General features: G+C 38.6%; 1 protein-coding gene across 2 annotated transcripts; it reads right to left on the reverse strand.

Moving 5' to 3' along the window:
- Positions 1 to 24,312: 24,312 nt before the first annotated feature.
- Positions 24,313 to 47,561, reverse strand: LOC118810952 (rab11 family-interacting protein 2). Of its 2 annotated transcripts, none has more exons than XM_036575117.1 (6): positions 47,344 to 47,561; positions 46,208 to 46,846; positions 37,206 to 37,627; positions 36,312 to 36,663; positions 32,593 to 32,686; positions 24,313 to 27,961 (listed from the first exon to the last, which is right to left on the reverse strand). In XM_036575117.1, the coding sequence occupies exons 2-6, from the start codon at positions 46,558 to 46,560 to the stop codon at positions 27,731 to 27,733; spliced, it is 1,452 nt and encodes a 483-aa protein (XP_036431010.1). In that variant the 5' UTR covers positions 46,561 to 46,846; positions 47,344 to 47,561; the 3' UTR covers positions 24,313 to 27,730. The 2 variants fall into 2 exon arrangements, with proteins under 2 accessions (XP_036431010.1, XP_036431011.1); XM_036575118.1 differs by having other exon boundaries at positions 47,335 to 47,555.
- Positions 47,562 to 72,089: the final 24,528 nt, after the last annotated feature.

The following is a 72,089-nucleotide window of genomic DNA, read 5'->3' on the forward strand; positions in this document are numbered from 1 at the left end:
TGTTTGACTAGCTATTAATGAAGCTGTAGCTAATGAGCTGAAGTGAGGTAACATTAACGTTAATTAAGAAGTCAAACAGAGAATAACGAAATGTGAAAAGAGTAAGTGGTAAAGTTGGTTTCATTTTCACATAAATTATTTCTTTCTTTAATAATTTTAAGAAAGATTGCAAAAATAAAAACATGATAATATAAAAAGGTTAACAGTGTTGGTAACTAAAACAATCATCTCTTCTCTCTTTTTGTGTTAAATTAATAAGTTTAAAACTCTTTAACGCTGAAAGCTATGGGACCGTCAGCAAATTACATCACATTTGGCTACCATTGTCCAAGTCATTGCTACCAAGTCCAAGCATGATGCACCAATATGAATAAACCAGCCTTTTAGCAGAGCACAGATGATGGTCAGTCAGTTTTTTTGAATGGTGTCCATTTACAATTAGTGTTAATGACGGACCTCAAAAGATGATGTCTACCAGATTTTTTTCTTTACAGCACAGATGAGTCACCTGTTATATATAATGTTCCTTCATAAGACAGTGCCTTTATCCTGTTTGCTTTGTGTGTGAAAGTTGATTTTTTACTTGTATGACTTCAAAAAAGACAAGTAATCCAAAAGCAATAGAAAATAATCAGATTGCATTACTTTAATGTAGCCTAGTAATCCTTTGGATTAGGTTACATTTGCATTTTTAATATGTAATCAGTAATTTGTACCAGAATATATTTTAAAGCAACCCTCCAAACCCTGTGGACATTAATACATTTCTTACAACAGAATAAAAGGCTTTGATTAAATATCTGCAACTCATTGATTCCTCAGTAGTTTAGTTTGTGCCGATTCTCCTGCAGAGTTTTACTAAAATCTGATCTACCCGATTCTCTCATTCAGAAGCTCCTGAAGGCTTCAAGTCAATCAAGGGTTACATTAGGAGTTATAAAGAATTAAAATATACTTGCAGCATCAGGGCTTTTCCCAAACACACCAGCAGGCTGTTCTGGGATGGAATGGCTTTCCAGATCAGAAAATAGGTGAAATAGGAGAAAACTGTTTTACACCGTCTCTATAGCTCATGTAGGAAACGAAGTACAAGATATTAATGAATGAATTTATTCGGCCCATTCAGCCATGAGGAAGTCCTATGCTACTAGTCTGCATGGTAGCATGTTCTGCAGCTGCACGCACACTTTATAAGGTGCTGTGAAAAGTTAAGAAAACTCCACATCTGATAATAAGATCTGCCAAAACATTTTTTACAATTTTTTTTTACAAACATTCTATATATTTTGGACAGTATTCTCTGTGTTTACTGTTGGAAAGTTTAGTCAGTGAGCTAATTTTAAAATGTCTAACCTCTTATTCTCCAGGGTATATTTGGTTTTTCCATCTGAATTTACAGGACCAAATCATAAGGCAAATTATTCATTAACTGCATGAAATAAATGTACATTTTTATTTTTATTTATTTATTTTTGTAAAAGCTCCCCTCAGATTAACAGAACATGTGTTTTATGATCACACATGTTGCTATATGCTTATGATTTACTACTGAAAGCCAAAAATCTTGTATTTTGTATAAAAATAATTTTTATAGAGCAGATCACTGAAGAGACGCCATCTGTTTATAGTTTATAGCCCAGATTTGTGGGAAAATGGGTCGACTTTCAGGAAAAAAAAAAATTGTGAGTTGAGCTTCTTTTATTCTAAGGGTTTAAAATTACATCACCCATCTATCTGACTGGAAAGAAGACTGTTACCGCTTTTATATGACACCCACCTTTTGAATGTAGCTTATAAAATATGAAAGTTATGAAGAATATGACGAAATGCGTTTTGGAACCACCGGTGGTCTTAAGAAGTAGAAAAGGCTAAGATAAAGTAGCACTTTAGCTAATGCGACCCAAATAGAAGGTAAAAACAAATAGGACTCATCTATGACTGCAAAACATCTATTATTATTTTTCCATATTTTTGAATAGGAAAATAGGAAACAGGCATTTACAGAAAAATACAAAATCTGACCATTTCCATTAGGGTACATGACTGTAAACCAGTTTAAAACTGTTGAGCAATCTTGTTTACAACAACACTAACACATGTCATGTTGGTTGTAGGCAAACTTTATTGTAAAATAATTTTTAAACTTTAAAAAAATGAATTGTTTTCATGCTGTTGGCCTGTAGAGTAGCCCTGCATTCAGCTCATGATATTAGAGTATTCGTGCTGCACACTGTGCTGTTTAGAGTCAATATACAGCAGGTGGCTCCATTTTGACTCACTTGCTGCAGTCTGACCACACTTGCGTAAGCGTTTGCAGGAACAGGCCAAGTGTTCAGGGCTTCCAGACAGCTCTGTTAAAATGCTGAGGTAGCTGCATTGGCTGCACTCTCAGCCAGGCCTCAGGCTGACGTGTGTTCTGACGGCTGGAGTCCTTTCCCTTGTCTCTGTTCGGAGCTCGTTTAGTCTGGTCTGAGCAGCACCAATGTTTCCTCTGTGAGCACTAACATGAGACGTCCAGCAGGCTGAAAAGCCGAAAGACACTGGCAGAGTAGCACACACTTGCAGACGGCTGCACACAGAGACACTCACACACATGAATACACTCTAGGGTCTGTTTAACTGTTGGCCAGTTCGCTCCTGCGACTCTGCCTTTTGCCAGCTCAGTTTGTATAGCTATCTTTGTAGGATGTTTCCATGTCCTTCTGTACGGCTAAGTCAACGATAAAACAGACTTAATATCTTAAAAACATATGTACTGTTGTTGACTAGGATCATCAAATGATTAACGATTAATAATAAACTGCGATTAATCATGTTCTTATGTGTAGTTAATTGCGATCTTATTTGCTCAAATTTGACCCTGAATAAAGATGTTTCCATTTAAAAAGCAGCTCATTTTGTTAGCTATATGAGTGGACCAAATGAGCTTCATCAGACTGTTTGTATAACTTTCAATAATTCAGTAACAATGGGCGTCATTCTGACATTCACCAATGTTTTCTTATTTGGGATTTGTTCTTAGGTAAGAACAGAATCTACACACACTTAGAACCTTTCTCAAAAACACATTTAAGAGCGAACTTAGGCAGGTATTGGTGAATGAGGCCCATTACTTCCATTACTTTTCATTTGAATGCAGTTTCCAGTTTTCATCACCATTGTCCAGAGAGAGCAACAGTGGCTGCACGTTCCAACCAACGAGCGTATATATCGTACATATCATACAGTCAATGGTTTCAACTCCTCCTGATTGTAGCCTCTTGCTCTCATTCATACAGCTCATGGACTGTTCCTACAGTGGAGGCTCTCGAGGGAAACTGGAGCTCCACCTTGCTGTCGCTTTTGTTAGTTTGCTGCTTGTTGATTTATTTATAGGTCTTGCGTGAGCACTGTCCAGCGTGGGCTGTCGAAGGTGATGAAAATATCACTTTGAAGGCAATTTAAAGGCCGTATTTGAATGAGAGGGCTACAATGCACAAGCAACTGGGCCTTAGCCTGGAACTATTACAAACTGTTTAAAGGGTCCTACTAGGAAAATGCATGAGCAGCGTTTAAAAAATGAACAGTATAAAATGAATGTTGTTAATAATTTACCACATTGGCACATTATTAATGTGTTAACTTTGGCAGCACTATATTTCAGGGTTTTATTTAATTTTATGTCGTTTTTTTCCTTTTTTCTATTTGTATTTTATTCAAATTTTATGGTCTTTCTCTTCTGTATTGTGTTTGTTTTTAATCTCCACTTTGTAAACTTGTTTCGAAAAGGTGCTACAAAAATAACATTAGCATTTGTTTCCTAAGCTTAACCTCAAGAATGAAATGCTAATCTTTGGCCTCTTTTGTCTACTAAAAACTGCAGAAAACAAGCATTTTTTGTATGTTTCGCTCTTTGTGGGGACCAGAAGGGCCAACAATGTCAAAATGTTTGTGTTTTTCATCATTCTGGGGACTGCAATGGACTGGCGACCTGTCCAGGGTGTATCCTGCCTTCCGCCCAATGACAGCTGGGATAGGCTCCAGCACCCCACTGCGACCCAGAAGGATAAGTGGTTTAGATGATGTATGTATGTATCATTCTGGGGACTTCTAGTCCCCACAAAGAGCTAAATACACAGACACGCCAGCACTTCTCAAGCCGTTACTCTTGTCTTCTTTGGCTCCTTCAAGAGGCAGGCTAAGAAAACATACAGCACACTGTGGAGCAAGAGTCAAGAGCTAGTCTCCATATTTATACATCTTAATTAGTAGCAGGGAGAGCAGCAGCGTGCCAGCTATCTAGTGCCTCTGGAGCCGGGCACTGGCACCGGCACCATCGCTTCAGCTCCTGTTAGCCCGCCCCTGCCTAATTACACTCCACTTCTCCCTTTTTCCCAGTAAACACCCCGCTAACAATCAAAACCGGGCGAAAAATGGGGGCCGCAACAATGTAATGCATGCCATTCATTATGCATGGGCATCATCCATAATGCAATACTGATAAACTGCAGTGAAATTACCATGGCATTATCATGACTTAATAAGAGGGATATCAATTACATACAAATAAACTGTGCACCTTTTCACAAGACGATTAATAAGAGCAAAGCAAAGTACGGCTATAGGCCTCAATAATTCATCATTTGCTAGCTGTACAGACCGTACGGCGTTTATGAAAGTGGAAATGCAAAAAAGCCTTAAAAAGAAAATGACCATTTATATTTTTCTTCAGGACTCCATCTGCAAAGAAATACCATTACATGTGTTTGGCACAGCCTAGCTTTCACTTAATATGGTCCTAAATCCATCCACTCCAATTCTTCGCTGGCTGTTCGCTTATCTTTAACAGTGTATAAGCACATAAGGACGATTCAGAGTGTTTAAGTCCCACACTCTCGCTCCGGCTTGGAACAATAGATAGTTCTGTCTGAGAGAGAGAGAGAAAATAGAGAGGGAGAGACAGAAATAGGGGGAAAAAAATGAGAGAAAAAGACATGCTGCAACTTGCCCCACATTTACGGTGGATTATTCATTGGCTTAGAGTGATTATTTGGTTGACATCTCGCAGATCTTTCGTACGGTGAGGCCTGTTAAGGCATGGCGGGAAGCCGCTCAGCCTCCGTGCTTCCCCCGCCCACATGGCTGTGACTTTGGGCCGTGTTTGGATGTAAACACCATTAAATTTGTCGGTTTGTGATAGCGTACGTGTCAGACCCACCGAGAGACAAGATACACTACAGCGGCTCGCTCCTGCACCAAAAAACCAGCCGCGAAAGGATCCTGCTCTGACGCACCGCCATTGCTCAGCGCCCAAATTTACAGCCGGCTAATTCCCGGCAGAGTAATTTGGCTGGTACGAAGGCTTAGCTGTTTTCTGGCAGGGCTTTCGGGCTCATGGGAAGGCAGATGAGTGATTGATTGACATCATTACGCCTTCTTTAGGGGCATATTTTAAGAGGAGGAAGCGCAATGGAGCAAGTTTTTCTTCAGAGCTGGGGATGGATGTGTTGGCCTGAATCAGAGCATCTGGTGCTACAAGAGCGTCTAATCTCAAGATTGTCCACTTTGAGTGGTGAGGTGTTTATTTGGGTGTAAACAATACCCAGTTTGACCTATCGTATTCCTCACTTAAGTGGTGCACAGAATAGTCTTTTAATGAGCACATCTGTCTCAATCTGTGGTCTTTAAAAGATGCACTATGTATAATTTTATTTGTTAAAACCAAACCACGACTGAAACAGTACAGAAATACTACACTGAAAACTGCGTTCTTGCACTGCTGCGAGTCACCCTGTAAAGCCTAAGGCTCGTTTTACATGGTAAAACTTTCATGCACATCATTTCCACGCAACTTGACAGTTACATGAAGATTTAAAATCAAAGTTGCATGCAACAAGTTCAGTCTCTTATTTTTACTCATTACTTTTTTCCAGCTGTCATTGCTGTTTTTTTTTTTATACCTTTATCATTATCTATCTGTCTATTTAACTGTCTGTCTATCATTACTCTAAATTTGTTTTTTTTATCTGTTGTGTATGTTAAGCATTTGAAAATTTATGTTTAAGTAGCCATTATGGTTGTAGCCTAATTGATGAAATGAAATGAACCTTTTTAGCCAACTGTGTCTGAACACATCAGAATTAGACCTCCACATTTAACCCATCTGTGCAGTGAAACACCACATACACACTAGTGAACACACACACACTAGGGGGCAGTGAGCACACTTGCCCGGAGCGGTGGGCAGCCCTATCCACGGCGCCCAGGGAGCAGTTAGGGGTTAGGTGCCTTGCTCAAGGGCACTTCAGTCACGTACTGTCGATTGAGGGGATTGATCCGGCGACCTTCCGGTCACAAGGCTGGTTCCCTAAACTCCAGCCCACGACTAATTGATGTCTTACTCATCCCGTCCTAGAAGCACAAGTTCATCCATGACTGCATCTTTGTTTCCTTTCTGTAATAATTTTCATTCTTTGGATCCCAAAGTAATCTGAGTTCTGTGTAAAATGAAGCAACATAAAGAGAGGCGAAAATGAATCAGGCTAGCAAAGAAGAAAAAACAGTGGCATAATCAGGCATTTAAACAGCTGCTAGTGTTAGATGGCTAGCTAACGCAGCTGGTTACAGAAACATTAGCTTTGATTGACTCAAGTTAGTTGCCATGGCTCTGTAAACTGACAAAATGAAAATCCACCAACCTTAAGTCAGCTGGGGGTCTCCTTCTCAACCACCCAATAAGCCACCTTCTGTTTTATTTTCTTGTCCGTTAATCTGGTGAAATCAATCGTTTGAAAATACATTGTTCGTCATGATCACGTGATGTGGTATTGGCATTTTGATTGGCTGTTTCATGAAACTTGTTCCACAAAGTTGAGAGTTTCAAGTGAGTTGCATACTGTAAAGTATCCTGCAACTCACTTGAAACTCTCAACTTAGTGGAAGAAGTGCAATTTAGTTTCATGTAGGTTTCAAGTAGAGGGCTGCACTCCTAAGGGATTCCTGCTGGACCTGCAGGACCCACCACAATATTTTGCAGTGTGGGACTGTGGGAATTTACGGGAAATCCCGTAAATGAATGAATAGCCTAAATAATGTAGAACGATCACTAAATCACATAAATGTGTGCAATATGTGCAATACTCTATGTGCAATATTCCATTTGTGATTCAGGTAAAATATCCTTACAGACAAAATATTTTTTGCTTTTTTATTTATAATTGTTTATATTGTTAATTTTTGTGAATATAGTTTATGTGAAGGATAGAGTTTATATTTTTTATTTTATATTTTTTATCTTTAGTATATAGTAACAAGTAACAAACTATAACCCTGTTAAATAATTAACAAGGATAATTACTTTGTTTGTTAATCTTCTTCTTGTTACTTCTTGTCTTGAGTGCCTTGCTATCCCTTCGCTGTAGCACTGAGAATTTCCCCATTTATAATACATAATAAAGGATTATCTTATCTTATCTTATCTTATCTTATATAAAATGATAACAGTAAAATGGTTAAAATGAATGAAGTCATTCTAAAGAGATTCGACGCAACTGATCACATGAACAACATTCAAATTCTTGTAGCTCACAGAGACGGCAGAGCCCTCAGTCCAACAGCCACAGCTGCTGAGCCCAGCAAAACACCAAAAATAACCGCTCTGTGGTTTAATTCCAGCTTTTTGTTTACTGGGAATAAATGGTGTTTGGTGAAGTTACTTCACAGTGAGCCCGATGACCATTACTTATTTCTGCTGAAATAACATGTACTTGTGAATAGACTGTCAGATATTGGATGTCAGTTCACCTTGATGCAACTGTGTGGGTGGGAGCGGGACAAAATGTTTTGGTTGTGGGCGGGAGCGGGACAAATGATTCCGATTTTCTGCAGGAGCAGGTGGGAGCAGGATGAAATCTTGGGAAAGAGGCCAGGAGTAGGGCTGAAAAAACACACTGTGTAAAGCCAGCTAAAAATATTAATTCAAAAGTCCAGTCAAGTCAAATTCAGTGGGAGTTTTTCGGACAACACCATACCTCTTTGTAGAACGGTGTCATAGGCTTAAGTTCTGGTTGAATGGGCTGAAAACCCAAGTAGCAGGGTCATAGCTCTGAACAACATAACACTGCCACAACAAAACAACAAAAGGCATTGCAATGTTATTTGAATGTTTGTTACAAACACACATACTTATGGACAACTCCAGCCTTCACATACTGCTTGCCTACACAACCAAAATGCTTGCAAAGATACTATAAATGGGTTCCCAATTATGCGTACTTGGCTCAGAAACAATGGCAATGACAGCCTATAAATCATGAGATAATTGAGCAGCCCAGGACTAGCTATCAGTAAACCGATGAAATGCTAGGAAGGAAGACCAGAGGGTTTGAGATTTGACTGATGTCATCACCGTCATCAGGTATTTAATTTACCCAACTTTTCACAAGACCTCACAAAACTGGAATGCTTCCCTGAGGAATAACTCCAATTATGAGACGGGGTGAGAAAACATTAGTGCCTGTTGTGTCACGGCGCTGGATCACGTTTCATCGCTTTAGGGCGATTCGCTAGGCATACGTGTGTTAGTCAGCTGAGAAAGGGAAAAGAGAGAGTGGGAAGCGTCTGTTGCTTTAACCTGTTCCACAACGCAATCGGCCAATCAGACAGCTGTGGCAGCTGGTGGGGCATACCTGCGTCGTCATGGTTACAGAAAGGACAACAAAGAGAACCTACTGTCCAACATGTGTGTAACACAGTCTATTACTGAACTCTGCAGAAGAGCTTTGACTTTTCGTTATAACTCAACCGTACTTCATTATGTTCTATATGTATGAACGTGCAAAGGGGAACCCCACCTATTTTTCAAATTTCTGAATAATTCAATTGTTGAGATGTATACAAAGTCATTGAGAGTGGTTCAATGTTAGCGGTGCACAGTAAACTCATACAGACTCAGATGTCTTTACGATGGCGGTGAATGGAACCAGAGGTCATAATGTATGCAACACATGTATTTTTATTTTAGTTTTATTTTATTATTAGACATTTTATTTATTATCCAAAACCAACGGTGCACCTACATGTTACCTTTTTATGTGCAAGGTTTTTTTGGGGGGGACTATTTAGCCTGATAACACCCTGCCTTTATTTTTATATATTTTGGACCAAAATCTTTCCTCAAAAGTATCATTAAAATAATATCTCAACATATTTGTAAACATTTCACACAACCACTGTGTGCACATCAAACCACTCTGAATGACTTTACTTACAACCTAATGCTTAAATTAGGAAGAAATATCAGAAAAAAGTGGTTATAAAGAATTAGTTCGGTGAAAAAAATCCAGTCCTCTAAAATCTCAATCTTCTTTTTCTATCCAAATGTAGTCGATCAGCCCAGCTGTTCTTTAGTTTGCTTCTTAGGTTCTGCACTAATGCAGCTTCTCTGGTTTCTGATACTGTGTGACTGTGTACTGTTATCTATAGAAAGGGACAAAAGTACATTGCATAGCTAAAATGAGCAGCAGCATCTCGAAGCCTTCTGTCTGTTTCAGTCACACAGTAAACCACATGAGCAAGTATATTTCAGATGACAACACAGAGTACATAAGCATTAGCAGTGCAAACTGCATGCTTTAATCATGCACTGGTCAAGTTGTTAAGTAAAATATTATATCTTACAATAAATCTTAAACAAACTTGCTCATGTGTCATTTAACGGCACGTCATCTAGGGCCTGTCCAGTCACCTCATGGATTTCCATGAAAAAAATGAAAAGCACAAACTTTACCTTATGAAACAATGCAAAATTTCAAAGCTGTCCTCCAAACAGTTATTGAATAATGAATGTTTAAAGTTTGCCCCATGAGGCTCTGTTTACACCTTATATTAATATGCATCTGTGGTGATCAGATCACGTTTGGATTTCACCGGACCGCATAAAAAGCCAGGGGTAAACACACACAGGACACACTGTGAATGAATTACATTTGGAGGTAGTCAGAGATGGATCTTAACCGCATTTAACACCGGTGTGTAAACAGAAAACACTTTTGTCATCCGTATCCAATTACCTGAGCGGAAATGCTTCTACTGAGCACTGACAAACATGAGTTCATCAACAGTGAAACAACAGATGATGGATAAGTGAGGCTGGCTTGGTCTACAAACAAAGAGCCTTCTTTTATGCTGGGCTGGTGAAAGTGTCCAAGCCAAGCTGGTCAACTCGTATCATAACAGGCGGAATATAAACAAAAGTAAAACAGAAACGACATATGTGCTGACGTACTTTGTACACAGGAAAAGTTAAATGGGATCTCATCTTTAAGAACACGTCATGAATCTGACAGACTTTTTTCTTAGGATTTTTCTCAGGAACACATTTAAGAACAACTTAGGACGATATGGATGAATGACGCCCATTAAGTTCAACTGCTTCCACAATGACTGAACTGAGCTGAAATATTAACTGGGTATAAAAATAACTCAAAGATTAACAGTTTACTTTAAATCAACTGGTTTATTGCAAATACGTTCATAAACCAGGTTCATTTGTTGAAAATAGGTGCTATTTATGTCAAACTTCGCAATATTTCATTATGTATAAAATATTTCATATTTCATTACCTCTCAAAAGAGGATACAGACTTTCAAAAGCATTCAAAATGTTATTTTGAGAACCTGGTTTTCTTCTCTTTAGAGTTTCATTATTTATATTTATAGTCAAACAAATAATGTGTTTACAAAAATACTAAAGCATGAAAATAAAATGTGTTTTTTTTATAAGTTAATAAAATATAACTGTTTTTATCCAGGAAAAATTGTAAGGACATAGAATATCAACTTGAGAAAACAGAGGGTCAAAAAGGCCTTTAAAATGAATTTTAATTGTGAAAAAATGTAAACATATATTTAATTTTTTTTTAAATAATTTTGATAACTGAACAAAACGACTACATCTGAAAAATGAAATATTGCACAATCTAACAAAAAGTACAATTTCCAATAAATAATCTGTTGTGTGGATTTATAAATATGAAAACATAGGATTTGAACCTTAGGATAAACATAGGATCTAACCTTTATGTTGAAGTTAACCTCTGATCAGTCATTCTATAAGCAGTTACAGTGTTTTGGCTGCAGTTTAGATTTGCAGTTCAAATTTTTAAATTCACAACTAAAACTGGAGCACAGCTTTGAAATTTTGTGTGGTTGTATGAATTAAACTGTAGTTTTTGCTGGATTATTTTTTTCTTTTTAAGGAAATCCATGAGGTGACAGGACCTAGGAGGTGAGATAGTATGGAATGGCCCTTATGTGGTTTCTATATGATCCTCTTGTTATCTTAAATGAACAGTCACATGTCATAAGCTGAATACAGCAGTAGTGACCACCTGGAACCTTGAATTCTGTCCATACTTTCGTCGGTTTTTTCAGCAACCAAATCAGCAAGTTCAGATTACTTATTAAACTGATGCAGTTTGGGTCAAACGTGTAATGATTTAGGCAGTTTGCACAATGCTAATTCCATTACTTCTTAACAACATTAGCCATAAAGCTCCAGTGCAAAGCTAAAGAAACAAACTTCAGATACAAACCATGTCTTGGCTGATCGATTAAGTTTGAGGAAAGGGGGAAATTGTGTCTTTATGCATTCACAAGATCCTTTCTGGAGCCAAAGATGTACTTGAACCCAACTGCCCGGAAACAAATGCAACTTTGACCTGTCTGTTCTTTTAAAAATGACCTCAAGTTGTTGCTTGGGTCCTTTGACATGTGTAAAGCACCCTTAACCTTTGCAATTAAGTGGCGTGGGTTCTCCCGCTGTGTCGCTCCTGTTTCAGCACCTCAGGGTGTCATCTGGCCTTTGTTCACCTGATCTGGGACGCGTGGCAGCGATCAAGCGCACAATGGCACACACAATGGGGCCTGATGGGGGGTCTTTTCTGCACTGAGAGGCTCATTTGACACCCGGGTAAGCGAGGCTTCACGCCATAAACCAAGTGCTTCCTCAGATTAACTTACTGTCCGCCTAAGGCATCGCGAAGTGGGCGGTGAGTGGGTTAACCTTGACATCTGGTATGTGCTCAGTCATGTTCAGTGGACACACCTATGGATTTGTGCTCATCCATCTGGTGAATTTTACCAGTCGTACAAGTTAGCCTCCAGCTGCTGGTGGCCTTTTCTTTTCAATGGACGCGTGCTGGGTGATATCGATGCCTCCACTTTTGCGACGCCCATCCATATTTAAAATGGGAGGTCCCAACACGCGCCCACCATGTTGCCCAGTGGCACGTGCGACCGCTGGCCATCGATTTTAGCATCCTATCACGTTTCAGCAAATATCATTTATTTAGTGATATTCTGCGACCAAGGCTCTGTGGTCAGAAAATGACCCATGCCATGCTGTTGACACAACAGGAGGGGAAACATTACCTTCTGATGAATGTGTAAAGGTGTTGTAAGTGTTCCAATTAGGCCACGAGAGAATGGATGATACATAAAACTCAGGCTAAGTCCAAATGCGGCGTCAGCCATTGCTAATTCATGAAAAGTGAAAAAGTGCAACTCATGTTATTCCCCTGAGAAACGCAACATCTTGCCAGTTTGACCAGACTTTTAAATTGACCAGATCTCCAAGTCAACAGGGGAGGTGCAACAAAGCGAAAAAGGTAAACAAAACCCACTTTTTTCACTATTTCATGGCCTCTCACACATAATTAATGTACAACTAATTGGATGTTCAACTCACTAATCATTACACTGTTCACTCTCCACATTTCCACCAGACAATCTTTAACCTGACTATGAGGTGGAACATTCATTTAATCAGTGTTAAAGGCTGTGAATGAGTCTTTATTGACAATTCAGCCTTGTTTTTTCAAGATTCCAGGGGAAAAGAAAGTTCTTCCAACCTACCGGGTTAGTGGGAAAGTCCTAAACTTTAAGAAATCATTAAGCCTGCAAAGAAATACATCTCACTTATAAAGCTATACTTGACAAATGAGTGACTTTTCTTTCACCCTTCACTGTTAAGCACACTTTGAACAGTTACTGTCTTAGACCAGTGGTTTCCTAATACCCAGCTAAAGGCCTTCTCGCCATGAAGAGTCTATATTTAGCACTGAAAACTAACTGAACTATGTCGATAGTTCCCTCTTATGAAGCCATATAACCTCCTCTTTTTTATGAAGCACTGTTCATGTTAATGTTTTCAACAGATTTTTACAAAGCCTGGTCAACAAAGGCTTGTTTAAACTCACATCGCAGGGTCTAAAAGGGAAAGGTGTTGGAACATTCTGTGAAATGCAAGAAAAAAAACTTTTTTTTTTCCGGTAAACCCAATTTGACCCCTATTCAAATAGCTTAATATTTTACCTTAGCAACTTAATTGTTTGCCATAAATACACCCTCATTCTACAATTTAATGCCTGCACAGCATTCCCAAAAAAGCCGGGACCGTGCAATTTAAGACTAGAAATGGTGTAAGATGTTCAAAAAATATTGTCAAAAGGTGACACGATCATGCTTGGGTACAAAATAAGCATCCAAGAAATGTCTAGTACTTTATGAGCAAAACCACGTTGCCAAAAAACGCATCAACGGTTTAAGAACAACGTTCCTCAAAGAGCAATTTCAACAACGGATTCTAGGAATCCAGAGAAATCTGCATAAATGGCAAGGCTGAACACCACAAGTGAAGGTCTTTGGCCTCTGATTCCCCAGACTGGCATGCTTCTGTGATTGATATCACCACACAGGCTCAGAAATAGTTTGACAAAACGTTATCAGTAATGCAAGTTAAGACTGTAACACACACAGCGGAAGCCTCATGTTAATGACATCTGAAATGGACGCACAGTGGAAACGTACTGTGGAAAAGAATCCAAATCATCACCAGTGTAAAGTTCTACAGCGTCTGTCATGGTATGGGTAACTTGCACATCTGCGAAGGCACCATTAACGCTGAAAGATATAAACTCATTTTGGAGAAACATTGCGCTGCTGTCGGAAGAAAACCTCATATCTTCATTTTTGTCATTTTTCAGTTTTTGACATTGAAAATTCTTTTTTACATTGTGTGTAAAAAAGTCTGGTTCCACTGACTTACATTAACAGTAAAGTAGGTTTTTTCCTTCTCCTGTAAAGTTACCATTTTGGAGAGACAAGGTTTTCCTCTGACAGCAGCGATATGCTACCTTCTAGCTGCGTTCCAAAGCTTAGGCTGCAGCCGAGGTAGGCTGCATTTCTCAGCCGCTACTGATCCAAAGTGAAGGACCCTTCATATACAGCCTAAAAATGCAGGCTACATACGCAACAGATGTATCTTTCCAGGCCTTCGGTTACTCACAGTTCTGTGCGCACAAACAACGTGAACGAAAAAAAACATACAGCATCACGAAAATGGCGGAAAACAAAGCCGTTGGAATCCTTGACTTGTAAAATTATTTATTAAAGCATTCGTCCATACATCATATTTTAATCAGAAGTATTTGTTTATATGTAGTTTATTGTACTACATAACTTGTTGGTGTATTAGCTACCATAGCAACTAACACAATGCAACAGGCCCCATTTTCTCTGACCAGTTCCCTCACAAGTTTCGCATAGCAATTGCAAGAGGTGGGACTTTTCTGGTGATGTCACCACGCAGCCTCGTTAGGACTGTTCCATTTGTGTGACCAATAGGCCACTAGGGAGGAGTCTTCATAGGACAGTTCTACTGAGAACCCACACTGCCTCGGTTGCAGCCCAGGCTTTGGAACGCAGCTATTGTCTTTTTCAGGGATATCCATGTTTATTCCAACATGACAGTGACAAGTCACATTCTGCCTGAGTTTCAACAGCTAGATTGGGTGTGTAATCAGAGGGCCTTAGTCACCAACTGTTCTTAAGAAGAAATTTCTTCTTAACACCCATTTATGCAGTTTTCACAAAGATTCTGACATTTCACCAATGTTTTCTTATTTGGGGTTTGTTCTTAGGTATGAACAGAATCTACACACACTCAAGAGCACAAAGGTGTGAACAGTTCCACGGTCTAGGAGCACATCATGACATCGGACATAGACTCTTTCTCAAGAACAGATTTTAGAAAAAACTTAAGAAGATACTGGTGAATGAGGCCCAGAGAGTGTAAACGTGTGGCGCATTTTCAAATGCAAAACACTGCGATGAATATCCAAACGGTTGCACAGATGAAAACTTGTATAATGGAAATATGGCAACATGGAGTTAAAAGGAAAGGTGATGTAACACAGTGGTAAACAAGCTTCTGTCCCCAACTTTTTTGGAACTTGTTGCAGGCATCAAATTTGGAATGAGTGAACATTTACAAAAAAACAAGGTAAATATGAAATATATAGGTAGGTATAAGGTCATAAGGTAAAACATTAAATACTGTTTTTGTATTTTTTTTCAATTGAACAGAATTTCAGTTGTATTTTTTTCAGTTAAACAGAATTTACAAATCACTACTTTCCGTTTTCATTAGCATTTCACATACCGTCCCAACGTTTTTAGAACTGAGGTTTGTTATCATCCATTTCATCCAGTATGGCAGATACCTGCCTCTTAAACCCACCATTGGAGGATATGTACTACCAACTAGACACAAACAACCAGACATTCTATGCCATGTTGAGCACCCAACATCACACAACCAAAGTCCAACCAGAGCACTCATTCCACCAAAATCATTCCCTTTCATAATACCATTTCACCCACTTTCTGAAAATAAAAGCCTCTTTAACTTCATTTCAGTGTTTTCCAATGTATCACATAAGAGCTTTACATGAAGACTGCCCAATTAGGTGCTGGACAATTTCTTAATCCACCCTCCAGAACAAAGACGACTTCATCTCTATGAAAAGAGAGGACGTATCTCACGCGGGTGCAATTGTTTCGAGCTTTCTACAGCCGGACTGGAGTAGCTATTGAAGACTCTGAGGTTTGGTTTGCCTATCAATGGCCGACTCTGTTAATCTGTTCTTCATTCAGAGAGGAAACCTGCAGCCGCCTTTTCATCCAGACAGCTGCCCGAGAGAGAGAGACAGAGCGTCAATCTCCGAGGGCCCCGGGACGGTCCAAGGAGAGTCCAGCTTTTTGAAACGTGGTGTAATGATACGGGCCCTCAAAAGGCGGAGACGGTAAACAAGAAGAATGGTGCTTGTTTCGTCGCTCGCTCGCACACACTCCCGGTTCACATAAGCAAATGAGGTGGGGACTTTAACAAGCCACCTTGTCGCTAAAGACACCAATCGTTTTTGTGAGGGAAAGCATGGGAATTTCCTCCAAACAATCATCTCACTGAAAGAAACGGCATCTGGGAGGCTTTCTTTGCATGGCTAATGGCTTAAACCCTGGCTAAAAAACTCTCAGGCTGAGAGGAACCTGTTTCATCTTCATATTACTGATGTTTTGACACAGCCAACACTGAGGGATTAAAAAAGGACACTATAATAAAGCTATTCTCTGTATGAACCCATTCAGATGTTGATAAAATTGATAACTCTAGCATTAAAATCTGACCAATGTCTCAAAGTCATTGTAAAATAGTCAGTATACACACCTATTTCTGCCTCACAATAACCGATTCTGTTTCAGCGCCAAATCAGTCAAATATATTGTGCTGTAACTGGACTGTTTAAAAGGAAAAGCAAGTGTATGAAGTAAGAACCCAGTTTTGTTTAAACTGAGGAGCTGACAACTTACAACTATGCTAACATATGGCTAAACAGGTGGTGACAAGCAACAAGAGTGGTGTTACTTAATTGTCTCACACACTTCAAATGTGTGCGTTTTGTTTATATCTGCTTTGCATAGTATTAAACTCTCTTATGCTAAATCATAGGTTTATTTGATCTGCACATGTGGACAACTTACTGTACATATTGCACTTCTGCACACATTATCGCACATCTGGACACTCCACACCTAGACACTTTATTTCAGTACCAATATATGCACATATCAGAATCAGATATTTATATCAGATACCATATATTTATTTATTTAATATTTATTCAGTATTGTCATTTTATGCTGTCACCTGTGCCTCCTTTGTACATTCATTACTGCACTGCCTTTTTTATCTCAGTATAGATCTTACTGCATATTCTTTGTATACCTTTAGTTGTATATATGCTTGTATATAGTTTTTTTTGTATATATTCTTCTTCTTATATTATGCTACCCTTATTATTATAACTGTGCTGTATGACTGCTAAATTTCCTTTGGGATCAATGAAGTGTCTGTCTTCCTGTACTCAGTGTGGGAAAACAAATATGTAGCTTAGTTAGCTCGATGCTAACACAACACAGGAAATTGCACAGGCCCTGGCGGAAATTAGCATTTTCGCTGCAGTTGTGATTTGGTGAGCAAAAAAACTACTTTTAAGACGAAGGTTTCTGCATTAAACAGTGTTATATTATGATGTTCATTATTGAATGACAGAAAATGACTGCAATATACAAAAATTACGTACAAAGAACAAGGACAAAGTTTCAGTTGTCCACATTTGTTAGGCAACAACAGTGTACTGTAAGTAAACTACAATTCTTGGTGGAAGACTATTTATATACAGATTTTTTTTGTGTATTTTATCATATTTTATGTTGAGCCATTTTATAAAAGCAATACGTTCCTTGAGGCTGTGCATTACAGTGATTTTACCATAGTAAAATTCTTAGGTACGACATGAAGCTCACCAAAGTAACGCATGGCCTCTCATGGCTTATTATTATTATTATTATTATTATTATTATATTTCATTTTTTTTGAAGACAGGCATTCACTCCTGAATAGTTCTTGGCTTGTACGTACCGTTAAATGCAATTTGTTCTTGTGGTATAAAGAATTTAGATATAGCCACAGCTGTCACAATAAAAATGTGACTTTTCTGAGAAAGGAAATGGTGAAAAGGGAATGTTTATATTTATGTTTATAAATACAGTAAAGACCTAAGCGGAAGGGGGGTTTTCTTTAAGGGTCTTTCTGGAGGTTTCTTAAACTTGACAATGGCTTATCATTTGTTTCTCTTTAAAGAACCATTCTTTGAAAAATTCTTTAGGGCAGTATCTCTAAAAAAACAGTCTTCTAGGACGTCTGGAAGGGCTGTATTTTTGCCATATCCTTATGTGTCGCGAGTTGTTTTGGAGCGAAAATGTGGACCATCTTTGGGGCTCCCGAGGACTGGTTTGAGAACCACTGCTTTAGGGAACCAAAAGTGGTTCCTCTATGGCATTACTCCAGACAACCTGTTTATTCATCTTACTTTTAAGAGTGATATAATACCGTATTGAGGATAAAATACACAGTGCTGCTTAGAATCTACCATGTGGCCACCTAGAACACAAAGCAGAACACAGTTTACAGGTTACAAAGGTTAATGAAATCATTATCGCCTCAAGACATAAATGTATATTCAATAAAGAGGCTGTTACATGTGCTTTAAGAAGTACAGGGTGTTTATTGAAAAGGACAGTACAATCGTGTGCCTTCCACATGGAAGTCCAAGGAGGCAACGCAAGTCATCACTCCCTCCTTACACTCTGTTTTTTAGCCCATGCCGCATGCCAAGAATATAGAGACAGAAAGAATTCAAAAGGGGGGTCAATCATAAATAAATACAAATATATTATAAAAGGTACCTTTGCTGTATACATTTTCCTAAGTTTTCTATTTGGGAAACTACAGAAAAGTGGGTCAATAGGAAAAGTCTGGTTACAAGTTTGATGAAAATTAGTACGTACCAACAACCAAAATCGGAGGATTTCTTTGTAAGTAGTGTGACACACAACTGTACCATATTATCGTATGATGTTCAAGTGTTCGACATTTGTACTTTAAAGGATTTTTCATCACATTCACATTGCAAAACGTTTTTTAATTAATGAGAAATAATAGTCTGAATATTATTTCACGATGACCATAACAAGGTGTAAATCACAGCATCAGAGGATTTTGTGGCTTTACAAGACAGTGGCAGATATATAAAAAAAGAACTACAAAACATAAGGCAATGCAAAAATGATACTGCAACTAGGCGATTTTTGGTATCCATTTACACAATATCGAACATTTTTGCACTTTCTGTGGTTATGTATGTAATAAACATCATTCTTCTTCAATTAACTTTTTTATTAAAACTTATGGAAGTGAATTTTACTTAATCTGAGACAAATTACGGTTGACTGGGTGAACTTTCTAAGTGGTTGAGCCAAGAAACGACTGTAGGCAGTGTTGTAATCATCATACGTTACATGCACTGTGCAAACATGAGCAAAAATCATGCTTTCTGGTGATGCAATTCGTTCTTGTGGTATAAAGAATTTAGATATAGCCACAGCTGTCACAAAAACGTGACTTTTCCGAGAAAGGAAATGGTGAAAAGGGAATGTTTATATTTGCGAAATACAGAAGAAGGAAGCACTGGTGTTACGAAGAAGCAAAGATAGCAAGTCAGAAATTCTGCGCATGGAATGCTCAATTCAAGAATGGAGCCTTAATTACATTTTAAGTTGGCATCAGTCACTATCAAAAGCCCAAGTGGGGGAGTTAATTAGAGCGGTTACTGCATTTCAGCAAACAAAACAAGCTGACACGTGATTGAGAGACAGAAGGAGACAAGCATGGAGGGTTCAATTTAGTTTTGACTTAGCCATCTATGACAATCAACGGGATTGCAAACCGTTAGCAAGAGGTTGCTTTTAAAATGCAAATTTTAGTGATTTCTTTGCATGTTTTCCTTCCTTCGTTACATCCTGTTGACACAGCGATGGTCTTAACTGACATACCTTCTCAATGCATGTGCCTGAAGTTGTTTTCTATAAGAGCAAATGCATAAAAGTCACTTTAAGACCAAACATAATGATGGTCTTTAACAGTTTGTGAAGTGATGAAACAGGACAGTTCATTTTCAATATACTGGACACACAAAAAGAGAGATGTTAGACACTGGTCAAGTACATGCGCCTGCATTTGTGATTACAGACATTGCTGATTGGTCGAAATACATTCAGAGTAGGACACAAAAACAGCTCTGAACTGAGATGCATAGGCAATGGAATAAAACACTGGAAAGTCATTTGATAGCTGTGAAGCATTCAAAGAGTTCACTGTGCAAGGAAGTTACATATAAATTGATCGTAATCAAGAGAACTTTTCTACACAGACACTCGACACACCACATGGAAGACGACTTTTGTCAAAATAAACAAAGGACAGCAGCTGAAAAAGCCAACATTCACTCATTTACATCTCAAATTAGCGTGAATGACTTGGCCCAGCAGCACTTGGCAGCATTTATTTAAAAAAAATACTAATAATTAAATGACTGAGCTGATTTCTAATCTGAACACCACCATTATGTCAAAGTGCTTTGAATATGTATCAAAGCTTTTGGTCGCACATTTCAAAATATGTTTTTTTTTCCTCATTTATATTTTGTACATCTGACATCCATGCAAACTCGAAAGCATTCGCACTGTGTGTAACACTGTGGGTGGCACTAATGCACTGTGCAAAACTTCAGTCGCATGGAAGTAAAGACCTCCATCTCCTTAAGCACTGAGGAAAAGTGACAAATACATCCATACAGTGACCCTCAAATCCAGTTTTTGTGGCTGCACTAACGGCAAACCAGCACAGTGTTCAGACTACTTACACTACCGCTCACAAGTCTGGAATCCCCACTTTAATCAATGGTTTAATAATATTAAAATTACTATTACTATTCAAATGAATGGGGGAAAAGAACAGTAGAAAATCCTGATAATATCACAGCTTTCCCTAAATACTGTTCCCCAAGTACTCGACAATATCCGGTTCCCATTTTGTATTATCAGTGTCTACACTACAAGCTGAAGATGAATAAAATTTCACAAAGTATTAATATGACAAACGATTCCAAATTTCTGAGCAGAAGTGGAACTTCACTACTTCACTAGTCTTCTGGGTCGCTATTTGCAGATATTCTTTTTGCCAAGTGACTATTTCACCCTTCATTTAATAGAACATTCAAAATGGGTTAGTATACACCAATATATAAAATCACTGAATTTTTTTGTCTTATACATTTTTTTTTCATGCAAATACTTGAAGAATATGAGCCTTTTCAGCATTTGAATATTCCGCCCTCATGTAGTCAACAAAGATAGGATGGTCAAGTTTGACAGAGATTAGGGCCAGTCATAGTTTCCACTGAATAAATTAAAAGTGATAAACTAAACTACTCTGAGGATTTCCCCAAATGTATATATTTATTTATTTATTGTTTACCTCCCACTTAGGTTCCCCCTCAAAGGAATACCTGCCCAAGAAGGCAGATAACAATTACACCTTGTGTTTTTGTGGATATTTTTGGGAAATTAACTATTATCAAATTTGATCACATCTTTAGTGGTCAAAACTATTAATACATTAAAATAAACTACTAAAACCTACTTCACTAAGGATGTTGGAACTCAATGACAATCAGCTGATCATAAGTACAGTCAGGCTCACAGTTCATCTGCAATACTTTGTTTTGTAGACTCTACACCAAACACCGCTGGAAACAGCAGGGCTTAGCATACGCCTTGTTAATCAGTTAGGACCACTGTTTCTGAGTCAGTGTTAGGCGCCACCTTACAGCATTTGTTGTGATGTTTAGACTTGAAGAGCTGCAGGAAGAAGACCGTTACAATAAAGACCTTTCCATTGGAAGTAACTCAATGTTGCTGTTGACAAGATTAGGGATATGTAACGACATGTTCTCTTTATTATGATAATGTATGGCATGCTATGCTTTTCTGAGCATATCATGGCTATTGTCAGTATATGTAAGCCTGTAACAGCTGTTGCAGTAACTTTGTAACTCCCTTGTAAATTGGAAATGATGCATTTATATATTTTTTTAATGTGGCGCTGTTTTGCATTTTGACCATTCCAACTTGTTTGCTAGCCTCAGAAAACCTAAATATCGTGATACATATCATTTGTCATGAAAATGTCTTCAAGTATTGAGATTTTTTTAAAACACCACTGGTCAAATTACATATTTTTCTAGGTGAAAATATGATCAGATTTGCCATTTGTCTGCATACTTAAGCACACAATTTCTATTTATTTGCTCATCTTAACATAACAAAAACATAAATTGTGCCATAACTTTTGCACAGACTACATTTTATGGTTTTTTTATGTTAAATTCAGCAAATAAACAGTAACTGTACACTAAAATGTGCAGAAGTGTGCACATCTCAGTACAAGGTGTGTACTTGTCACATAAAAAATTCAACAAAACGTAATTTGATTAAGGGTGCCCAAACTTTTGCATGCAATCCTATAATTTTTGCTACCTCATCCACCTCTACACAACACATCATCCTAATATTGCTGACAGGCAAATCAGCATGGAAGAGGGTAAATAATATCTGACTTGAAACACCTATTGCAATACCTAGTGTCAGGAATGTGTTTTAAAAAAAGTTAAAGAATGACTTTGTGGTTAATTCTTAAGATTTTTTTCTTAGCTAGCAAACAGCTAGCAAGTTATACTGTGTACGTGCCCACCTGCAGACTGCTGTTGGCACAAGACAGCAATGAGTCTAGGTGAGTCACCCAGACAAAGGAGAAGTGCTTTAAAAAGTAGGATCTTCTCCGCATTAAAATAGCATGCTAGACAGGGTGACTTCCTTTAGCTTGACAGACATTTTTGTTCGATGTTTTGTGCTAAAGATATTCAGTGTGCATAGTCTTAGTCATGCACTTTGGCCAAGCAATCCAATTAGAAAGCTGGAATAATAGCAACTGACTGGGTTTTTTATAAAAAACCTTACATATTAAGGTGTTTTTAAAAAAGGCAGCCACAGACAGTGACAGTTCTTGAGATGGTGGTTTATCTCCCACAGTAAACGGCTTCTAAGTTCTAAAGACCTTGTCTTAACATGTAATATTAGAAGTTCTGTATTAATTTGACAGATCAAATGTAGAAACACTAATATCAAACCTTTTTAACTCCCGTAGTACTCTATAAAACAATTTGTAAACAAGTTTTTGTTCTAACCAAACTTAAATGTACCAATTGCCAATGCCTTAGCCTACATTGCACTTAACCATGTATACTGTAATGAATAAGACTTGAAATTAGGCTAATGAAATGTATTTGCCCCAAATAACCATGAGCTATCATTAGGTTTTAGAGGAAAAGTACAAGTACATTAACCAAATGTTACGTTGTTCAGTTTCCAAAGGATATAAATAAAATTCACACAATACATCAGGTCTACAAAGAGAAATGAAGTTGATCAAATCACTTTTAAAACTGTTCAATTTGATTAAACGAAAGATTTTTATCAAATACAAAAAGTAACAAACAGAAAATGTAATGAGAGGAGAAGAAAACAGAAGAGGTGGTGCAAGAGTGAAACATATTGATAATCCTTAAGGTTAAAAACTGATTTTGTATTACTTTTTTGTTATATTTACACAACATGAGTTCTCATAGATCTGGCCATTAGTGCAAATCACTTAGTGCTGACGACACTAAGACCCAGCACGTTTAGGTTTAGCTGAGAAACATTCAGAATCAGATCTTTGGAAACTGAGCATCAACTGCTTTTTTGTTCGATTCAACAAGGTTATCCTCAATATGACTAGAATTAAAGACTCAGTAGTGTAACTGTGTACCAGTCCAGTGTATCAACATGTACATTTCAACACGTAAATACTAGGGGTGCACTATATATATCAATGGCCAATACATTATTCCCAGATAAATGGGAGACATCAATTATTATCAGTTTGATATCAGAATGATGGCTGATAATTACAACCAGTTATTTAACTTGTGCGCTCATGTTCGCATGGATACTTACTAGTGCAAGACACTTCCATTCTTTTTAACTCATTCAAATAGTAGATAACATCACTGCCTCTCATATGGAAGACTGAAGTTTCAATAGACCCTTTTCATCAAAGCATGGAAAACATTACAGCAGTGGCAGCATTTAGCAAGTCCATGTTAAGGCATTTACCTCATTTTTCCACAAAACCTAACAAGGTCGGTGTTCCTATGTAAGCTTACCCACAATGACAATGTTTAATTCCTTCAGTGACAACATTAACATTGATGTTTACTATACAAAAGCTTCAAAACGTACCAATCAACACAACAGCCACACCTAAAGCGAACGACTTGGTGAAAAATCTAATTTACCTAACTTTCCACTCAACCCAGCAGAGCATCTGAGCTGGAAGCAGAGCGACTTTTCAGAAAGTCGGAACGTCAGTGTTCTCTCTCGCTCCAAAGTCGCTCTAGCATCACTCCATCCCGCAAGCCAGACAGTCCCTGCAACACTGACTACTCTGCTTGACATGAGTGGTGCAGCAGTGAGTCTACAGTTTGCACATCACGGCCATTCATACGCAATGTCTACGTTAGGCCGCAAATTCACTGACCGCAGCAAAGTTCTACAGATACTACACTTAGACTCGAATCATCCACTTTTTTTGTGCGCATGATAAAGAAGATGCATTTGCTTACCCTTAGTAGATTTCTAGCTTGTGACTGAGCCATCACTTCAAGCCTATATCTTCCAAAAAAACCTGTGTAGCACTGAATGCTTATCTAGTTTTTCGTTTAATAGCAGCCATAAATTATATAATTCATGAAACAAAGTGTGTAGTGTCTTGTTCGTACGTTCAAGACATAAAAAACATCATAATAATGAATCATACAAAGCAAACAAGGAGTGCGGTTTCTCCGACCAGTGAACGAGGAGCAAGAGAGCGAGGAGCGGCCCATCTCGCCCATCCAGACACCGAAGCAACAGATGTCAGTAGTCTAGTCTAAAAGTACTTTTAGATTTACATTAAAAGTAGACTGTCCATCTTACTTTGACAACTCTCTGAGGATATAAAAACGTGCTGTAATGTTTTCCGTACTGTGACAACTTCCATTGTGTTGTATACAGAAGTATGAAAAATGTCCAACCCCATCCAAGCAGCACTGCTATCCTAATAAAAGTGCTTGGGTAAGAGTTCTAACATTACATTCCCACAGCACTGTAAGCAGCTCTGGAGAAGAACGTTTGCTAAATGTGAAATATGAGCAACAAATGTTTGCAACAACTGTCAGATCTGATTTAGCTATGCAAAAGTAAGTTTCACCATCAAACGAATCTGTTATCAGTATCGATATCCGTGACATCAAAGTGTTAATCATCAGTTATCATTATCAGCCCAGACATTCAATATTGGTGCACCCCTAGTACAGTGCTGTGAAAAAGTATTTGCCACCCACCCGATTTCTCCTATTTTTGCTAATTTGTCACACAGATATTCTAAGAAGACAACACAGGTAAACATAAAATGCAGATTTTAAACTGTCATTCCATTTATTGAAGATAAAATTTATTCAAAACCTATATCACCCATGTGTAAAAATAACTGCCCCTAAACTAAACTAATAAATGGTTGTGCCACCCTTGGCAGTAACAACTGCAAACGTTTGCGATAATGTCCGATGAGTCTTTAACATCACTATGGATGAATTCTGACTCACTCTTCTTTGCAGAATTGTTTTAATTTGGCTACACTGGATGGTTTTCAAGCATGAACTCCCTGTTTAAGGTCGTTGCCACAGCATCTCAATGGGATTCAAGTCAGGACTTTGACTCGGTCACTCTAAAACCTTACTTTTGCTTCTTTTGAGCCATTCAAAGAGACTTGCTTGTGTGTATTGGATCATTGTCCTGCTGCATAAACCCAACTGTGCTCGAGCTTTAGGTCACAAACTGATGGACAGACATTCTCCTTCAGGATTTTCTGTTAGAGAGCAGAATTCATGGTTGCATCAATTACGACAAGACATCCAGCCCAAGACCATCACACTACCACCACCATGTTTGACTGGTGGAATTATGTTCATATGGTGGTATGCAGTGTTAGCTATGCCAGATGTAATGTAACGTCTTCCAAAACGTTCCACCGTTGACTCATCATCTTATCCCGAAGTTTTGAGGGTCATCTAGATATTTTTTTAGCAATTTGAGATAGCCTTTGCCTTTTTCTTTGGTCAGCAGTGGTTTGTGCCTTGCAACTCTCCCATGGATGCCATTTTTGCCCAGTGTCTTTCTTATTGTGGAATCGTGTACATTGACCTCAACTGAGGCAAGTGAGGTCTGCAGGATTTAGATGTTTGTCTGGGTTTTTTGGTCACCTCCTAAATGAAACATCAAAGCGCTCTTGGTGAAATTTCACCACTGATCCAGTTTTTTTCATTTGTGAATAATGACTCTCACTGTGGTTCGCAGGAGTCCCAGAGCCTTAGCAGTGACTCTGTAACCCATTCCAGACTGGTAGAATTCAATGACTTTGTTTGCATCTGTATTTGTATCTCTTCAGAACGTGGCATCATGTGCTGCTTTTTGAGACCTTCTAGCTGCTTCACATGGCCAGACAGGTTCTATTTAAATGATGTTTAGATTCAACAGGCCTGGCAGTAATCATGCCTGGGTGATGCAAGTGAAATTGTCCCAACAGTCAACTGAATTTGGTTAATTGGTTGATTTAGAAGCTAAGGAGGAAATTACTTTTTCACATAGGGGCTGGTAGGGCTGAACAGCACTTTTCCTTCAATAAATGAAATCATCATTAAAAAAATAACATTTTATGTTTACTTGGGTTATCTTTGTCTAATATTAAAAACAGTTTGATGATTGGAAACATTCAAGTGTGACACATATGCAAAAATGGAAGAAATTGGGTAGAGGGGCAAATACTTTTCCACAGCACTGTAAGTACCAATGTGCTAGTACCCTCTCCCCAAAATATATCAAACCACACCAAACAGATTCCAGTACCAGCTCAACTGATCACTATTAGAAATAAGCGACAGTAGTGATAAAACGTTCCGTAACTCATGAAACATTGACAGCAGTCTGGCAACATTCGGTTACCTAAGAATGGACTCCATGATGGTAGATGATGATGGAGTTCCAGTTTCACTCTTTAGTCTCACAGCACAGTGTAAACACACTTCAGCAGGGGGTGAGTGTAGATACCCTGTTATCAAACAGCTCATGGCCACAAGGTCACAGTAAACTGCACTCTGCCTTTCTACGTTCCTAAGATATCCAGTAAACACAACAGACATTAATCGTACTCAGCAACAACTGAGCACCCTCCACACAGACAGGTAGGTGCCTATGATACGAGTGCAATGGTTGCCACATACCCACAAAGGCTGAACATGTGGCTGAACTCTGATAGCAACAATACTGAGTATGAGTGTGGCGATAAATTGAAGTGCATTATAAAATAAACTGTCAATTCAAATGGTTAAAATATTTGCTCATCATTATTATTGCTGTGCTTAGGACAGCAAAGTCAACTGAACACAGTCTGTTTTCGGATCACAACGTCGGTCTCCTTGCACAAAGAAAGTTTTTTTTTTCTCTCTACAGCTTACCACAAACTAAATAGGTATGCGAGCACAAGGTAGCCACAAATATCGGTGTATATATTGACAGAAAAGGCTGTTAGTCAGCCTGTGCCCAAACCTACCTTTAAAAAGAATGTTTGGCAATGACAGAAGTATGTAGTCCTTAATCCTTCATTCTGTAACCAATTTTTAGTTAAGGTGTCACACATGTAAACTAGCAAGGTTGCCTGTAACCAGAACTGCTCATTTCAGTCCTTTTGTTCATTGCTTGCATGTCTTGTTCAAACATCAGATGTACCACTCTGATGATACGATGAAGTTCACCTCTACTTCTTGGAGATTTTGCCTGCTTTCCTCTTGGGCTCATACGGCGTCCTCAGGATGCTGGGTGTCTCCTCCATCACTCTCACCAGCAGGTTGTCAATGTAGTCCTCCAGCTCGCGGATGTGGGCATCCTTCTTCTTCACCACCTCCTTCTGCTTGATCAGCTCCTGCACCACCTCTTCAAACGAAAGGCCGCTGTATGCTGCCATACTGGTCTGGCGCTGCTCAGCCTCCTAGACAATGTGAAGAAACCAAGAAGATGAAATGTCACAGCAGAAAAAAAGGGATTCAAGTCAGTTACAGTAACCCAATGAAGTCACCACTAAATAAACCAGTACAGAATTCAGTTAAACCAAATGTTCATACCTACTAAGAAAACACATCACTTTTTTAATGATAAAATGTAGTTATGCATTTCGCTGAAACATTCTACAATATTCCTGAGGACCTAATTTCATTTGTTAACTCAGACAAATTAAATGACTACTGCTCTTGTCTGAAGAATCCAAACAGCTTGTTCCTTTCCATTTCCGCGCCAGGCCGCAAGCACAACATGAAAAGATTAATGAATGGCTTTGAACTATGAGCTTTGATTCTACATCAAGGTCAGTTTAAATTGCAAATATATCAAAATTAGTAGCACTGTATGTGTTTCAACTCTTAACATTTACAACCTTTAACATTTCTATTATCTCGCTCTTTACTAATTAGCAGAACAGCATTACGGCACAGGCTATATGCCATAATTACATTTAAAGGAAGCTTTGCCAAGTTGTCAGGTTTGTGGCATTATGAAGAAAGATTTCACGTATCACACAAGCTAAAAACGATGACTTCTGTATTCCTGGTTATGATGAAACTTGAGCAAATAAGCTTTTTCAACATTATAACATCATAGATTGGTAACATTTTTAATGAGCTCTTAAGCATTTATAATAATAATAATAATAATAATAATAATAATGATGTCATGAAGCATGACTTACAGTACTGTGCTATTTAAGTCAAAATGGTCATTAAGCGCAAGTTATTCATTTTCTCAGCACCAGGAAAAAAGTTCCTTAGGAGACACGCTTTCAGTTTTTCTAAGAAATCTGCAGGGATATTTTTCCACACCTCCAAAGTTCAGTCTTAGAAGTTGGTTTTGCATTTTCTGCTTCTCACTATCCAATTAATCCCAAACACACTCAGTGATGCTGAGGTCTGGACTTTGGGGTGGTCAGTCCATTGTTATGAGAACACCAGCACCTTCTATGATTTGCCAATTTTTTCAATCTTTGTCCGTCTCTTTTTCTCAGTAAGAGCTTCTTTCAGCTACACATCCTTTCAGACCCATAGCATTGAGCTGTCTTCTCACAGTGGAACTGATGGACTGACACACCTATTTTTTTTTTTATCTAAAGCAGTGTAGAGAGTGGAGCTTGATTTTCTCCAATGTCTAAAAAAAATGAAAGCTTTAAGTACTAAAGTTTATCAGATGGTGACAGTTTTGATGGTCTACCACTTGTTAAAAGTCCCACTTTCTCTAACTTTTTTTCTGTAAACCTTTTGAACTCCAGTTTTGGGAAATCATCTTTTTTCCCTTGCTTTCCTTTGACCTTCCCCTTCCTCACCCAGGTGGATTATTTTATGTAATGCCCTCAGAAATACCTTTGCACAGTACTGTATATGCACATACCTTTATGTAAATAATTACAATGTTATGAATAAGTAGCGCATTGCAATACGCAAGACATATGTAGAGATGTCTAGAGAGCTTGGGGAGGGGGGGTGGTCTCACAAGCTGAGTAAGTCGGTAGCTGATGTGTGTTTGAGATGGATGAGCGTTCAGACTCCTAGCCAGCCTCCAGTCCTTACACTGACCCAGGACCTTGACTAGATGAGCTGACAAGAGCAGCAATTAAGATTAGCCTTCTCAGATAACAATAATAAAGATAAAGCTACTGACATTCCTTTTCTTTTCCCTGGGGAAACAACAAAGAACAGTTTGCCTTCATAAAACTGTCAAAGCTAAGATGTTTTGTCTTCATAAGGTTGGTTGGATGGGTTCCCTGAATTTTGCCTGCCTTCACTAATCTGTGAAGCTGTCATGATCTACGCAGACATCGCTTCGGATGACGGTCCTCCACTAGCCAAGAAAAACTTCTAGCCACGAAATGAAACTCATTGTCGAATAAAGAAGGTGTTTCACAGGGCTGGCGTAGAGCAAGAGGAGGAGGATTTAGGGGAACAGGACACTGGGTGAAGCAGAAAGGCACTGAGGCGAGAGCTGGCAGCGCCACTGAAGGGAGCCCAGGAAATGACCATGAACTAGCAAACCGCTGACGAACAGATTTGTGCAATCAGGGGAAGCGGCGAGATAAGACTTGCACTTGGCATTCTCCAGTTGTCTCATTACTGAAGCTAATGAGGGCCTCTGCGTTGAAAATCTAAAACTCGAGTCCTTTGAAACGTCTCAACCGGCTTCCTCCCCCTCACACTTTAATTAGGTCTTCACAGTGCCATTTCACAGACGTGTTGCTAACGCGGTCTTGACGCCGGGTGAGGAAAGCCATTTTCAGCACTGTGTTAACCATTTAAATATCATTTCAGTCTCCCTTCGTGCAAAGTAAACGCTATTCCATGCTGGACATAATGACAATAACCATTATTACAATTATGACAAAAGCCAGACATGGTGCTTACTTCACCCTTGTTTAACACCGGTCATAAGTTTGACCTGTCAGACCAGTGACAAATTGCACACTGTTCACAATAGGAATTCCAATTATTGAATGAAATGTACAAGCTTGTTCACTCGCTAAAAAAGGGGAACACGTTAATAACATCGCACCATTTCAAATTACACCTAGATCAAAGACGATGAGCAGCTATTTCGATCTGCTAATTAGATAAATGGTAGATGAAGCAGAGTGTCACCAGTGATATCATGGCAGAGACCAGCATCATCTACTGCGATGTCAAAAAGTACTGCAATAAATGATTAATTAAAAGTTTTGGCAAGTTTGAACTTTTCTTTTAAATCCAAGTATAAACACACAAAAAAAATCATCATTCAGCAGCTGTTTAGACTGTGGTTTGACGAGTTGCATTTACAGTGTGGTCCAAACGTCTGAGACTACATTGAAAATCTGTGTTTTCATTCAAGCCTTAAAATAAAAACAGAAACATTTAGAATTTATACAATCTCAAACAAAAGCTCAAACAATTATTTAACATTGCCAATACTGTCGACAATAAAAATGTCAACAAATATTTGTGTTGTCAATTTTTCATTTACATTTTTAAAGTCATGTCCAACAATCAGTAAGTTAACAACTTAACTTGAAAAGAGCAGCAATACACTTAGTGTTGTATCATTGATAAATATTTCATTGTAACGTTTACAGCAGATTATTTGATTATTAGTCAATTAATTCACATGAATGAGCAACTATGTAAACATTCGTTTTCTGCAGGCCTGCACTGAAGTATGTGTTCAAACGACTCTCAGATGGATCTGATCTACTCGTCAGAGATTCCGCACAAACCTGTGGGGTCTGTCAGCTCGAGTACACACAGTCATTAAAGCAAAGAGGTGGCAAGAGAAGAGCAGCAATACACTTAGTGTTCTATCTATGTAAGCAGACGTTCTTTTTCGTTCTATTTAAGCAAACGAAAAAGAATAATTATGGCTGAAAGTCAAAAAGGTCTGGGAGCATTTCCTTTAAATTAAGGATAGTCACATACACAAGTCTACACATAAGTGACTTAACTGTCCACGTTAACTGTCCATGTTTCCTTCTACCATCAAAAGAGAAAAAACGCTAAAGCAGCAGAACAAAGAGTAAACGGTAGCTTTCCCTCCAGACCAGTGTTCAGACAAACTAAACTATTCTCGCTCTTTCTGGAAACCTGTTCGCACAGAGCTTGTCTAGTGAACTAGCATGTTAAAATGTTAAACTGGTCAGATGACGCTGCACCCTGAAGAGATATAATGTTAACCCTCCTGTTATCCTCAAATTTGATAACATATTTTATCCTTGGGGTCAATTTGACTCCAGCAGTTTAAACGTCTGGCAAATAAAGTTCTGGTGGGAATTATGTTTTTCCCCTCTCCTGCGTCGTGTGGACCATCACTGGTTCTTGTACTCCTACTGGTATGGCTATGTTAGGTCAGGGCCCTGGAGCAGAGGTAAGTTTTTTGAAGACTATAAAACTGCATGTAAGAGTGACCTCAATATCAACCAAATCAACCAAAACTACAAAAACAAGTGTGTGTAAATGTTATGTCTTATGTTTTATACAGCTAAAACAGCCTGGGGTCAAAATGACCATCAAGGAACACTGATGCATACAAAATGTGTACAAGACACTGAAAATATACCATCATGTTAATTTTTGGTTTACCCAGTTGTCCCTGTTAAATTAGGAAACGGCATTAAATATGAGGCGAAAATAATGATTATTGCTTACTGTAGCTCAAAATTATGGCTTAAACAAAGTGAGTTTTGGGGGGTTTTTTCCCCCCCAATAGTGATCATTTACAAACTTGTGGAGTCTGTCAGCTCAAGTACACACAGTCATTAAAGCAAAGAGGTGGCAAGAATTTGTAAAACACATATATACTATATATATACATATATATATATATATAAGATTCTACTTTTCTTTCAAGCTGTTATGCTGACAAAAGAATTTGTGGCAAAAAACTAAAAATACGCAAAACAGAGGAATTTTCACTAGTGCACTCCTCACTTTGCTTGACTATGAGAAGTCTAGCTCTGTTGTGTAGGCACAGGGAACAGGCTGCACAAGACAGATCAGTGTTGCAGAGGTTAGGGTGTCCAACTCATCGTGTCCAAGAAAAGAAATGAGAACTTACAGATTCTCTTGTGTTCTTCTTGCCTTGTTTCTTCTCTGGGGAGGCCTTTTTCTTCTGGCTCAAGTCTTCATTACTGATGGGTTTCGTGTTATCACTGCAAAACAGCACAAAAGAAAACACTCTCTTTCAGCCTGACAATGTATAAATCAATGAATCTCACTTCCAAAAAGCAAAGTATTGATTAACTCATCAGTAAACATAGTTGTGTTTTGGAGACAGTGAACACCTCCATACTTATACTCAGTAACAAGTAAAGCACAGGCACATTAAAGCGTAGCTGCTGACCTATAAAATGAGCTTCGTTATCAAATTGACCTCAATAAACTCAAATCCTGCCTGAAGTGTCAAATATAGACAGCGTGGTCTTGGCTCACTAACAGGAAACGGAGGGCAGGTAGTCACTTTGTGACCTCCCACGCTCTCGCTGAGAGTTATGTGTCTATTTTCCATTTCCCAACAATCACTGTGGTCAATTACCATTTCAGGGACGCCGCATGCAGCTTGAACAGTTGAGCAAGACAACAGGGGAAAGAAAAAAAAACACTAGTGGCTTCCTGTGGACCTTTTTTCAAACAGTGAGCAACACAAACACTTACGAGTTGAGACTCATCTTTTAAAAGCTGTGGTTGTTGTATATTTTCTTTAATTTGGCTACAAAACTGTAATGAAGTAATATAAAATGCAATTGCGAATGTTAGACGTCCTTTACAGACCGGTTTGTGGCCACTTACATGGCTGCAACCAGCTTTGAGGACACAGCGGTCTGAACCTTCAGAAGCTTTGTTTTTTAAATGTATCTCCAATTATGAATTTCAGTATGGAATCAGTGTCATCCTGGTAACGTGTTAGCAGAGTGTAGCCTGTGTGGAAAAGCTTGCATTCCAAGAATATCTATCCAGTCAGCAGTGACATGACTGATGTTCCTCAAAGCAGCTATGGTTTGACCGTAGACCGTAGCCCACTGCTTTTAGCTCTACACGAACCGCTACTACTTTGTCTTGTGAAGATGTACACGTATGCGACACTGCAGGCTACAGCTCTGAAATAAATGTGACAGTTTACATGAGAATATAACACATAAAAGGCTAAAAAAATACATGCTTGTAAAGTACAACCCCCAAAACTTGTCTTTAGACTACTCTTAACACTGCTAGCTAAATCAGAAAGTAAATTTTTAATAAAAATAATATAAAAAAAATTGATAAGTGTCTTTAAAAAAAGATTAAGACAAAGAGAAAGAATAAGATGAAAGATAAATCTATAGTTGGCAAGGCATGAACACCACTGCTACCACAATATGACATATTTTACTGTTTAAATAAGGTAACCTGACTTAGCTTAACAATACAAAATGTTTACTTAACATTTCATTAATTATTAATTAATTAAAATAGGCTTCAACAACTAAACAAGGCTTCAAATATGCTTAAGCTGTATTTGAACTTAAATATAATATTTATTTATAAAATAAATAGTTAAATAATTAACTAAATAAATCAAATTCAGTAAATAAACTATTGAATCCTAGTCCTGGAGATCCACCACCCTGGAGAGTTCAGATCCAGCACACCTGGCTATAATATTCAGATGTCCCTGAAAGCCTTGATTACCTGGATCAGGTGTTAAATTATGCAGGGTGGTTGATCTCCAGGTCTAAGATTGGGCACCCCTGAACTAAACAGTCTAACTGGATTCAAAGCAGTTTATGGAAGATTACTATCGGTTTATAAAAGAATGGAGGAAAAAATGCCGAACGTACAGGTTAAAAAAAAGGGGAGTAATGTGGTGAAAAAAGATCAGAAATTAGCATTTGGTAAAGAAAATGTATTTACCAAATGAACTTTTGAACCTGGTTACTGCCTTGTTTGCTTAGCCATTTTGCCTGGGGCCATTTGAAACGTCCTGTTCTGCCTGATGTACGAGAGCTGAGACATGATTTTACTCGTATTTCCTGAAGCTGTTTTTTTTTTTAGCAGTGACATCTACCTGCAGCACTAAGCAAGTTCAACAATCTCATCCATCTGGGGTACCATAAATATGGTATTAATGTAGGATATCATGCCCCATGTTTAAAGGTTCAGTTATGTTTACATGTAAGAATATAAGTACTGTTTGCATGAAATAAATCAATAAATAACTTTTTTTTAAACCAGTAGTAAATTGGATAGACAGATAGATAGATAGATAGATAGATAGATAGATAGATAGTCTTAAAAATGTATTACTAATATTGTCACCTGTGCACTACATTCTTTCGACAAAGGCTTGCATTTCATGGGCTACAATATTAGCAATACATTTTTAAGACTGTCCGTCCATCCATCCAAGACATGGCATGATGCTACTTTTCTTTTTCTGATACTGCAACTTTCTATGCTAATCGGATATTCATTCTTTGAACAACTAAGCTTTAAAATGAGCCATTTTAAGTAAAGCACTTCACTTAAGACAGCCATCTAAAAGTACAATGCTCAGACGGCTCAAACACTACTACACCACAGGAAATACAGAGCCAACATCATTACCACATGATCTCAGCTTTTTTTTTCTATTTAGTTAAGCTCTTTAAAATAATCACACTTCACTTACATACAAATGTGCACAGAACAGACCATTTAAAATAAACGAATTGTAATTCTAGCATGATGCCTATCTATGTACTTGTTATTCTTAGTTCACTTTACATCAACCAATGCTACACTCAATTCTGTGATGTTTTCAGTTAGATTTGTGACAGAAATAAAGGATTCGTTCTTTGGTTTTCCTCTGATACTTAAATCAAGCACATTCTTCATGAATTACCACAATACCCTTACCGAGTATCAGACTGGTGCCACCTCTGATTTACTGCAGAACATCTAGTTCGTAAAAATCACTGGCTCTTGGAATTTTTGTCACTTTGTTAAAGTGAGGTTTTCCCCGAGGCCGTGGCCTCCTCAGTGACCTGTGATCTGAGGGTGTCCAGAGGATGAGTGGCCTGTCAGGCCAAAGCCAGATAAGTGCTTAATTGACTGCTCTATCACTCTATCAGATATCACTACTGAGGCTCGAAAAGGCCCTGTAAGTCCAGTCTGCTAGGATAAAATGACGCCTAATGACGTTGATAAAATCTTCCTAATGACACACCTTCTCCTCTGATTAAACAGGGGCTTTAGGGCCATCTCTATCGTCCAGCAGTAAGAGAAGTGGCATGGTTACGAATTTCAAGCAGATCTAGGGTATACTCTGATCTTACAGAAAGTGTTATGAATACAGGATGTGGTGGGCAAAAACACTTTTTTTAACAACTGTGGTTCCTAGGAACATTAACCCAACATACTGATAAAAAGAGAATGACACCAGAACCATAAGATGAGTTCTCAGGAACCGGATGCACAATGTGATTAAAATGTAGTATCTGGGGCTGCTGATATGGCAAAACACACTGTGATACTTGAATACATCAGAAGACATTTTGTTTTTTCCGAGGATCCTTACCAAACAGTGCACCAGGAAAAGAGTAGTGACGAAAAGAAAAGAAAACTTGTTAAGTGAAAGCTTTGGAGAACGACTGGTAAAAAAAAATAAAAATAGATATTGGCATAATGGGCTAACATCCAATCACTCAGGACATGGTGGTTTGCAATTGGCTCAGCAAAGTGTAGTGTGATCATAATATCAACAACAAATTGTCATATCACCTACCCTTCTGTGTAACATACGAGAAGCCTAAAAATTACCTGGGCATGTAGTGTGGAAGGAAGGGGTTGGTGTCGCTGGCCTGCTCAGAGGTGAACGGGTTCGGAGATCGGAGGTCCCCTGAACTGCCCGAGCGTGCTCCGTTGCTCGTCTTCCGTCCTTCTTTCTTTCCCGTCACTCGCTCGAGCAGGCTGACCTTCTCCTTCTTCTCCTTCCGGTCCGCCCGGTCCCAGAACACCGCCTGATCTCCTTCGAAGGGGTTGCGGTTGCGGGGGAGCGTAGCAAATTTCTGCGGCATGTTGTCGCCAATGTCTGTAAACGGGTCGGCCGCCGCCTCACCGTCCTGGTAACCGGGCACCTCGCTCTGAGAGCGCCTGTGAGGGGGAACTCCACCTGAGCAAAGAAAGAGACAGTCAGCAACACATAAAAAAAATTCAGAAGAGACGTGTTTGCTGTCCAAAAGTTACTTCTTTAGTTTCGTAGTGGAGCTACAATGCTAATGCAGCTCACACGTAATGGAAGCTGATACCCTACTAATAAGAATTAAGCAAACTGTATCCTTAAATCAGTGCACACCTGCCTCAAATAGTATTAAGTAATCTCAAAGGTTAAATGACATAGTTTATGCTGAGTAATTTCAGCAAAAAAGTAACCTTACAAGCAACCTTCGCCTACTTTTTGGCTAAATTAACTTCACAGTTCAAAAATAAAGAGGCAAACTTTGAAAACCAAACGTCTTGGCTGACTGAGTTCATCTGGGAAAAACTGTAAATATACATAAATTTAAATCATTCCTAAATGTCTATTCAAAATTTGCAATTCCCTAAATGAACTTTAGCCAGTAGCTAACCAATAGCTGACAGAAATTCTTCGTAAGATCCTGCCATACTGAATTCAAAACAGAAATGCAGAAAAAGGCTGTGCTCTACCCTCACCACTCTCCTCTATAGAGTTCATGGAGTCCAGTTTGGGCCTGAAGTGGGTTCCTATCAGGTCAGACATGGAGTGTGCCGCAGAGAGTTTCTGAGTTCCTGCTAGGAGAGAGCGTTTGGGTTTGGGCTCCACCCAGCCGGCTGGTGGCTGGAGATGCTGGTTCGGCAGGCCCTGGGGAAGCTGAGAGTCAGTCTCGCACTGTCCCGAACGGGGCAGGATGGCAGAGGAGGTGTCGGAGAAGGCACTGTCATGTTTGCGGCCCTTCATCTTGTCTTTGAGCTTGGAGAAAGGCGAGCGTGGCTTGTCCCGCATGGAGAGGTCGAACATGCTGGCGGTCATGTTGTTCCTCATGAACTGGATGCTCACCTGGATCTTCCCTCTCTCCTTCCTCTTCTTGCCAGGACGAGAATCCAGGGTGTACCAGCTAACAGGGAACAGGGACAAAAAGAAAGATAATTATGTGTATATTAGAAAAAAATAGGGCTACTTCTACTTTAAAACACTGTATTTCAAAATACAATGCAATGTTCAAATTTATCCCTAACTGAAGCTGACATTTGTTATGAGGCAAGGCGAGTTTATTTATAGAGCACATTTCATACACAAAAGCAAAGGGTGTTACATAAATAAAAGCAAACAGAACATCAAAAGGAAAAATAAAGACAAGTGCTCAGTGCCTCAGAGTGAAAACAATAAAAATAAAACAAGTAGATTAAGGAAATAAATAAATAAAAGGACATTCAAAGTACATAAAAGCAAAAAAAGGAAACTGATTTGAAATTTAATTGAAAAAAGAGGACATATGTTATAACAGTAATATAATAAAGATTAGGTTTATACTATATTATACTAATATAATACAATGTAATATAATATATACTGAAAATAACTATTATTTTATTTAACTGTTCCTGGCTTATAAAATCAGGCCGCACTACAGACAAAAATTAGGCACATATACCTTTACAAGGAGGAGTTCACACCGTTTCTGATAGAATGAGTGAACGGCCGAATGAACTAATAAATACTGCAATAAATGAATAAATAAAGGAACAAACTGACGTGCATCATTTCATTAATTATTTCCTGTATATTTGTTGAATATAGCATGATGATTGTGCACAGTTAGAAATCAAATGAAGGCCGTTAACATAATAGCTTCCTAAATGGTGTGCTGGTGGAGACAGAAGAGTGATTTAGCGATCTTAAGTGAGGAAATTGACAGTTGTACAGCTTGATAAAAACAAAATGGAAACAGTCTATCGCACTTTCATTTCCCCTGTTCAGTGAAGCCACTGGAAAGTGTCTCTTTCAAGACTGCTCCGTATGTATAATTCATTTAAAAAACACACGACAAGGGGGCAATGTGTTTGTCTGCTGAGAAACTCAATTTCACTTCACACAAATCCACAGGCTAGTCCATTTGAAAGCCTTTCCCCTGCCTGAGAACGCATATTATAGCAGGGATAAACATAATTCCCTGGTAACTGCGTTGGTTCGGGACACATAAAGAATGTGAAGTAATACACCCCTGTCTAGGCCATTCCCCAGCTTCTGTTTGCTTAACCTCTACTGCTTTCTCTTCTGGAAGTAATGTGATTGATGCCATAACTCTGTGAAAAGGAGGTGACATTTGCACAAATCTGGCCTTTGTTCGTTCGCGGCTTACACCAAGATTTGGAGATTATAAAAGGAAGAATATTTCTGGGTAGCAACATAAATTACGAGAAGGTATATTGCCGTAAAAGCTTTTTTTAAGGCGCTTGGACAGATTTTTTCTAATTCAGACTCTCAGTGAATCACATAAAACACAGTGATGGTGAGAAACAAAGCAGTTCCAAACCAAAGCTTTGTCAAACAGACATGTTAAGTGGAGTGAAAAGACATTTACTTCTTTGCTTTATGATATTAATTCGAGTTAAGATTGCTTTTCAGACACAATGACTTTACCAAACATGTAAAAGGCACATACAGAGGTTGACATTTTTTAGGTTGGTAAACTATCTGTCCTTCATTTAAATCAAACATGTGTGCATTTTTTATATGTTAACTGCAGAGCTATTTTCATTTGCTTGTGATCTATACATTTCATCAGCTGACTAAGGGAAACAAGTAAACTCTGAAAATTAAAACGGCAGAACTTTGGCAGAAGTAGAGCTCAAATAGTGTGAATACAATAGTAGTCAGTGAGACAGACAACTTTAGCAATGATTTTCAGAAGGATGCACCATCTGAGGTATTCTTTTAGGACATCAGCATTACAGGTGTTTTTTTAGAATCAGAATTAGTGTCACGTTTAGGCAGAGGTGGTTAGTGTAGCCTAAACCCACATTTGGTAAAACAATGAGATAAAAGTAATAGAAAAGCTATTAGACTAAATGTATACTAATACTAAAAGTATTAGTACATCTATCAGCATAAGATCTGAAGTTTGTTAAACTCTATTCTAAAATAATATGATCTAGTCTAGTCTATCAAGTCTAAAATAAAATAATATGCCTCAGAATTCAAAGGCGTGACTGCTCAGAAAGCAGTCCAGCTGCTGTCACTAACATGATAAGTCATTAGTAATTAAAATGTTAATTAAAAAGTAAAGTTAAGTAAAAAGCATTTCTTTACAAATATAAATGAGCAGAAACAAAATTAGCATTTTAAAATAGAGTACAATTCCATCAAAACTGTACTTGACATTGTACTGCACAAAGATTAATATGAAAGATTGTTTTTTATATCAAAATTGATATTTAAAAGGGTACCATTTTTAAATATTAAGAGCTGTAATTTTTAGTTATAGGATACATTATCAGCTTGTCTTAACAAGATTTAAGAGGGAAATTAAACCTAATACCACAGAGCTTCTAAAGCACCTGCAGATGAGTTAGAACAAACAAAAGCAACCAAGCATCCATGTGCTGTTTACATAACAACACAACTGCCTTGCTATCTAGCACATTATGTCCAGCTGTCAAGTCTCAAGACAGAAACGTGGATATGCCAGTCTTCTTGGCACAAAAAACAAAACCAAATTGTTCAGCCCTAGTTACTACCCACCTCTGCGTTTAGGTGAAAACTCAACTTTCAACTACTTAAATCAAACCTGATGACTGCAGGGCAACCTTAGTAATATTGGGAGCCCACTGCTTGATATAAGGGGTCACATACATCACATTTTTGCTGGTCTGCTAAGTGGACCGACCAAGAATAGCTGACATCAGTCCCCATTCTGAGGATTGATAGCATCAGTAATACTTGTTTGTTTGCTGCAGCTGCAACAAATTGGACTGATGTTCCAAAACAATGCAGCAATAAATGGCCTGCTGACATAATGAGGCACCACTTTTCTCCCATTAATCACTTAATTAGAGGCCGATAGTTATATCTGCCTGCTTATGACAGAGCATTTTCATAAGCCACACAGCACTGCCCAATAGGGAGCAAGTATCTACCGGAACATATGGACAGAAAGTTGTTCAAGGTTGTGGTTTCCTCACAGGCTACATTCGTAGTCTGGCTAACAGCATTAGATTTTTAGACTTTTTTGGGCATTTTTTGCAGGATCAGTGCAGACTGCAAGCAAAAACTTAATATACACTAAGGTGGGCAATATGGCAAAAATATTAGGGATGCACAATGATATCAGAATCATATCAGTATGGACAGATAACTGCTTAAAATAAAACCGGTGTAGGAGAGATGTTTAGATTTGACCAATATTTCAAACTGGTACTTGATGGCGTATTTATGGTACTCCAGAAGAGCAGAATGTTTAGGTGACGCTGGGTTACTGTGCTAAATGTCAGAATTTTATTTTCATTTTTAACCCTACTGAAATGTTATATTTTGCTGAAATGCTAATGGAGGTAGATGTTGTCCTACATTTATAAATGTTAGCCAATTGTCAGCCCTTATCAGTGCATCCCTAAGAATATACTACATATACAAAACACACATTACAACATTTTGTTTCATTCATGAGGTTGTGAACAGACACAAGGCACCAATAGTGCCACATTAAAAACGACATCTTTTTAATGCAATGTTTCCCATAACATGCTACACTATATCCAATTAAGCAAGGCTGTCTTGAACTTGAAATTACGCTCAGAAAAGCTGTTTGTGGCATAATTTTTCACAATAATGATTACATACCGTCATTTTACCCACCCCTAATATATACACACACCAGTTCTCCAGCAATGGAGTTTGACATCCCGCTTTATATTCATGCCAGCACCATTGTAAACACTCATTCACTCTCCGCCAGGGCCACCGCAGCCTGCCACTGTGTGAAGTGTGCCGTTCCCATCATGCCACAGTCAGTGGATGGTTCAAGCCCATTCACACACAGGGCTGCCATGTGTAGCCGGGCGCGCAAGGGTTTTTACCTGGTTTCGGGCCCAGAAGGGCAGCTCTGAAGTGAGCAGGATGAGAAGAGGCCCGACCTCTTGCTCTTACCATGGGCGTCAAGGCCAAGATAAACCTCCCTGGGCCCGGATTCACAACACGCTCCCACTCAGCGCGGACCGCTGGGAACCTCCGCACAATCAACAAACACAGGTGCGTGATAATTAGGGCCTGTCGAGCCCGATGTCAAAACGGACTCATACTATGTGTCAGAGAGAACAGGGCCAGCGTGGGACTCTAAGTCTCAAAGGCCAAGGAGGGGCTACAAGGAGATTTGTGCTCACATCAAGCCAGTATTCGCTTGACTTACGGTACGACAAAAGCCCCCCTAGGTGTGCTTTCCACGGACTGCTTGAGTAAATAAAATAAACGCCTGGCAGTGATTATGACATATCGTGCCACTGTCTCTCTGGCTAAGGGGAAAGGCTCTAATGTGCTGGAGAGGTGATGATGTAGCCTATATGATAATTACCAGCAGATGGGACTCTAAGCTCCACTCTGCAATAGCTTGGAGGTAATTCAATTGCAAACTTCTGCATGACTGACAAACGGCCAGATTATGCCACACGGGAGATTACAGTATTCCATCAGCCAAGGCTTTCCTTCTCTAATGCACTATAATACACTGTATCGAATTCAGATTGTAGAGAATAAAGCGTGTTAAAAGACTCTTTGGATGATAGAGCCTATCTGCTTGAATCTGCTCCCTTTTTAAACAATTAGTTTCATGACAAAACTTTACAGTGTCTTTCCGAAAAACTGCAGAGACCCATAACAAAGAAAACATTCTTTAAATATTAGAGATTAAAGTAGTATGTAAACACTGTTAAAGTCAAAACTTAATGTTCACTCTTAAACTAAACTGCAGAAACAGCCCGTTTTGCATTTATTGTTTTGTCATATTATGAAAAACAACACATTTATATATACATCCAGCCATTCAGTCTACAGCAGTTTAGTCCCGCCTACTCATGAATGTGTAAGTCAGGGGTCGGCAATGTGCGGCTCTTTTACTGCCCTGCTGCGGCTCCACAGCAGAATTAGATTTTTAGGCAATAAAATGCAGTAAATAAAGCTCTGCTGGTCGTTCTAACACTGTTTTAACAATAAATGGTCCTAAATGCTGGAGTTAATGTTAATGCTAATTCACCCTTTAACCCTGAAGATCACGCAGACTGCTGGTCACCATAGCAACGCAGACAACATTCTTGCCTAGCTAGTAGCGAACGAAAAGGCAAAGAGAAACATTTAAGATGGACATTGAAAATCTGGGGACAAATTGACTTATTTGCATTTATAATCACTCCAGCTGGTTTCCTGATACATTTAATCTGCAACCAGAAACTGTCAAACACTAAAAAGTCGTGAGGCTGAAGTCGTTTCTCGTTCGTCAGTTTTTGTTCGAATTGTCCTGTTCCACCTTAAATTATGCAACAGTTGCATTCTGGCACCTCAGGCACCATTTAAGGTGGAACGTGAAAATTCAAACAAGAAGCTGGAGAATGAGAAGCTGACTTCAACCTTGTAAAAAGTCGAGACATTTTATAAGAAACTATTCCACTTTTGCAAAATAGTTTCCTGCCGGAGATGCGAGAAAAGCAGCTACAGCTGAGCTAAAGCTTAAAGCAGAGCAAAGTAAGCCTGCGTTTTCGTTTATATTATTTTTTTAGCCTATACTTCAGCACACACTGAGACACATTTACAGCCAAGATGGTAAAATGTTACTTCAATAAAATACATAAAGTGTTGTGGCTCCCAAGGTGGTTTGATTTTTGTTGAAAGGACAAAATAGCTCTTCTTAACATTTGGGTTTCCGACCCCTGGTATAAGGAGTGTTTCAGCCAGGAGTGAACAGAGGTCAAATAGAGAGGAAGGAAAATAGTCATGTAAAATGAATGAATGTTTGGTACATAAACCCACAAAAAAGACAACAGTGGACCTCAGAATATAATAAAATACAAAAACTACAGAATATGACCCCTTTAACAGGCTCAGAGACAACACAGTATTATACAATTAAGAAGGGTGAGACTGAATTCCCTCACAATTATTTAACTATGCAAGAACATAAATAGAAACAATCAAGATTTCAACAATGGGAGAGATTTACAAAGTCTACACATTACACGCTATCAGTGACATGTCCAGTGACTGTAATACATGACCAGCAATGACGGATAACATTCCTCCTACAACAAACAGTTCCAAAGCTCAAAGTGAACAGGTCACTATGCACGGCTAGACGAAAATCTAAAGCTGAGGGGCTAACAATGCATGTACCATAATGTACAAGCAGAAACAGTTGCACTACCTCAAATCATTCTAACAGGAAAAAGGCAAAATGTGCAGCTGTTTGAATGCTTGACTGAACGCGTTTCTAAAAGCTGCTGCGGGCTGGGCCTGGTAAAACAGGGCCCACTGGGTGAAATACACCTGTTAGTCACTGAGGCCAGACAAACCAGAAAGGAAATCTGATTGTAAGTAATTGTCCTCACCAGACTCGTTCATCTGCTTACAGGCTCTGCTAGAGAAAAGGCCTGCTCTGAAGTCACACGCTATCTTTTCATCTCATTGTTTCTTCCACACAGCACTGACTGACAAGGGCATAGATGAAACATTTCTGGCCATGCCTTTTTCCATTGTTTGTATTTTCTATTACACTTATTTTGGGTGGTCGAACATGTATATCTTAATTATACACTACACAAGGCTGAGGGGTACAAGACTATGACTGTTTCAGAGTATTAGGCAGGGAAATTTCAATTTGGATTATGTGGATTCAAAACAGAATGGACTCTACTACAGTATCTGATGCATGTGTGTGAAACGGACTAAACAGGGGTATTCTGCATTTTTACTAATGAACTTGAGAAATTACATACTGCACTCAACCCCTTAATCTTCAGGGTTTTAATTCAATTATTAATCATAAGGCTTAATATCCAGTGACTACTATGATTTATTCAGCCACCACTATAGAAGTACTACACAAATGTACATATTATTAGTGTACTATTACAATACTTAGTACCTGTATCAGCCTAATACCAAATAAAGATCAGGTTGATACTTAAAATTTCAGTATCAGTACAGGAAAAGAAATAGTGGTACAATCTCGATCTCTATATGAGAGTGAGGAATAGAAGTTTGGAACCCCTAAAAGTTTAAGAAGTTGAAAGAATGATAGCACTTTACTGTAGGGCACCATTCAGGAGACCTACATCAGCTTTTCGTGACAGCTTACATATGAGAATTTCCCTGTTGTGGGACTAATAAAGGATTATCTTATCTGATCTTATCTTATACCTATCTAAACACTAACGAAGGCTTATTCTACAAAGCACCCATCGTCATATTCCTTTCTAGGGTCAAATAAAAAAGGAAAATAATCATAATAATACACAAGCAGCTTTATGACAACTGATGCAAGCCGTATAAAAGCGGTTTATATCAGCTGTCGAAAAAGGCTTCTGTAGGTGTGATGCAGTGCTATGAATGCTGCCCTTCAGTAAAGCCTTATTAATAGATTTATAATAATCATACTGTAAACTCTAAACTAAACTCAAATAGAGCTCACTTCAACAAGGTGAATGTTAAATTTCAACAAATTTCAGGAAAACTATCTTAACGTCGCTGTGGAGATTGATTTAGCCAAAATTAACGGACCTACATTTAGGCCAATGCCGATAGCTTAGTATTATTATGAACTTCTGATACTGGCTTTCAAGAACGACTTAGTGGTTGCTAGCTGAGACAAAGAAAACTTCCCTATTGCGTTAGTGGTCTGCTGTTGACAAATCGAGCATGCCGCTATTGACACAGGATGCCGCAGAGAATATTTGCAAGAATGAGGTGGACAGCCTACGCGCTGCACGTTACTGTGACCCACTATGACTACAGAGGGGAAAACACAGTGATTCAGAACAGGCATATGACCGAAACATGGGTGGGGTCTAGTGCCTGGAATTAAATGGTAGACTGAGCAAGTGCATGAACACCTAACACTTATACATATATAATAAATATATACACACACATATACATATATATATATATATATATACATATATAATATATATATATATATATATATATATGCAGCGTGTGAATTCCTGTGGTTTGAAAGGAAGTGAATATCTGAGATTGGTCATCACTACTTGCTCAGAGGATACGCAAGTGAAATTACTTTGCTTTTATTTGCTCAATACAACTGTTCAAAGAAACGCCTCATTTTGACACAGTAATCAATTAGGATGGAAGAGTTAGGATTTAGATTAATACACAGTTAATTGTACAGTCTTACAAAATTAGGCTAGTCATGTCAAGATCACCCCTGGCACAGAGTAACTCAATCCAGCACTGACCTAAGCATTGGTCTGTGCGGTAAAGGGATTAGCCTGCTGGATTTAATAAGATTATTGGGCTGGCTACTACGGCACCGCACTGACTTCTGTTGATATGGTCCACGGTCCTCTACTACTCGACCATCAGGATAAAGCAAAGTGAAAGCAATTCTTTTCAGATGTTTCAGTTACATTCCTTCATACCTGTCATAACCTTCCAACAGAAGGCAAAAGAGACTGGAACAAGGGTCACTTACTTGATCTTTCTTCGTTCCTTGTTGTCAAATATCTCGTTGAGGTTGATGCTCTTCTGTCCTAGAAACTTATCCATCCCAACCAGAGACCTGTGCATGACTATGAGGCACAGTTCGTAAATCTCCGGGTTGCCCTCCACAAGGAGGCCCGGCAACTCGAACGAAGCCTCCTCTCTCCATACTGGACTCAAGGTCTTCTCCGCCACCGACGTTGAATATTTCTCTTTCCCAAGCTGGATGATCGTGTAGGCGTCGTTGGTGCCATTCTTGCCCTTCGGCTGGAGGTCTGCCGCTTGGAGGACCGTCACTTGGACGTGAGTCGGGAACCACTTCTGTGACTGCTCGGCTAGTGACATTGTATTGCGTTTTATGGATGGGGCCTACTATATCTGACAAAACAGCTCAAATCACTGCTTCATTCTTTGATTAGGTGTATAAGGGCTGCATGACTCAACACTACAAGAGTGCCCTTAGTGGAAAAGACCAATATTAGGTAGAAATGTAAAGGCTGGGATTAAATGTATGCAGTTTAATCTACATTGTCCCTCCTTTGCACTTCATTCAAAAGGAATACAACTATGGGAGACAAGTTAGCATCCAGGGCATCTTGTATGTCCACAGTGCATCTTCCACAAAAGTAGCCTGACAAAGGAGATAAAAAAAAATACAACTTAAGGCTCGGACACTGGCACTGGACAAAAGTGAATGGTTTGTTTATTCCACCAGCTGTAGAAACTAACCCAAGCATCTCAGTGAGCCAAACATGAAAGAATTTACTGAATGTGTTGCTATTAAGCAAAAAGAATGGCAGTTGGCAAGAAGAAGCTGAAGTCAGCTTCCTATTCGCCAGCTTATTGTTGAATTTATTCGTTCCACCTTAAATAGTGCAGCAGCTGCATTCAGGCACCTGAGACGCCAGAACGTAACTGCTGCACCATTTAAGGTGGAACGGAAAATTATTCGAACAAGAAGCTGATTTCAGCTTCGTGCTGGCAAGCAAGGTAAGCTATACTCACGACACATGTATAAAACTATCCTCAGGTATTTATATGTTGCGTTATTTTACTTCACAGCGTTATTTTTTAGCAAACAGAAAGGATTATACTGTCAAAACGTGAAGACGTTGCTACCTTTTTTACCTCAGAGTCATACTTTCCGTTCAAATGCAGCGAAGGAACTGGCTGTGGAATAATGTCTTTCCTTGGCAGCCTTTAGTCGGTCGTCTACTGCTCGGTTTAAACGCCGTTTTTTGATTAATTTATGTTTAAGAAACAAAAACAGCTGAGGTTTCCCCCAAAAATGTGCCCGTTAAAATTCTGCCCTTCTCCCTGCTTCCTCGTGCCTCATTTCCGCCGACGCGCTCCCTGGGGGCGGGGCCTGAGCGCCTCGCCCGTTGCTGTGGCAACGAGTAAGTTCATGTTTACAACTGCTCTAGACTCTTTAAAAAGACGGTTCTGCAAGGGTTCTTTAGTGAAGGCAGTGGTTCTGTTTAGAACCATTGGCTCTATGTAGAAACATCCCATGTTTAAACGGGTGTTTGCATGGCGAAATGGTTCTTCGGATGGTACAAAGTTCTATATATCACAAAAAAGGGGTTCTGCTGTTGTTACAGTCTTGACATCATAAGAGTAGAAGAACCCTTTTTGGTGCTATATAGAGCCATTTTCAAAAAGGTTCTATATACAACCATATAAAACACATTCTGAGTATTGTGGGCCAACAATGTAGTTGGGTCAGATTGGGACCAGATTTGTGCCATATCCTATAGTTCTACTCAAATGTCCACGTTTTCTGGCTTGATTATATTCACTGTGAGCTCTACTGCACGCTTCTGCAAAACTTCAGCCATTTTAATTTTCAGAGTTCACTTGCTTCTTTAACATCTGTCAGCTGACGAAATGTATAGATTACAAGCAAATGAAAATAGCTCTGCAGTTAACATATTAAAAAAGCACATGTTTGACTTCAAGAAAGGACAGATAGTTTACCAACCTCAAAAATGTCAACCTCTGTATGGGCCTTTCACACGTTTGGTAAAGTCATTGTGTCTGGCTATTGACACAGGGTGGCTCTATATATCACAAAAAAAGGTTCTGCTGTTGCTACAATCTTGACATCATAAGAGTAGAAGAACCCTTTTTGGCGCTATATAGAGCCATTTTCCAAAAGGTTCTATATACAACCATATAAAACACATTCTCCATCAATCTGAATCATTTAAGCTTGAAATGGTTCTACATCCCAGATAGCAGACAGTTTTGGGCCGATTCTGGCTTTCCTATGTGAGTGTTGGCTGACTACTGGGTAAATGTTAGGCATGTGGGCCAGAACAGAGCCAGATCCTGTACAGCTTCATACCGTTTTGCCTCGTGTCTACATTATTCTGGACTATTCTGGTGTCAATATTGTGGACCAACGATGTAGTTGGGTCAGATTGGGACCAGATTTGGGCCATATCCTTTAGTTCTACTCACACATCCATGTTTTTTCGCTTGAGACATGAAAGCTGAATGTAACGTGAGACTGCAAGGTAGTTGTGGTTGTGTTGTCATATAAACAGCACATGGATGCTTGGTTGGTTCTGTTTGTTCTGACTCAACTAAGGGTGCTATAGAAGCTCTGTGGTATTAGGCTTAATTTCCCTCTTAAAAGCTGTTAAGACAAATTGTTGATCATGTACACTAAAAATTGCAGGTCTTGCAGTACTTATAAATATCAATTTTGACATAAAATACAATGAATCTTTCAGACCTAGTATTATCTAGTTCCATTTTCTCAGTTGCATGTACAGTTTTGATGGAATTGTACTTTCTTGGATATTTTAAAATAGTTTTATTTCTGCTCATTTATATTAGTATAGAAGTACTTTTCACTGTTATATTGTAATAATTAACATTTTAATTACTAATGACTTTTATTTTGTTATTGACAGCAGCTGCACTGCTTTCTGAGCAGTCACACCTCTGAATTCCGAGGCATATCATTATGTTTTAGACTTTAGGAAAACAGAAGAATAGAGTTTAACAAACCTCAGGTCCTCTGCTGATAGACATGCTAATACTTAAGTAGTTTTTTTGACACGCTGCTTTTGTAGTTCTTTTACTTTTATCTCATTATTTTACCAAAGTAGCCATTCTTTTTGCTTATATGGGTTTAGGCTACACTAACCACCTCTGCCTCAGAGTGATTCTAATTCTGATTCTGAAAACACCTGTAATGCTGGTGTCTTAAAAGACCTCGGGTGGTGCATCCTTCTGAAAATCATTGCTAAAGTTGTCTGTCTCACAGACTACTATTATATTTACTGTATTTGAGCTCTACTGCATGCTTCTGCAGAACTTCAGCCATTTTAATAGCTCTGCAGTTAACATATTAAAAATGCATACGTTTGACTTCAAGGAAGGACAGGAAGGACCAACCTCAAAAATGTCAACCTCTGTATGGGCCTTTCACACGTTTGGTAAAGTCATTATGTCTGGCTATTGACACAGGGTGGTCTGTATATCACAAAAAAGGGTTCTGCTGTTGTTACAGTCTTGACATCATAAGAGTAAAAGAACCCTTTTTGGTGCTATATAGTACCATTTTCAAAAAGGTTCTATATACAACCATATAAAACCATCAATCTGAAGCTTAAAATGGTTCTACATCCCAGATAGCAGACAGTTTTGGGCCGATTCTGGCTTTCCTATGTGAGTGTTGGCTGACTACCGGGTAGATGTTAGGCATGTGGGCCAGAACAGAGCCAGATCCTGGACAGCTTCATACCATTTTGCCTTGTGTCTACATTTGTGGGACTATTCTGGTGTCAATGTTGTGGACCAACAATGTAGTTGGGTCAGATTGGGACCAGATTTGGGCCATATCCTATAGTTCTACGCACATTACAGTGTGTGGGCCAGATCTGGGCTGAGGACCCATCCATATACTGGTCCAGAACAAACCAAGGATGTGGCCCACAAGTGAGCCAGACAAATTTTGCTAGCTGGGATAGAACTCATGGTTCTAAATAAGGCATTCCCTTTACTATAGAACCCTTGAGGAACCATCTTTTTTTAAAGAGTGATAGGCACTGAGCGTGTGACTGCCACATTCTGACAAGAAATTAAGACAAAATAGGCTAGAAACCAGGCACGAGGCTTGATAAATTAATGTTGAAAGGTCTTACCTGCTCCGTGAACGAATTATCTCCGGGCTGTGCACCAAAGCTGAGCTTAAGTGTTTCTGTATGCGTGCTCAGACTTCATTTACTTTTCACTGTTCATCAACGCATGCGGTGTATATGCTTTTCTCCTGTATGCATGCCATTTTCACCTATATGCTGTTTGTATATATGCTTTTCTGTTGTATGTTTTCCTGCTGTATGCTTGCCGTCAGTGTTTTAAGCTTATGCTGTATGCATGCTGTTCACTTGCTTTAATATACTATATGCATGGTCTTGATTTGCTTTTTCTGTATGGATGCTGTTCGTTTGATTTTCACCTGTATGCTATATACACTCAGTTCATTTGCTTTTCTGTTGTATGCATGTTCATTTGCAAACATGTGCATGCAGTTCAGTCCAGTTTATTTTGTTTTTCATTTATGATATATGCATGAAAATAATTTGCTTTTTGCTTACGCTCTATACAAGCTCTTCATCTGATTTTCATCTATGCTGCAAATTTGTCTTTCTGTTATGCTATACACACTTAAAAAAGATGGTTCTTCAAAGGTTCTTTAGTAAAGAAAATAGTTCTGTGTAGAACCATGAACACTCAAAGAACCCTTGGCATGATTACATGATTCTTTGCATCATGAAAGTGTTCTTCAGATTGACAGAGAATGTGCTGTAGATGGTTCTCTATAGAACTCCATCAGTCTGATAAACTCTCTCACAATGCAAAGAACTATTTAATTATACCAAGTGTTCTTTGCATGTTCAAGATTCTATATAGAACCATGTTCTTCACTAAAGAACCCTTGAAGAACTGTCTTTTTTAAGAGTGTATACATGCTGTGATTTTCACCTACAATGCATGGATCTTATTCAGTTGCTTTTGGCTTAAGTTGACTGCACACAGTTAATTCGCTTATTTACTTACTGTCGCTTATTTACATACTTTCAAGTGTGTGATTAAGCTTACATTCCAATTAGTAATTAATGCATTCCAATTAGTAAATTGAGCTACTTTAAGTGCATTTATTGCTCACACTTGCGTTAAAATATACACACAGTCATGCAATATGCTTAGAAAAGCACAGGAAATAAAATAGTGTTGATTGGAGCAGCTGGACATGAACATAAGGTCATCATGCTTAATGCCAAGCATCACCTAGGGGGGTACAAAGCTGCCCATCATTGAGCTCCACAGTGGAACTGCGTTCTCTGTAGATGCAGCTCCATCCAATACCTTTGGGATGAGTCAGAGTGATCCAGAACTGATCATCCAACATCAGTACTTGACATCATTAATGCTCTTGTGGCTGAATGCAATCAAATCTTCACTGCAATGTTCTAACATCTAGTGTAAAGCCTTCCCAGAAGAGTAGTGGCTGTTACTACAACAAACGGGGCAAAAAACAAAACTATTCCTGCATCTGTTGTAAGCTTGTTTGCTCACATTTTATAGCAGTACCGCAGTCTTTAAAGTGAGATTTTACAGCTTAAAGACTGGGACAACCCTCTTCTGATGATGTATCTCATAGTTAGGAGGATTTTTAGAAAAAAAAAATTCAGCTGCTTTGAGGTGGAAACCTGAGAATGGTTTGTCTGAAATAATTAACTAGCTGGCAAAAGTAGAAAGAAGGCAGGTAGCTAACGTTACTGCTAGGAAGCCAAATATCATATTGCGGCTGTATAACTGTAGTAACTGTACTCAAATCATCATCACAGCTGAAAGAATGGATTACTCAAACAACAGAAATGACTTCTCAGATGAGGAAGACAACAAGCTAAAAGCTAGAGTTAGCAAGGTAGCTAGCTATCTAGATACCTTACCTCAGTTCGGCTTCTTTTCTCTGGCTGAAGGAGGAAAAAACTTGTCTCTGGCTTCCATTTTGTGCTGAATAAAGATAGAAAAACTGTTTTCTTTACAATTTTGTTTGACAACTGAGGTGAGGCTTACAGTAATGCTAGCTTGGTTGTATTTATTAGCTTGTAGGTTGGTGGCTAGGCTAGCAGTCAGACTGGTTAACACCACAGGGATTCTCAGTGATTACATGATGTGTTTGCGCAATACATGCTAGCCATTGTCGTGAGAGAACACTGACAAGAGAAATTATGAAAACGACACAAATGTTTGAATTCTGCCAAACCCCAAGAGGCAGAGGGATATAATGTTGTGCTATAGAACACAGCATAACACAATAAACAACATATCGGCCTCCGAAGTTGTACATCATTCTGTAGTCAGTTGCTTGTATTAGCAACTCTATTAGCGCCATGTGGAAAACAAAAATGTTCTAAACTTGATCTACACCGACCAGGCTTAACATTATGACCACCTCCTTGTTTCTAAGCTCGTTGTCCATTTTACCAGCTCCACTTACTATATAGGTGCACTTTGTAGTTCTACAGTTACAGACTGTAGTCCATCTGTTTCTCGGCATACTTTGTTAGCCCCCTTTTACCCTGTTCTTCAGTGGTCAGGACCCCCATGGACCCTCACAGAGCAGGTACTATTTGGGTGGTGGATCATTCTCAGCACTGCAGTAACACTGACATGGTGGTGGTGTGTTAGTGTGTGTTGTGCTGGTCTGAGTGGATCAGACACAGCAGTGCTGCTGGAGTTTTCAAACACTGTGTCCACTCACTGTCCACTCTATTAGACACTCCTACCTTGTCAGTCCACCTTATAGATGTAAAGTCAGAGACGATAGCTCATCTGCTGCTGCACAGTTTGTGTTGGTCATCCTCTAGTCCTTCATCAGTGGTCACAGGACGCTGCCCACAGGACGCTGTTGGCTGGATATTTTCGGTTGGTGGACTATTCTCAGTCCAGCAGTGACACTGAGGTGTTTGAAAACTCCAGCAGCACGGTTGTGTCTGATCCACTCAGACCAGCGCAACACACACTAACACACCACCACCACGTCTGTGTTACTGCAGTGCTGAGAATGATCCACCAGCAGTGCACCTGTATAGTAAGTGGAGCTGATAAAATGGACAATGAGCGTAGAAACAAGGAGGTGGTCATAATGTTATGCCTAATTGGTGTATTTTGATGCATTTTACCTTTGAATGTCAATTCAGTGTGCAGCATTATTAGCCTGCATGTATCAATTGCTGCATTTCAGCTCTTTAACAAGCTTGTAATGTAGAGGATCTGGCAGAGTTCAGAAGAAAAATGCATATACAACAAAATGCACCAGCTTTGGAACTTTTTTAACCATAGGGCGAGAAAGCAGTGATTTTCAAAAATGCCATTCATTGCACTCACAGAGAAAACTGGCTCAGAGGTCTATTAAATCCTAGTTTTAGGCTGGAACAGCCCCGATGTCATTATTCTCTCAGTAGGTCTACCCTGTGCAAACCTTCTAGTGCTGCAGAGGCAGGTCAGCGGCTGCTTTTGACAGTGGTAGGTAAATCAGACAGTCATGCTGAGTGATATGTTTCTTTAGTGAGACCACTGAAATGTAGATAAGTGGTTCATTTGAATAACACACCACCTACTTGACAAGTACATGCTAAAGCAAACACACTCTATCCTTTCTTTCATTGGGTTTTTTTTCCTATCAAACCTGCCATGAGTGCAGATTGTGTGTACATACCGGAGTCAGAGGCATGAGCTTGGCCCATCCGTCACACATAGATTATAACTCTTATCTGGAGTGTATCTCCAAAAGAAAATGGGTTCGGCTTAGTGAAATATTAGGTCATATAAAATGTGTTTCAGACAGTTTAAAATGAGGAGGAGCCTTTCTCTGCGCCATTTTGAGTCAAGCCCCATCTCAAACGCCAGAACACAGCTGGGGAACCTCTCTGGACACTAAAGATGGTGCTCTTATGAGATCATGTGGATGAGGATAATGTACTAAACTGAAAAAAGCAGGAGTTGCATATCTTACTGTAGCGCGGGGTTGTTATATAGACAATAATTCTCTCTCTCTCTTTAGTCCACAATTTATTTCTCAATTTCGTGCAGTCTCGTTTTGAGGAATCTCGCCGAGTGAAATAGTGTCATTGCTCCAAGAGGACAGCGCCAGGGGTCATGGCCCCCATCCTTAATTTGACAATTTGTCAAACACTTTCATGTATTACCTTCTAAGACCATAATATGCCTCTTTGCCTCTGGAGTGGGATAAAAAAACATAAAAGGCTCTACATTCCAACCTCACCTGCTTCCTTTTATTGTTCCCTTCTGATAGAGTATATAAAGGGGGAGAAAAAAAAATCAAGTCATAAATTAGCCCCCGAGTAACGTATGGCCTCGGTCCACTTTCCAGAGGAATGATGTTTGAGCCCATAAACTGTCCAATATACAACAGGAACCTGTATTGCATAGCAGCGGGGTCCACATGTTGGACCGCGTTGAGCTACATCCTTATGGGCCGCCGTCGTCCGCGAGACCACGGTCAGCCAGCTGGTTCTGCTTTGGGCCTCTTTCTTCAACACTATATAGGTTGTATTACATTTATTAAACACTTTTACGCATCTCTGGCCGCAAGATTGCCCATCTGTTAGCGGAGGACGGCATACGTGATCTGTGAGTGAAAGAGAGAGAGAGAAAGAGAGAGAGGGGGACACACAGGCCCCTCGTAATGCGGCCACAGGACCGCGAGATTGATTTAAGAGGCGGCACTTTTAGCCGAGAGGACGTTTAGATCACAGTTGAAAATGTAATATGAAAAAGGAAGGAGAGAGGCACACAAATCAGGCAGCGGTGAGGCTCTAAGGAATGCTAGCCTGTGCGAGCCTTGCTGATATATTGCTCGCTGCAGATGTGCGAGTGGCCATTACTAGCAGAAGTGGTGCGAAGCCGCAGGGGGCTGCTGGAAGGCCTATTGTTTGGGACCCAAATTTGACCATTTGAATATCACAGAAAGATGGCAACTTTAGCCCTGCCAGAGCGGCTAATGTGCAGCCTGGAAGCCAGAAGAGGCCTCGGACTGAGAGTTCTAAAGCCTATGTGTAGCAGTGGACTAACAAAATTGAGATGTTTGTAACAGTAAAAGAACAGTTTGGCAAAAACATATTTACACTACACTTTAAACTTCCTCTTGTCTTCTTTAGCTCTGCACTAAAGCTATGTGGCTAATGTAGCCTAACTAGCAATCAATAGAAGCTTATTTCCAACGTTTAGCATCATAAAAAACTGCTTACAGGCTCGATTTTGTGGTTTCTGATGTTGTATGACATACTGCTATCTATAAAAAGAAGGGAAAAGTATATTGCATGGTTAAAAACAGTAGTAGCAGTGATCTCATAGCCTTAATTTTGTCTGTACAGTGTCAGAAACCACATAAGCAAGTCTGTTTTAGATTACTTAACAGCTTGACATGATTCAAAGCAAGTGTGATTAGCAGTTAGCAGTAACCTCAAGCAGTGAGCACAATGCTAAAGCTTTCATTACTTGTTAGCTACCCTTGTAGTTCCAGTGCAATAAAGAAGCTAACTTCAGACACCACACCTTGGCTGATTGGCTACATATAGGGAGAAAATATGTATATTTGATTTTATTTTTATTTTTATTTTTTTTACAAACCGTTTATTTAAAGTACTTCGTGAAGGCTGTGCTCTCCCTTTATCTTATGTCAAAATCAATGGGGGGACCCTCAAGGTCTTTTTGGCCTTCATTGTAGGCCAAATGATTTATGTGGGAAAAAAAAACATAATTATAAAATTATATAAAAATTATGTCATTTTAGGTTCATTTAAAGTAATATATTGTAACATAATGTAACATTTGTGTTGTACTTAAACAAAGGGCTAAATTCTTGAAATGCCCAATGGAAAATTATACAATTAGAACTTTTTCTTTCTTTGTAGATAGACTTGGTAGGAGCCAAGTGAGTTCTCTTATTGGTTGGAACTTTAGGAACTGAACTAAAGGCGTAACCACCAATGTAATTAGGAACTAACAGATGAATCAACCAATCACACTTAAGTTTACAAGACAGAATTCACTGACTGCGAATATGAGCTGTAGTCTAACCATACTTCAGTCAGTTGTTAGTAATAGAAAACAGCAGCAGCTTCATGTCAGGACTCTTTACTGAAAGAATTACTGTAAAACTGATACATACAATATAAATTATCTGTTAATGTTTGTTACAAGCTTCAATGAAAACATGGGATGTCTTTTACAAGCTTAAAATATCCAGGTTTGATCTAGAACAGCCAAAAATGTCATGTGAATTGCTGTTAGCTTAGCACTAACATACCACTAGAATCACATAGGGGTGCTAGCAGAAATTGTCATTATTATAGATGTGTTTTGTATTGTTTTTCGACTTTCTTGTTGTTTTTTTTTATTATTATTATTATTGCTGAAACTGAAGGTCCAGTTCTAATAGTCACAATTCAGTTGCTAAAGTTGTGTGGTCTCTTAGTTTCACTCACACAGGGGCTAGTGGGCACAATAACCTTACATTTGTGATAATACTATTGACGAATAAGAAATATGGAATATAAAAAATAAACAGTTATAAAGAATAAAAAGCAAATCAGATTTACCATTTAAACATTTTGTGTTGTGATTATGTGTATTATTAAGAAACTAATTTGAAAATTTAAACATGGATGTGATAAATGGAAAACAAATGCACACATTTAAAAGTTACTGGGTGCCCTTTTCATCTCTCGATTAAAATGGAATGCTGCATGGATCCTCCCGCCGTTCTCCCGCTTGCTGCTTTGTATGCCGGGGATGCAGTGCGGACCGGGAATATGACAAACAAATTAAACAAATGAGAGTGATTAAAACAGCTGGATCCACAAATTGCATGACCAATTCAGGCAATTATGGAGCCAAATGCATGCAATTATAGTAAATGAGATACACCCACTTTGCGGCACTCAGATGTTGCATTAATTTCAGGGGCCTGTGTCTACGGAGCAATTTATAGCACATTAAATTAGCAACAGAGTCCCCCGCATCCCCGCCGCTGTAATTCTGTTCAAGTGTTCTCCTGCCTCTTTCCTCCACACGAAATCAACTGTATCATCAGCTGGACTCCTTCTCACGACGCTCCGAGCGTTTTAATTCCTAATATTGGAAGGCGGTTTGGAAGAATGCAGTCCGTGGCGTGGATCCGGCTTGTTAGATTTTATCTTGACCATTTTAGCACAGCTCCTAATTTACTCCTAGAGAGTTTGGCAGTTCTATAAAAACAAATAAGTCATTTCTAGTATCTAAAGTGATGGTTTGGTGAAAAAAGTAATTTAAACAGTTTTCATCCTTACACCACAAGTAGTCGATCAGCTGAGACATGTTCGGTTTCTGAAGTTTGCTTCTTTAGTTTTGCACTAAAAGAGCATAGTCCAGCCTTTATAACTTGAAACCCCACTACCCCCCTGCCCCTTCCTAAAACACCTACTGTGAGGGGAAACAAGTTATTTTGTTTTTGTCATTGAATATACTTCCAAACAACTTTATAAAAGATGTTGCCATTGGTTGGGAAGATTTCATGCAAAAACTAGCAATCATAGTGAAGGAGAGGGAGCTTCCTAAAGTTCCCAGCGACAACATTATTGAACAACACTCGAATGGAAAAAGCTACAGAGCCCCAAGTAAAGACCTTAAACATCCCTGTCAGTACAAATGGTTCAATAATATGAAATTGGAAAGTTCATGGAACCACAAGTAATCATCATTGGAGGCGTACGTCATGCAAGACTAATGAGAAGGAGGTAAAAGAGAAGCCAGCCATCACTCTAAAAGATTTGCTGCATGACCTGAAAAGCAGCAGGAACAACAGTTATACAGAGAACAATGAGCAATAAACTGCATGACAATCAACTCTGTTCTTCCTCACTAAACTGCTCTGCTAAAAACGAAGCAAACGACATGCGTGGCTAAAACTTGAACATGAGCACATCAGAACTGTTTGGAACAATGTACTCTGGTCAGACAAAAGAAATACAGAACGCTTAGGAAGTAATTCAGCTCGTCATGTCTGGAGAAAGAAGGGTTGCGCCTACATGCCCAAGAACTTCACAGTGAAGCATTATGTTATAGCGCTGCATCTCTGCAAGCAGCACTAGGGCATTACACCTCATCAAAGGAAAAAGTTGGATGTACAGCCAAAGAAAAATGGATCTGGAGAGATGTTTTAACAAGACAATGACCCCAAAAAAAGGTGAAGGTGCATGGCATAGCCGATCTCCTGATATGATTCTCATTCAAAATTTATGAAAGATTTTGAATCTGCAAGTCCATCAGGGGGAACCTTTTAACTTTGGGGAATTGAAGACTGTTTGCCACATGGGATGAGCCAAGACTGAACTACAACACTGCAAAAAGCTAATTACTTCCTACTGTAGACTTCTCGAAGCTGTAATTGCCAACAATGGCTTTGCAACAAAGTACTAAAGTTATTGATTTGTGGTGTCTGAATACTTTTTCAATGTTTTTTAAACATTTCTATGTTTACTATGCAAGAAAAAAACAACATAGTAAAACCAGCATATGTTGTGTTTTGGATGTCGGTACGCTGGTCAACCAGCATGATCATGTTGGGTGACTAGATAAACCAGCACCAGATCAGCATAGACCAGCTTTTCCAGCAGGTTATGCTTATGAATGCATACTTTTTTGTACAAAATTCAAAAGATATCATGTGTTTAAATAGACTAGTTAGGTTAGCATTCTTAGACCCAATCCCATTTCTTCTTTTTACCCCTACCCCTTGTTTTTGAGTGTCACCCTAATCCCTTAGAACTGAGTTATAAGGGGTAGTGGTTGAAATCTTGCCTTACAAAATGGGACAACCCTCAAAAAAAAATGGCTTGCTACTGAAAAACCTCCGATTGGAGGGCCATGTAGCCCTAACACTTCACCCTACCCACTCAATCTCAACAAAAATTGGGACACCCTAACCCTAGACGTGAACATGCAAAACAGAGGGCTAAGGGCTAAGTGGTAGGGACAGGGAGTGAAATGGGATTGGGCCTTAGTCTGGCTAATATCAAACCACTGGTCTTCATGTAAACATAATAAGTGAGAGGAGCCAAGACTCAAAAGGAGAAACTCCCTAAGAGCATGTAAGAGGAATCACGGTTTTTGACTGAACCATCACTTTAAAGACAAAGTGAGCATGCACAAAGCATCTACAGTGGTCCATCAAAACAACGTAACCCAGGCTTCTTTTACAGGCCTCGTACAAGTCCAGACCGGCCTTAACCCCCACACGTCAGGGAGCAGCTTGGCGCTGCCATGTGTTGAGCAGGCGAGATGCTGAAAGATTGACAGCAATGCGCAGCAAAGCTCTTTCTTCAGGGGGAGAGCGAACAGGTGTCCCTCCTGCCTGCAGTTTAAAGCAAATCTTAAAGGAAAAGAGGGAAAGACCCAGATGTGTGTGCCCTGCGGTCCCTTTCTGTCTTTCTTCCTCTCTCTCTGTCTCTCTCTCTCTCTCTCTCTCTCTTTCTGTAACAGTTCTGAGGAGGTATGCAGCACCGCAGTTCAGATGCATGCTAATGCACCCAGAAAGGAAGAGTTGAGAGTAAATGAAAGAAAAGAAAAGGCAGCTACAAGGCCTTTGCGATCATCGACAAGCCTTATAAGTTTACAGACAATTATATTCAAATTATAACCGGTCAACAAAATCAGCAAAAAGCTTGTTAGCGGAGAGAGTAAAACGCAATCTCTCTCTTAAAATGCATGGTTGTTTTTTAGTTTAGCGCTGAAGCTATGAGGCCTATGTAGCTAACAAGTAATGGAAGCTAATAGGCACTAGTTAGCATGACTTAATCATCACACATTTGACATGAACCATGTTGAGTTGTTAACCCTCTACTGCACACATTATGAGAGCAATTTAAAAGCTTCACTTACTTGCATTCACTTTTCTTGCAGAAAATGGTCTGTGCTTATTAAATTACATAATTATAAAATTATATATAATGATTATTAAGAATTGGTCCTGATTATTGCATTCAAAAACATTTTAAAAATGTGTGCAGGGGTCCTTTTAGAGTATGTTGCCTTGAAGTAACATTGTGCGACAATGGGAAGAAATGATATAGTGTTCCCTGAAGTGGTGAGACCTGGCTTGTGACTGGCTAAATTCATTTCACTGTTGCACAATGTTGCTTTTGGGAAACAAACATGTTTCTGCAAATTCTCATAACAAAAAGAAATTGATGAGTTTATTGACTTACTCAAACTCTACCCTTTATTATTAACTCTATTATTGTCTTTAAATATGTATAATGTTATTGTAAAGTGAGGAAAATGAGTTTGTTGCCCTGAGGCAACGTCGTGCAATTGAGGGTTAAGTAATCTCAAAAAGACTTAGTTATGTGGATTCTGACACACTGCTATCTTTAAAAATGGAAAAAAAGTACATAGCATAGCTAAAAACAGTAGCACATAGCCTGTACTTCTATCTTTACTTTTTCCCACTTGTTTCATTTTCAAATTGCACCATTTAAAAGCTTAGAGTCACAAATCAAAAGTTAAAAAAATAGTATGAAAAAAGACACATCAGTCACACCTGCATATGTGTACATATTTCTATTTTGTGGTCTATATACACAGTTAGGTTAGTTAGAATAGACACTCCCGAAATTTTACGCTGCTGCACTGATGTTGAACCATGTGCTTGCACTGGGTCGGTATGACCAACAAGTGAAAACAAGCTCAAAGCAAAGTGCGCTGTGCCCTGGTTGGTGTTGTTCCTTCATGCTTCTTTCGTTTTGACGTTATGTTTTTATACACATATAAGCCAAAAGGAACATAAAAAGTGAGATATTTGACTTTGAAATCTAGTAGAGTGAAAGTAAAGGACAGATACACGAAAAAACTACAGTACAAACTAAGTACAGAAACGACTTACATTTACTTAGTTACTGTCCACCACTGCTTACAGTCAGAATTGTCAGAATTGTTCACAGTTGTGGTGACAGGAACCAGACCTCTTAAGTCTTTAATGCCTTTTAAGGTAAACTCACAGAACGTTATTACATGACATGGTTATGAATAAGCCTCCTACTGTCTGAGACATTGTTTTAATGTACAAAAGTTGTGGCACATTTTATTATATATTTTTTCCACTAATTTAATTTAGATTAAAATGCATTTTTATTTTTAGCATTGTGATGAATGCATTTTTATGCATTTAGGTCGCTAAGGTTGTCTTCAACCTTATAAATGATATTCACATAATATAGATATGTATTCAGTTAATTGTGTTTTGTATTGGTTTTCCAGACCTTTTAGCAACTGTCACAACCTGCCCCCCAGTCTGTTACAACTGTAGCAGAGCAGTGTAGGTTGATTCTATAAAAAAGCTCAAATATTTCTAAACTTATTTAGCAAAAAAAAACAAAACAAAAAAAACTGTCCCCTACTTAAGTACCTTAAAATGTCAATACTTTTTTACTGTCACTTAAAAGTTATTAAATGAACATGCACAATTCAGGCAATACACACAAACATATGTGAATTGTGCATGTTCATTTAGTATACATACATATATATATATATATATATATATATATATACATAACATATACTGAATGGTAGTGTTGCTGGTTCTATCCATCTTAACTGATCTGTTTTTACTCCATCTGTCTCATTTACTGACATGCTACTTCAGTTTCTGGTGACAAATGCACAAATACAGATAGATCCCTTTATCACACTTCACTGAAACAGCTTGAGTGATGGGAAGTCAAACACTCCACCATATCACTCTGCATGGCAGGAAGCCGTTTCACGACCCTTTCACTATCTGTACATGAGACAGAGTGAGGAGTGTTTTACCGGATCTACCGGCACATTAAGAGTTAAATCATGGCATAAATCAGGGCTGATGACACAGACGGAAACAGACAGGCCTGATTTTACAGGGTAGCAGATTTTACAAGCCATAACATTCCTCTGCAATTTTACAATGTATAATTTGTGTTTTAGTGTCATGATAAGAGCCTCCGTCTGTAATACGCTCTGCTTTTATAGACTCACCCCCTCCAGCAGTTTATCTTCAGAGAAATTCCTCTCGTCCTCACAGAATCGTCTCTCATTTTGATCTTCACTTATCTTTATGGAATCTTCCCTTATCTGTGTGGAATATTATCTTTACAGAATCCTCTGTTACCTTTACATAAGCTTTCATTATCTTTACATAATCTTTTATTATCTTTACAGAACCTTCTATTACCTTTACATTATCTTTCATTATCTTTACAGAATCTTTTATTATTTTTACAGAACCCTCTGTTTTCTTTACATAATATTCTATTATCTTTACTAAATCTTCTATTACCTTTACATTATCTTTCATTATCTTTACAGAATTTTGTTATCTTTACACAATTTTTGTCTTTACAGAATCTTTTATTATCTTTACCTAATCTTCTATTACCTTTACATGATCATTCATTTCCTTTACATAATATTCTATTACCTTTATGTAAATTTTAATTACCTTTACAGAATCTTCCATTATCTTTACAGATGCTTCTATTACCTTTACATATTATTCTATTATCTTTGCCGAATCATGTATTACCTTTACACACTATTCAATTATCTTTACAGAATCTTCTATTACCTTTACAGAATCTTCCTTTGTCTTTACATAATCTTCTGTTATCTTTGCAGAATTTTCCTCTATCTTTACAGAACCTGTTCTTATCTTTACTCAATCTGTTCTTTACAATTTTTCTCTTTTCTTTACAGAATCTTATCTTTACAGAATCTGCTATAGTCTTAACAGTCTTATAGTGTCTACACAGAATTTCTTATCTTCATTGAATCTTCTCTTATTTCTACAGAACAATCTATTACCTTTACCGAGTCACCTTTTAGGTTCAAAGAATCTGTTTTTTTACAGAATCTTGACTTATCTTTTTTCTTTGTGCCCTTGTTTCTTATCTTCACAGAATCAACTCTTTACAGAATCTTTCCAGAATTAAATTATTTATTTTTACAGAATCTTGTCCTGTCTCTACAGAATCTTCTCTTGGGTTTAAATCATTATATTTACAGTTATACGTATGAAGCTGTGAATAAATCCATATGCAGGCATGCAAATTGAACGTGAATATTTAAAGTAAAACATGTAAACATGTAATTGTGTAATTGTGTGCACAGTATGGAATTGTGCATACACTCACACACATGCACACTAAGCATTCCTACGATCAGAGGAAACTATTTACAGGCAAAAAATGATAATTTAAAGCACCTTCATCCATGATTTAGTACACAAGCATTTATTTGACTTCTTTGTTATTTTTTTGTCTATGCACTATTTTCTTTAAATTACGTCTAAGAACATTTCAGCTTGAAAAGACAGAACCTGCCGTTTCAGAAAAGTGGCTCTTTTTTTCTGGCCTACTTCATCAGGATTTTCAAATTATTATTCCGCAGAACTGTGTATAGCCCCAAGTGGGGAATGATGTGGCTTCTCCCACCATTCCATTCCATTCCCTTTCCCTCCATGTAGGAGTGAAAGAGGTGCTGTATTTGCATACTGGGGACAGACTTAAGCTGTATTACATTACAGGGAAAGTGTTACAGGGAAAGCGGCTATACATCTAAAGTGATGATGTGTTTAAAAATGTGCGAGAAACAGTCTTAGCCCCGGCATGGAAATACGCGCCGTGGGATCATTAAAGTCTGCCTCTGCTTCAAAGTGCAAAAAAAAAAAATAAAGCAGTCCTGAGAAAGCCTATTAGCAGTCGCGGGGAAGCTGAACCCTCCACTAAATGCCGTGCTGTTTTCATGTCTCCTTTCACCGATAAAGCCATATCCATTTTAAGATGCTGGCGAATAGCTCATATTGAGCGGCACGTTTCGAATAAATTAAATAAACGCGGCGCGTAAACGTAAACAGAAGTTCATGGAGTTTAATCACATAAACAAAAGAATAGACGCCCACGACGAGACGCCCCGAAAGAATGTAAGTGTTGAACAGAAAGACGGCGTTTATCGTTTTCCATCACATTCATTAAAATTCCTAAGCCAAACTTTCCACTTGAAAATGTTCAGGACTGAACACATAATTCCTGATTGTGTCATGTCTTATCTGGGCACTTATTTAGAAGGCTCATGGGATACAATATGCTCTAAAATACATAATATTATGGTTTAAAAGCATTTGTTGAAATTGTTTGGAGACATTTACCACCTATGTTGCTTTAAAATTCTTGTAAAGCAGAAACAGCATATTTGCAATTTGTTTCAACCTTAAAGCAGCAGTCAGGCCAACCTGTCCCCCCTCACCCCAATCATAATTGATCAGCCAGGACATTTAGGCCCAATCCCATTTCTTATTTTTACCCCTACCCCTTGTTTTCAAGTGTCACCTTGCCCCTTGGAACTGAGTTACAGGGGGTAGTGGTTGAAATCTTGCCTATGAAATGGGACCCTCAAATAAAAAAGAACATTACTTCATTAACAGACTACTAGCGCTGCTCTGTAGGCGACCCTGCCCGTCTGTAGTGATAGCAGAGGAGGGTGAAGTTCAGCTCCTCACTGTTAATTAAATCACATGCTTTCAAAGGGGGGGGTGACAATTACTTATTATTGCCCACTAATTCTTCAGTGATATGAAGCTGAAGTCAGATATTCTGTAGCTTCTTGTTCAAATTTTAGCCAGTAATTCAACTAGCTAGATACCGAGACATCAGCGTACTAGTAGTGATTTTTATGCTTGTTATGAAGAAAAGGACCATAATACATTGAAACAACATAAAACTAAGGTAATACAGTGGTTATCGTAAAGAAAACACTCACATTTGTGGGTTTCTTTGGTCACTTGCTCAGCCATCTTGCCGGTTTTGCTTTTTTCTCATAACACTCTGTTTGGAGTGTGCCTCTGAAAAACCCTCCCTTTGGAGGGCCATGTAGCCCTAACACTTCACCCAACCTCATCTCGACAAATATCGGGACACCCTACCCCTAGACATGAACATACAAAACTGAGGGGTAAGGGCTAAGTGATAGGGGCAAGGGGTGAAATGGGATTGGGCCTTAGTATCTGAACTTATTCAGTTTTGCCAGAGCCTGGTACTCTAGCAATTTATCCTACTCATGTAGCTTTCCTACTGAGCATGCGCATATCATTAGTACAGCATAGTAACTGAGTGTTTTATGCTATTTATTATCGTTTCACTGTTAATTCAGCACCGAGTCAGCTTAAAATTACCACTATACCTAATCAGCTGATTTAGGCTATCAAAATATCTGAATTATTCTTTTAATGCTGGTAACATTTTCTGATGAGGACATTCACCAGCTTCTTGTTAAATGGTGCAGCAGTTACATTCTAGCATCTGAGGTGTTATAATAACTGCTGCACCATTTAAGGTGGAATGGGAAAATTTGAACAAGAACCTGGCTAATAAGAAAATTCAGCTTTGTAGTTTTAATGCTGGTAGTACAGGGTGATTCAAAAAGATTCATTCGATTTCAAACTGATTTATTTCACGAGTAAATCGTAGTAAATTGTAAATGGTTTAAGTGAGCATAAAGTTTATTATGTAATTTTACAAGTGCTCAATATGAACCTCCTCCAGCTGTGCAGACAACATCAATGCCATAGTCAAACTCATCCTGTACTCAATTGAGCATGTCGAGGGTCACTGTACTCACTGCTCTTTCAATGTGATTTCGGAGATCATCCAGTGGTGTGAAACCAACAACAAACACTCTGAGCTGTTGGAGGTTCACTGCCAATCAAAATCACGCTGCACAGTTATGACGGATTCACTCTTATTGAAGTGGAGAACGCAAAGCGCTTTCTGCTCAGGGGTCGCATCTCCTCACAGACTGAAGGGAGCCATCTCCCGGTGACAGTCAGCAACTCTATGACGCACTCTTTCATTTGGTATGTGATTTGTTCCTCATGGTTGTAAAAATATGCCACTTTAAAATCGGATGAATGTTTTTAAATCACCCTGTATTTTCTGATAATGGCGATTAAGCTATTAAAATATCCAAGACGTTTTATGTACAGAGATACCTATAAATATATGCTATAGGACATTTGGACAAGGTGGCAGGGGAGTCTGGCCTCTTCCTATTTCTCCCCTTGTAAATAGTGTATTAATTATATTATGTATTACATTTTTAATGTTAAAACCATGACTGCAAATTGACAGAGGGCACTGGCGAGTGAGTTCTAAATGAATAGGGGTGAATGGAGCTAAACAGCAGAGCAGCTCATTGGCTCAGTGAAGGTTCGCGCTCACTGACGTTCAGGAAATGAATATATGAATTTATTATTCTATGTAAAAACACTTTCATTACATTTTCAAACTTTTATTTTGCTCAAATGTTCCCATTCATTTTAGACTCACTTGGGAGCGCCCTCTAGTGTCTGATAAACCCAGAAGACATTAGTGGCAGTTCTCCTCTCTACATATTCTCTGGTTTTGCACTGGTGCTACAAGGCTAATAGCTAACAGGTAACAGAAGCTAATGCCAGTTAGCTTCATACAAACTAGCCTCTTGGGGCCAGACATGATCTTGTGATGAGAACACACATCTGGGGATAACTTATTAAACTTCTGTTTAATATTGACTAGCACACTATCGCCCCTGCTTTGAGCTCTACTTTCATGAGGTAAGGATTGGTTTAGAAATGTGACATTCAGTTTATTACTACCATAATAAGTGTATGTTCCCACCCACTTTTAGCCCAAAGCACTATCTCATGGTTGTCTCCAGACATTGTCATTACAAAATCACATCTGACCCCACAAGACTACGTACACATTTCACAGTTAAATTCTCAGACATTTGCCTCTTACAAATTTTACAAAGCTGCATTATGTAAGATTTTTTGTTAAAAATGAAAGTAGTAGCTTTAGTCAAAAGAAAGATAAACATGCTAAAATAAAGGGTGTGTGCGCTGCTATGAGTCATCCTGTAAAGCCTGAAATAATCATTTAGGTCAAGGTTAAATTTTATGAGAGGTTTTTGAACCATGTTATACCTCTTTATGTATAATATCACAAGCACAGACTCAAAAAGTAGGTCCAGCTCAATGTTTAGGTCTCACATAATTATGAAGATATGATAATGGTTGATCTTTTGCTTACATCCTCATTTACCAAGTTTTGACTGAGTTCGCTTTGACCTCACTGTCAACGGGCTTGCAATTAGATTCATCCGCTCAGGGAGGGGGTCCTGAAATACAACCCAAAAAATATTCTTCTGCACATTGCATGCAATTACACATTTCCACCAGAGACGTCTCCAAATCCCCAAAACGTACATAAGCGTACATAATGCAGCTTTAAATAATGAAATACTTAACAACTTGACAATTATGTGATGTAAATAGACTTGCTTTTGTGGTTTTCTGAGCTGAATTATCCATAAAAAAGAAAATTTCAAACTTAAAGATGGCTGCTACAAGAGCTTTAATCATCCAAAACTAAATACAGCCCGAGAACTTTTTGTCCAAGCCTGACCCAACCCACATCCCAAATCAAGAGCCTGACAAAACCAGGGGGAAATGCAGGATAAAATCTACTAATACTGGGAGGTAGACTATGAGAACCCAAACATGAACTGTAAACTGGTTATTACTGTTTTTAGCTGTTTAACAGTGAATTTCGAGGCAAGTTTATAATGATTTATGTATTTAGCTTGCTTAATGCTGATCGGTGGATATAAGCTTCCATCACTTGTTAACTACTTCAGCCTCTTAGACCCAGAGCTCGACTAAAGGAGCAAACATCAGACACCAAACATGTCTTGGCTGACTGACTACATTTGACGTAAGAGGGAAACTTGTGTACCTTCAATTTTTCCAACCTACTGCAGTACAAAAAGAAATCTAGTGTTATGTAAACTGTGCTCTTATTTTTCCAGTTTTTTCCCTTATTTTTCCACATGGCTGTGTCAGAAACACTGCTGTGTTGACAAAACATGTCTTAAAAGCTGCGTATGAGTCAGAACGTAGAGAACAGTGTAGGATCTGCCAATCTTGTTCCACCGTTCCAGTCTTTATGTACTTAGAGATGCTGACACCGATGCGGGGAAGGTTGATAGTAGTACATCAGAATCGTATCTTTAGGCGTTAATGTCAGCACCGTGTTCTACTGGATCATCTGATATGCCTCGTCTTTCCACCGGTGTTTAGCTAAGCTGATGACCTTTTTGTGGATAGAGTACCAAAGGTCAAGACACCTGCACTCCCTCACTGTGGGGAGTGCTCAGCAGATAATGATGAACTTGACCTCCTGATCCAGAGCGCTGTGGGATCTGCTTTTAGGAATAAGCATACAGAATATATAAATGAAATACCTGTATTCAGTTCACATTATGCTTTAAAAATGCAGTATTCAGAATATACTTATCAACAATTCATACATTAAAAATAAAACCTATATTTATAAATACACACACACACATATGCATATATATATATACATATATATGTATATATACATACACACAATTTGAGTTATATATAATTATATAATATATAGTTATATATAATATATAGTTATATATATTGTATATATATAAGTACCTATTGTCCTATCCTTCACATTGAGTGTAAATTTCATGATGAATGGCCCAAAATTTTCAGTGCTTGCTTATTAACAATGGCCCAAACCCTAATTATATAAATAAAAATTTGTATGTAAACATTGCTAAAGTTTACCAAAACGTACTTTTTACTACTACTACTAAAATTTACAGGAGATGGAAAAAGGAAAAAACTACTTTACTTTCAATGTAAGTCAATGGAACCAGATTGTAAGTCAATGGAACCAGATTGATCCAATTGATTTTGGGCCATTTATTTTGGTCTATTCTTCATGAAATTTACACACAATACATCAGCCCATATATCAAACTGAAGATGCCCATTTTGCATAAATTGTTTTTGTGGTTGCACAAAATGGTGTACATTTTTCCACTGATTCGGCCCACAGCGGTTTAGCCCTCCCAATTCACGCTGAGCTTAGGACTGTTTCAGTCCAGACTGCTTTTTGCATGAGACACAATACATATACATGTATATATGTAATTATGTTTTGATTTGTATATAAAGCATATATTTATATTCTTGCATTGTTTGTCAGAAAGCATTTTTTCCAGCCAAATGTCCCCACAATGCCAAAACATTCATGTTTCCAATGATAGTTGGTACATACAGTCCCAACAAAGAGCTAAATACAAGGCCACTCACACACACACTATCTGTCATCAGCCCCCTACAGCACTGATGAAGTCATCTCTACAGCCTTAAAATCTTTCAGAAAGCCTTCAAATGCAGACTTTCTGACTGCGGATCAAACACTTCATTTGGCGGAAATGAAAACGTTTGTGTGAAAATCTGAAAATTGCAATTTTCTCTGTAAATATTATGATTGGGTAGGAAAATGTACCAAATATTTCATTAGGTAATACATTATTTTATTGTTTTGTTTTGTTTTTTTTTTGTAATGTAGGAGTACAAAATCACTTTCCATGGTTCATTTACACAAATTATAGCAGCGACAGAAAAACACAATGAACTGAAAAAGTCAGTCTGTCAAATTATTACAGTTCCTTGTTTAAAACTATTTAAAACAGGTCATTACTTAAAACCAAAGCTGGGTGATGTTCCAGCCTCTGCTGCTTCGCAGGTGATTATGACCATCAGCAGTAGCGCTGCAGCAATAAAAGTCCACTCGGCGCAGGTGTCCCAGGGGTCCAAGCACCGAAGGGTCAGCAAGCTGGAACTCTGCTTTACCGTCACCATCACTCTTCATCCCCAGCTGGACGGGACGTGTTAGTGACCCTGCAGAACAAAAAAAGCCCTCAGTCATATCAGCCCGGCAGAAACACAAATGCTCTTTCCAGATGTTCCTTCACAGGCCTGATGAATCTGTACCGTGAGCGGACCCCGCTACCTTGTCCTCTAGATTATATGCTTTGCCTCTTGCACTCGTTATGGAGGCAGTTTATAACCTCCACAGATGGGAAGTGACAGCGAGGCAGTGCTGTGTATGATCGCGGGACGTCAAGGAACGTCTATCGCAACCTAATTAGAATCATTTGTTATGTATTTTCTACACAAAGGGCATCTTTCATCTGAGGAGCGTAATCATTAGGGAAACAATGCTGCGATACCGTCTCGCTTTTTTGATATTGTACGACTTAAAGGTTACCCAGATGACATTAAGGTTGTCGGACATGTTTGATTGACACCCGGAGGCCCGTGACCTTTCGGTAGTGTCAGTGCTCCTGTAGCAACAACATTGTTGTTAGTATTCAGTAAGGTAGGAAGTGTCTACTGTCTCTGAAAGCACTGGGAGAATTTATACCCAAACTATTTGTGCTTGAATAAATGGGCGTGCCGTATACTCTCATAGAAAGGGTACTAAACTGTTACTCTTGTTACTGTGGGGCCCTCAAGGGTCTTCAGTGCCTTCAGTTAGAGAACATGATGGTACACTCAGCCAATGCAGTTCTGTTTTTCTAAGTAATAAGTATTGACTCCACACACCCCGTCTCATCTCCAGACTTTTTATGTCATTGTTCTGTTCTCAAATATTAGGTGATGAAAATGTACACATACATGCATTTCCCCTGGAAAAAAAAATATTTAAGGTTCATAATTGGACCTTAAATCATTGTTGTACATTTCAGGCTACATTTGCATTGTTTGCACCTTGATGAACAAAAATGTACCTGTGCAGTACCTGATAGTATCATGCAAAAAATAGTGTAGTACAAAAAAGACTTCATTCATTTTTCAGAGTCAGGAAAAAAGTAGAAAACATATGAAGACTTCATTTGCAAAAACAGATCTCCATTTTAGTTTTTTTCTGTGCATTCCAGATAATATCAATCAAGCTGCAGTTGGGTTGTTTTGTAAAGTAAAAATAACTCAACAAAATATAGGTAACTTACAAAATTAAACTTTATTGAAAACATTTTAACTGTCTTTATTTAGTATTTTTTTTTATTTATTTTGTTTTTCGTTAAAGCCATTTTATGGATACAAATTTCTTCTAAGTGCAGTATTTAACATTCTTTAACATAAAAAAGCAGGTAAAGTGCTGAAAAATGCAACAAAAACAGCCCATTAATGGTCAATATTAAACATCTTTAAGATCAGACCTCGGAACATCATAAGGCTGAATCTCAAACCACTCACTGCTCCCTCTATAGTGCACTATGTAAGTTACGAAATTTTGCCTTTTACATCCAAATATAGCCCTTTCTGTCCAGTATGAATTGTGCTCACACAGCTGAATACAAAGTGGTTCTCTGTTAGACACACTGAGCTCTGTTTACATGCAGTAGCTGTTATTTTAAGACCTACGTGCTGCACTTTGTAGGGAGAAGGGAGGGATTTGAAATTCTGCTGAAAACAGTTCACGGCAGCGTTGTGTCACCTGACCTAAATACTGCGCACTGATTGGCTGAACACATTTATCGGGTTCTGATCGAGAGCAGCACTGGCGTTTGACTGTTTCTTCTGTAAAACATGAACCTGCAATACTTTGACAATGGACAATAACGGCTTTAGTGCCAAAACGCATTCAGGGTTCAGAATGCGCTGTGTTTTGTGTTATGTGTTGATGCACTATCAATTTTGCAAACTTTTGAACTCTTGATGTTTAGCAGAAAATTACCCAGAAGCCTCAATAATAACTACACATAATATAATTTTTCAGAATTTACTGTGTCCACTCTTTGCCTGTATTATTTTTCAGGAGACTTGCTCCTCCAAAGTTCAGTCATAGTAGTTGGTTGCATTTTCTGAATCTCACAATCCA

This window comes from Colossoma macropomum, unplaced genomic scaffold, assembly GCF_904425465.1.
Source record: "Colossoma macropomum unplaced genomic scaffold, Colossoma_macropomum, whole genome shotgun sequence".
NCBI lineage: Eukaryota > Metazoa > Chordata > Actinopteri > Characiformes > Serrasalmidae > Colossoma > Colossoma macropomum.

Coding starts and splice junctions, on each gene's coding strand:
- LOC118810952 (XM_036575117.1), bottom strand. CDS start 46,560: ATGTCACTAGCCGAGCAGTCACAGAAGTGGTTCCCGACTCACGTCCAA. Junction 36,664..37,205: donor GAACTCTATAGAGGAGAGTG/GTGAGGGTAGAG, acceptor TTCTTTGCTCAG/GTGGAGTTCCCCCTCACAGG. Junction 32,687..36,311: donor CTTCCACACTACATGCCCAG/GTAATTTTTAGG, acceptor GCTGTTTTGCAG/TGATAACACGAAACCCATCA.